Genomic DNA, 72,089 nt, shown 5'->3' on the forward strand with positions numbered 1-72,089 from the left:
TGGCAGCTACCCTAGAAACAATAGTTTAAAGCAATTCAATGATTTTTCGTATGTGTAACAGATAAGAAAAAGATAGTGGAACCGACCTAGAACTTCTGCTTAATCCCTTGCTTGATCTCTCTCTCCTTTGGCAGATCATGCAACTCCTCCCCATACTTAACAAGCTTGGAGAGTACCTGCACAAGGATAGCAACAAAGAACCGTCAAAGCATTATGATCTATTATAACACAAACATTACAAAATCAAAAATATAATGAACAAAATGATAGTATTCACAATTGCACAATCATATGGGAGAAAACTTCAAGAGCTTTATTAGTAGAAAGGAGAATTACAACCCAGTTGTTTGATCCAGTGCCATCCTCCCAGCTTCAATCCTTCTTCACCTCATGAAATAGCAAGGTCACACCAACAAGAATACAATGCTCTCTCCTCAATTACAAACTATTAGCACTTACTTGCAATTCACAACATTCCAGCCTTCTGATCTCTTGGATGGGAGATCCTTTATATATGTTTACAAGGGTGTGAGTCATACATGGGGTTTGATGAGTGTCATTTCACTTGTTACAATTGATTCCATAAGGGAGGGGAATTAGAGATGGTTTCCTAGTTCCCTTGTTCATCCTTGGGCGAATTCAAAGAGGCAAGTGTCACAGGAGAAGTTTCTAGAAGATTCCATGAGCAACCAACTAACAAACTATACCAGAAACTAGTCCATCCTCACCCATTGCACCCTATAGAAGGCCTAAATAGTATGAATCGCACCTTGGTAGTGTACTAGTCAGTATGCATCACCTTTTATCAGTGGAGCAGTCAATATGGTCCAATTTAGGCTCTTTCTGGATGATTTCTAAAGTAGAGCTTTTGGTGAATGATGCACTCAGATGACTAAGTTCCTTTAGGGTATGAAACAACTCTTTTAGGGGTTGATGAGCCCTAGTTCATTGACATATAAGTTTGGGGTTGATGTGCCCAAATATGTCTATAACAGTTGCCCCCTAAAGCATGAGGTCGCAAATATTCATGTCGGGTGAAATGCTTTATCATGAGGATCCGAAGTTTCGAACTAGAAGGTGACCTACATAAGTTACAATAGAATACATCATCATAATACGATTTTCATGATCTAGCTGAGGGAGGCATTCCCATGCTCAGCTTTTATAAATTTCATTTCATGTACATAGATCAGATAGTTGTCTGTAGATACAGACTGGTGATTGTACAGATATAGAGTCCTTATCCATGATTAGGATGACCATCTATGTAGAGCCTTTGTACATTTGATGTTTTTATATCCCTGAATATATTGCAGCCCGGATGGATGAAACTAGATCCGGGGTCTTCAAACTCATTGAATCTTCACTCGATGTACAAGTCAAACCATGTGAAGCGATGTTCTGAAGTCAAACATGGAAAGACATCGCCTGATTACTAGCCAATGATGTGAGCTATTAATAGACATGAGAGGGATCACCGATAATGATAATGATCCTCAAGGTACTATAGTACAATTCACATGGTATGAATACATGATCTGATGTCGAACCACACAAAATTTTTCGGTTGAAGGCCATTGATGTCAACCTGTCACCGGAAGTGAGAAACTTGCCATTGATGTATGCAAGCTTCAAAGCACTAAAAGGGTTGTTTCTAAGTCAACTTATTGGATAACGAGCTAATGTCGACAAGAAGTCACTCGTCATAGGAGGGCCTTGATGTATCCCAAATTTATGACACAAAATGAAGCAAATGATTTGTGGAGGTGAAAATGAACTAATGGCACAAGGTTCAGGAATGGTGGTCATGAAAAAATGAAGGTTGGAGGTATTGCAGTGTATGAGACATTAACTGGATGACTTCTCTTGAACATGTCGGCGACACTGAGATGGATTGGTAGCGTTAGCCCCAAAAGATGGATGGTATGAAAGACCAATGGTATTATGACTGGTGAACGGAATAACCCAACTCAACTCAATCATGTAGATGAAGTGAAAGTGTCTTGTTCAAGAGCGACTTGCTACCATAAATTCTTCAATTTTTTTTCTTTTTCCCTATTCATTGTTGACCAGTACCTCTTTATTTTTGTCAAGCCTGAGGAGGATAACATATGCTTGATCTATAATTCGCCCTTCGGGAAAAACTGTCACTATTTAATGTTTCAACGAGTCTAGCGACAATGAAACTCGGTCTCATCTATATGGAAAAGTTTGTCGCTATTATTTTAATGAGTTTAACGACAAAGATAACTCGGTCGTTTTCATGTTTAGAGAGTCTAAAAAGGGATGAAAAGAAAACTCCATAAGTTCTTTTTCATAAAATAATCCCTCCGGTCCGAAAAAGGATAAAATAATACAGGAGGGATGACATTTCCAATACTTTAACGAGCTAGAAAGGACAAGCACTCGACAATATTTTCATGTTTAATGAGTCTGAAAAGGGTTTAAAGAGGACTCTATAGTTTTCTTTTCATTTTTGAATCAAATCTCGAAAAGAAGACAAAAATTTTGCTTGGTGGTCAAAGATGTTCAATTCACTGTTTAGCACATTAGATTCTTTCATCAGTTGTTCAACCTGCTCAAAACTCCATCAAATTAATTAGAAATACATATATATGGACGCAAAATGAATTAAAACTAACATTTCACTTTGAAGTACATTAAAAGTAAACATAAAAAATAGTTTTAACATTTTATTTTCATCATTTCATTTCAAATTTGGGATTTGGAGCTCTGAAGCAGTTTTCCCCGTCAAATTTCACCAGTCGATTTCGGGAGATACTATGGACCATTCTTTGTGCCGTCAGGACTAGGTAGGAGCTATCCTTAAGCTCTTCATTTTAACTCCATCTTTTCTCAATTCTGGGCAAGTTTTTTCACTTTTGTGGGCCGCCGGGGTTTAAATATTTTGCTCCCCAATCATCGCACCTAGCTTGTATCAAAAGGTGCAATGCATACTAAGCTACCAACAGGATAGTCAATATGCATCTCACCTTCCTCAAAGGAAAAGTGCACTGGGCGCATAAAGGCAATTTCATACAGTGTTTTTCATCAAATCTTGTATCGTTTTTTGCTCAAAAAGGGATCCTAACTCACCTAATGATTGTATTTCAGATATTTTTTGGATCAAGATGGTCATCACATTGCAAGAACAAGAACATGAAGAGGAGGATATGGTTGCTTTACATGACCAGGGCATAGTGGATGCATTAAGAAACTATAGTTTACTGAAGTTTTTCTGCATATCCAGCATGACACAACAAATAAGTTTGTTGTAGTATCTCCTTCATGCTTGGGATCCTATTGACCAGGAATTCTAGATCAAAGGTAAATCTATTCCTTTCTTGATCGAGGATATTTATTTTCTAACGGGTTTGTCAAGGCGTGGTGCCCCTCTTTCACTATCAGGATTTGCTCGTGGGGGCGAATCTATGAAAGATTACATTTGTCAGTTCCACAGGGATGGATCTCAACCCAATAGAGATGGTAAGATTAATATCCAAGATGTTACTGATCAACCTTTGAGGATCATTCTATTTACCTCTTCTAGATTGGCTGGAAGTGTGGCCTTACATTTAGCGAACAGATACTACATGTAGTATTCCTTGGAATTCCTGGAACCGAAGGTGTTCAATTAGTGTGAGGCAATAATTCCTGTCATAAAAGAACAACTGTCCAAAGTAAATAATGGAAGAACCAAGAACTTTGGTTATGGATCCATATTGATTGCTTTTGCTTTGGAAAGAATTCCATTGATGCAACCTCAAAACATTTCACTGGGATTGGCTGCACCGAAGGAACCACGGATGCAGAGGTGGGTGGACCTTATGGCTATACATGCTGGCCAGTCATAGATCCCCTTCTCAAATGCATTTTTTGAGTGGTTCAACCACTAGGAGATGGTGTTTTTGGAGTATCCATATATCAGGATGGATTTCCGAGGCGATCTGGATTTGGCATTACCAACTGGTGAGCAGTGGAGTGTTATAGGTAAAATGATTTGACCACATCTTTGTTTTTTCAGTTTTATATTGTTTTTGTGTTTTTGATGTTACCAAGACTAAACAAACTCATATGTGTGTGTAGATATTGGACCAGTTCGACCAGTGGCACACCCACGAGAGGAGGATGCTCCAGCGGGAGAAGTTGTAGGGAGAGCAGTCCTTAGGGAATTGGACATAGTGGAGAACCTTGCATAGCTATAGGATCAGATAGAGGGATTGACCCTTGGGATTCTAGATGTCTGGATGGATGAATTACCGATGAGGCTACAACGCCATACTACTGGTGTACCGAGTCGTTGGACTAGGCTCCCGTGCATGATAGCATAGGAAGTGACATGTTATTCCTAGCATCACTAGTCTAGGATGTTTTTTTGCATTTACTTTAAGTTTCTGGGTCAGATGACCAATTTTGTCTTTGGACACAATTTTTTTTATGAAAACTTATAGACAACTATCGACTTTGATTTTTGGATTTTTATTTTGGCTAAGTGATGAAATCCTATGAAAATATTGATGTGAAATGCTTTATTTACATATGCTACAAATGTCTATTTAACACATAGTTTGCTAATGAATCAATCAATGTTTTTAAGTTTATGGAAATGTGTTGATATTGAATGAAATCAAAATGTCTTTCCAAAATCCTAACTCTTAGGAACATACGATGAATAGCTATGTTCCGAATGGAATAAACGATAGTAAGCTGTAGAATGATGAGTTGTGAATCTAGCCTAATAGTGAGTCGGCGTATGCCATGTGAAATGGCATCAGAGAGAAGTTCAATAAACGCATTATACTCAGCGATGTTGTTTGTCGATCGACCAATACATACCCCCTAAAACTCACTAACTCGCCGCTTGGAGCGAAGATGGCACAGGCTACAAAAGATAGGTTTTGCATGCTACGACTAGCTCCATCGGCATACCCAACAAATGGTTCCAAAATGTCTGACATCTGCAACAAATGTGAAGTGGATTACCTAACCAAAATGACAAATCTAAAAGAAAACACTCAAAAATGCAATAAAAGCATATGTACAATGAGTTTACTACACTTAATCAAGCATAGTAACATTTAAGATACCACCCATTTCAGCGCTGCAACAGTGGAATCCCGTCATAATCGACTAGATCATAGGCTTGTTTTGTCAATACACGTTTAACAATTGAAGGTCCCATCCATAGTGGTTCAACTTTCCCTGCTCCTAATTTATCAGAATCCTGATCGTAAAGCAAGACTAGGTCACCTTCTGAGAAGACACGAGGCTTAACATTTTTGTCATATTGTGCCTTGATGCATTTATTATGTGCTTTGTTAGCCAATGTGGCATCATGATGGGTTTCATCTAGATGGATTAATTCCAAGAAATGAGCTTCTTCTTCAGAAGTTTCAGGAAGCAGGTTGATTGCAAGCTTGAGGTATGAGATTTCACACTAAATTGGTAAGACTGCTTCTAGACCATACACCAACTGAAAGGGCGTAAATACGATCACATTTCTCACCGATGTCCTATATGCCCATAGAGCTGAGTACAATATTAAATGCCAATTCCATTTATGGACTCCAATCATTCTTTGCAACATGCGCTTAAGGACTTTGTTGATTACCTCAACTTGTCCGTTAGCCTATGGATAATATGGAGTAGAACTATCATGTGATAGTCCTAATTTGGTAGTTAATTCAATCATCATGTGATTGCGAAAATGCGACCCATGATCTATGACTATAGCCTGTGGCACACCGAATCTAGAAACTACATGATTGAAGAAAAAGAGTGCAGCTGTTTTGCCGCTATTGTTCAATGTAGGCATTACCTCGACCCATTTTGTAAAGTAGTCGACACCGACTATAATATACCCATGCCCCCGACTGAGGTGGGCTTACATGTCATGAAATCAATGCCCCATTTAGCGAATGGGCCAACAAAAATGACTAGATGTAGTGGTGCAAGTGGTGATCTGGTTTTGCGATCGAAAACCTGACAGGCGTGGCAACTTCTGACTACAAGTATGCAATCTTTGAATATGGTGGGCCAGAAGTAACCAGATCGTAAGATATTTTGTGTAGTAATGTAACCAAATAGATTCCCCCCACAAGCACCTAAATGACAATCATTCAAAACTTTTTCGGCCTCCTCATGCATGAGGCACCTTCGTAAAACCATATCGACACCATGACGATAAAGTGTATCACCAATGATCAGATAATCTTTGGCTTGGTATCGAATATGTCATTGTTTAGAGTGAGAGGTGTTAGGCCTAGAAGCTTGGGTCTGGAGATAGATCAGTATATCCCCGTACCACAGATCACTTGACAATATCAGAAACAGAGTCTCCTCCACGATTGATGCTTCTGATGTTAAATCGTTGGAGGATGAGGGAAGGTCGCAAAGTAACTTTGCAAAGACAAGAGACTTCTTTGATTTTGATTTGATGAATTCCAGATCAAACTCCTGCAACATGACTATCCATTTGGAATATTTGCCCCACAGCAATTGACGTGACAAAATGTATGTCACAGGGTTGTAATCTGTACTGCTTGAACAGCTACTAAAGCCAACTTTTCAACATAAGAGTACTTGCATTATTTATCATTAAGATTACGACTTAGATAATATATAGGATGTTAAATTTCATCATCTTCTTGCACTAAACCATACCGATGGTTGTATATGCAGTGGCGAGATATAGGTGGAAGTCTTTTTGATAGTCAGGAGCATATATTAATGATTCTTTTATCAATGAATCTTTGAGAGCATCAAAGGAAGCTTGCATGACCTAATCCCAATGGAAGGGTACCCATTTCTTCAAAAGGCATGTATAACCTTTAGCGAGCTCAGCATAATTTGGAATGAACCTCCTCAGAAAGTTAGCTTTCCCTTGGAGTCTCTAAATTTGAAGAAAATTTCAAGGTGGAGGCATGTCAAGAATTGCTTGAACCTTTAATGGATCGAGTCAAATTGTATCCTTAGAAACTACAAAACCAAGCAGTCGACCAGACCCAACAAAAAACACACATTTGTGCGAATTGAGTCGTATCGTGTAGTGTCAGAAACATAAAAATATGGCTCTCAAATGTTGCAGATGATCAGTCCATTTTTGTGAGTGAGCAGGCAGATCGTCAAGATATGGTTGAACTATGTTTTTGATGTCATGGAAGGCGTAATTCATTACCATCTGAAATTTTTCCCCTGTGTTCTTCAAACTGAAAGGTAATTTACAATATGCAAATGTGCCCCACGAACATATAAATGCAGTTTTTGATTGGTCCTATGGGCGGATATTGATTTGAATGTATCCGAAAAGTCCATCAATGAATGAAAAGATTTCACATCCGACACATTCATCAATTCTCTGGTCAATGAAGGGTGTAGGATAGTTGTCCTTCGAACATGCTTGATTTACATCCCTATAATTGACACACACTCTTATCGTTCCTTGTTTCTTTATTACAGGAACAATATTCAATACCCAGTCAGTAAGGGGTACAGGGTAAATGAAGCCAGCACACAAAAGCTTTTCAACCTCTTCTTTAATGGCAGTGACTTTCTTTGGATGAATACGTCGAAGTCGTTGTCGTACTGGTTTGACATTAGGATACATCTTGATCTCATGTTCAACAATTCCCGAGTCAATGCTTGGCATTTATTCATAGGACCATGCAAAGACATCTCTGAATTCACGAAAAAGAGCACATTAGCTATCTAGTTCTGATGGAGAACAAAAATTGCCAATGTGAATATTCTCTACAATATTAGGTTTGGTTGAAATATTAGTGGAGATAGTTTCTTTAACGTTGGACAAATTTCACTTGGAATCTACTATATTTTTAGAATTTAATAAAAAATCAACAACTGAAGGGTGATTGAGGTCGTTTGAATAATCTTCATTGTCATCTCGAAGGTGGGAATGATGATGATAATCTTCCCATGGCATCTCTTCTATCATCATTGATTGGATGATTCCTTCGTTTGCAGAATGTATACGAGACCAAGGATCAGAAGAGGTATCATATTCTAAAGACCTATCTACCCAAACACTTGTTGAGTGCAGATTCAGGTTTGCCGCACAAGCCCAAAATATTGATTGATACAAAGATTCGATGGGGCTTGGCGGCAACGCCTCATGATGATCATCACTTTAAAAATAGTTGGAACTCTTCTTAAACTCAAATGATGTAGAAGAGATCACGTGGCAGGTTTCCACTATGGCCACTTCTGCGAAACCAGATGGAGACGAGAGGGAAAAAGTACCCATCAAGGAAGGATCTTTTATGAGACCTACTCCAACATTTTGAAGCGATTGTGAACTTCCATGGATCAATGGAATGCTTCTAGTAGCTTGTGAACTATTAGCAAAAAAGGCTAGTTGGTCAACAACTATGATTCCACCTTTGAAGGGAAATGCAATCATTTGAAAATATGTAGACACAATCGCAGCCATAGCATAAACCCAGGGTGTTCCCAGTAAAATATTATAATCAAGGAATCCATCAATGACCTTGACTTCAATATCTACTATTTTTCCCCCGAGTTCAACTTGCAAGCTACTTAAAATCTCGTATGGAGTGTATGTTCTTCCATTGAACACTTTTAGTGTTGTTGGTGATCATGACAAGGGTGGTGAACCAAGAGCTTTGTAGCAACTCATTGACATAATATAGGTAGATGCCCCCTCATCAATGATGGTTCGATGAACATTTTTATTGAGGGCTTTTACCTATATAAGGAAATAGACTTGGGCTGGTAATTGTAGTGTATATCTAGTATGATTAATGACCACAAGATTGGAATCCATTGGATCGATCCCACCTATCACTGATAACAAAGCCTGCTTTTAGGAGGGACAATTTTGCAATACCTCAAGTGTTGACATAGCATATGGCCATTGAGCCAGATCCTACACTATATTATAATTCTAAGTAGCTCAAGGACGAGGATTAAATGTCGATTTATGTATGACTCCCTTTGGCGGCTTAATGGTTAATTTAGGAATAATGGGTGGAACAACTTCTGGCGAAGTCATTGTCGAAGCACTAGGTTGATCAGTAGCCTGGTTGTTCGATGACGATGGATTCCCATAATCTTTATTCCTTGTCGATACCAAAACATCATTTTTCTTGTTTGCGATGGATAACATAAGCACTTGGGATGTGGAAGCATTATCGGTAGCAACCATATGAGTTTCTGGGTTCAGAAATAGATCAGTCAACACCGCTGAGGTATTCGAAGCCTTCAAAAGTTTTGAAACCTCAGATCGATGTGGAAAATCTCTTATAAAATGCTCCTCGTTACATATCAAACATGGATAACGAGGAGGTTTCCTTGCCGCAGTATGGTTTTCAGATGATTTTTTAGGAGTGGAATTCTCCTGTTTCTTCTTATTATTTTTCCCCTTCTTCTTGCCCCCTGGTTGCTTTGGATTTTTTCCTTTGTCAGATGATATGACATTAATCTCTGAGGCAAGAGAATTGTCATTTTCATTTTGACTAGAAACATCAAGAGGTTGACCATATGGACCTCTTGTGGTTTGCGTGCTCGAGGAACCGATCACACTGTCACCGGCATGAGAGTCCCTACTCGATTTAGGAGGAGGTGGAATGGAAAAAGCTAGTCTACGAGTGTTAGGAATTTTTCCGTAGAGTGTGCTAGATTGTGTATAGATCAAATCTAAATATTTGGCACGACCAATGACTTGCTCTTTTGTGACAACTCCTCCTTTCGCCACGTCCTCAGTGATAGATGGCAATAAGGAATTAATAAACCACTTAGTTAAATCCTGATCAATAACATATGTCTTTACCATTCGACGATGATGCCGCCACTCATGAATATGATCAGATATGTGACTGGACATGGTCTATTTAAAGTTGGTAAGAAGTTTTGTTCCAGTTTTGTACCTAATGGGTAACTAAAAATGGGTTAGAAAGGTAGTGGCAAGGATGGTGAAGTTATCAAATGAAGCTCTACGCAATTCAATATGCCATTTTTCTACTGGAACAGTACGCGTTCTCTCAAAAAGGCAAAGTCTAATCAAATAATCATTTAGAGTGTTGGAAGAACACCATAAATGAAAAGTCATTACGTGATTCAATGGGTCTTCACCTGGATTTCCATTGAACTTAGGAATATCATAGGGGAGTTTATGAGGAATCTCCAGCCACCAAGGGGTGTATGAAATTGCATCATTCGTGAGTTGGTTCAAAAGGCAACTATTGATTCAGGTTGGGTGGAGCATACCCAGGATAAGATGGAATCACCTAAGCAGTAGGTCTCTGCATACCAGCATAAGGAATCTGTTGCTGGTAACCTTAATAAGGTTTTTGGACATAAACAGTATAGGGTGGTTGTTGATAACTGGTTTAGAAACTCGGCTGTCCATAACCTACAAAGCCTTGTTGCCTAGATCGTCAGTAGGCTTGATATTGACCAAATCTAGTCTAAGCTTGTAAACCAAGTCCAAACTGAGGTTCGGTTTGCTGGAATTACAGTTGTTGATATTGTGCCATCGACAGTTGTTAGACCGTTTGTTGTTGCCCAGTACCAAAAGATTGACCAAGTTGCGGATTGACAATACCTGTTTGTGCCTGAGTCGTTCCAGAAAAAGGAGCACTAACTTGAGGTTACGGTTGAGCCATAGAGACAAGTGGCTATTGTATCACAACCTGAGAGACCTGAGTCTTCTGCCTCAAAACTTGAGGTTACGAGGAAGAAGGAGCAGGTTGAGGTTGAGACACAACCGGTTGTTCTTGTGATTACGCCACGGTCGTAACAGCAAGTGTAGTGGGAATATTCGACACAGGTTGGATTGGTTGCATTGGATATACAACCCTTGGTTGTTCTGACAGTATTGGTATCCAACAACTAGATGTAATTCCAGTTTGACCTGAATATTGTTGAAAACTCTCATATGGTTTTCCCCCAGGAGGAAATGGTGAATAGGCATACTTCTCTCCATATGGTGGAAATCCAGTGTTTAAAGGAAATATCGGTCTTTGAAAACTAGTTTTCCAATTTTGATACTGGTATCCAGGATCAAATTGTTGAGTTTCCACGTAAGAAAAACCAGATGGGATTCTGGATGAATAAATGGAAGCAGACCATGACACCGAAGTAGCCCCTGAGTGGACTACAGCTAGTGATTGATAACTAGTTGGAACAGATGGTGTACCGTATAAATATGACTCAGGTGTACTGGAAAACATTGTATGAATAGCAGCAGGAGATTCCACCGCAGCTACATCAAATGACACATTCCTAGATGTTGATGTTTGCTCAAAAATGGTTATCTTATCCAAATGGTCTCCAAGCAATTCGACGGGAGTAGAAGGATACAAATGAATCCCAATTCCAAAATGGAAGGGGGTACTAGATGGGAGATCCTCTACTATCTCCTCTATAGAAATCAGACCAGGTGGAAGAGGTAGACCGTCAGTTCTATAAAATATTTATGGAGCCGAATAAGGTATAGCTTCCGTAGTGACAGATACTGGAGGCGTGACACCTTATGAATACTGAAACTCAAAGTCCAGATATTCAAGTAAATGACCTTCAGTCTTAAAAGGAGGTTCTTGAACAACTACTGGTTTAAATGTAGCCTCCGTTTGAACTGAGATGGGTTCTAGTTCAACTCTAGATGGAGTTGTTTTAGATACATAAGTGTTTACCGTTACACTAGGATCAATTCTAATGTCCTCCTGTAACTGCGGAACTTCCTCTTTGAAGGTAAATGTACCAGAAATAATCGGAGTAACTGGAGTCTCTAACGATGTTGAAACAAAAGTTTCAAATAAACCAGAAGAACTAGACTGAGTTAAATGAGATTGTTTTGTCCGAATTGCATTTGATTTTGGAGGCAAAGACAGTTGACTCGCTAATCTCCATGAACGATAGGGTTTTGATTGACTTTCTTCCACGATTGCGGATTACTTGATCAACTCAAAATTAAAGGGAAAATGATGTCATTCTGAATTCAATTAATTTTAATGATGCTCGAACACAACTTTTCCTTTTCAGTTTTTAAGAGTCGAGAAAAAGCTAAAGATGACTCTAGTCTCCTTCGGTTTTTAATGAGCCTGAAAGGACAAGTGCTCAAATGGACCTTTTCTTTTAGAGAGTCGAAAAGGAACGAAAGTGACTACTCTAGCAAATCTAGACAAATGGATTACCAAATCAATCACAAAACTACAATATACCTTGGTGATAAATTAAAGATAAATTACCAAGGACTTATGTACGACAGTCAATCTTCCTGAATGCTGTGTTCAGTGCATTGCGATCAATATGGCGGCAGACTCGGTTTCCTATGGATAAAGGATTTAAGCCTATTGTGGTCTTCCAATATATACACAACGGTACGGGAAGCACAAGTCCATGCTAGCACTTGTCATATCAAGGAGGAGGAATCACCCAACCTTCAATGAAAATGATAACCACTAGTTTTAATGATGCTGGAACACGTCACTAGCCTAGACCTCTAGATATGCTGCGTTAAGTTCCAAAGAATTGTTAGGTTCACAGAAATTCATTTTAAAGTTGATCTTGTTTAGAGTTTTTCTTTCAATGGTTCACCACGTAATGATGATCTGAAATTCCTAAGATGCAATCTACAATGATAAACAATCTTTGTTTATTTGAGCAATGAAAATCCTAGCTACTAGGGAAAGAAGATAATGATAATCGGAAATTCCTAAATAGCACACACTAGTACATTTCCCTAAATCATCTTTTCGCACAAAAATCATAAAATGCTAATTGCAAATGCATGTACTTGTTTTTTTCCTTCCTTAATGTGAAAGATGCAAAAAGGAAAGCTAAATGCAGCAAAGATCTGAAATATTTCACTCAAAATGACATTTTCGACAATTTCTTCTTCAAAAAGAGAAAGGAAGACTCAAAACGACACTTTAAATTTTGAATAAAAAAGCTTACGACACTTTGAATGTACAAAAATCAAATAAAATGCATCCAGAAATGTTTAATCGATTATCAAGGGAAGGAATAATTTACGACACTTCTCTTTTCGACAAAAAAAAATGACAATTAGAACACTTTTTGTATCAAAGCGAAAAATCGACTAGAACAACTTTTCGACAAAGGATTGTAAATGAGGAACAAATACACAAAATCATTCACTAATCCTAATGTAATTGAGGCTGATCTAAGTGATGCAATTAAGCTTCAGTGAAGAGGCACTATTCATTTGTAGCAAAACAACCAAACAAAACTGAAAACAGGTCAAAAACCCTCAATTTCTAGATGGAAAAAGAGTTCAGTCAATCATCACACCTAGGCTTCACAGAAATTGAGATGCATCGAAATTTCTGCACTCAGGTGGTGGGATGCATACTGGAAAATAGTGGAAGATAGTGCGATGGTCTAGGGAGCGCAACTGAAAAGGTTTTTAGCTCAAATGTGGAGCAGTTTTCAATGAAATAAAACTTGGTTTTGATGAAAAATAATGAGAAAAGTATGATGGAATTCCTTGAGAGGTTACTAATCTACGAAAATGGCATCTAGATGTTCTTGCAAGTCAAATGTTTAATTCATAAACTAAACCAGCGATTGACTGAAGCAACATTCGTCTATTATGCAATTGCAAAGCAAGCGCAGTTCGAAAGCTACCTTGTTGGCTTCAAAATTTTTCTATAGCTTATCAAATTGAATATAAAATGAACAATAACAACAAACAAACATCTGTTCATTCCCCAGTGGATTCACCAATTTTCTTATGGGAAAATTAGTGTCTTGTCGAACGACTAACCCTCTAGGTTTCGCAAGTACCCTAGAAACAATAGTTTAAAGCAATTCAATGATTTTTCCTATGTGTAATAGATAAGAAAAAGATAGTGGAACCAACCTGGAACTTCTGCTTAATCCCTTGCTTGATCTCTCTCTCCTTTGGCAGATCCTGCAACTCCTCCCCGTACTTAACACGCTTGGAGAGTACCTGCACAAGTACAGCAACAAAGAACCGTCAAAGCATCGTGATCTATTACAACATAAACATTATAGAATTAGATATATAATGAACAAAATGATAGCATTCACAATTTCACAATCATATGGGAGAAAACTTCAAGAGCTTTATTAATAGAAAGGAGAATTACAACCTAGTTGTCTGACCCGATGCCATCCTCCCAGCTTCAGTCCTTCTTCACCTCATGAAATAGCAAGATCACACCAACAAGAATACAATGCTCTCTCCTCCATTACAAACTATCAGCACTTACATGAAATTAACAACATTCCAGCCTTCTGATCTCTTGGATGGGCGATCCTTTTATAGATGTTTGCAAGGATGTGAGTCATCCATTGGGTTTGATGAGTGTCGTTCCACTTGTTACAGTTGGTTCCACAAGGGAGGGGAATTGGAGATGGTTTCCTAGTTCCCTTGTTCATCCTTGGGTGAATTAAAAGAGGCAAGTGTCATAGGAGAAGTTTCTCGAAGATTCCATGAGCAACCAACTAACAAACTGTCTCAGAAATTGGTCCATCCTCACCCATCACACCCTATAGAAGGCCTAAATAGTATGCATTTCACCTTGACAGTGTACTAGTCAGTATGCATCGCAGTTTATCATTGGAGCATTCAGTATGGTCCAATTTAGGCTCTTTCTGGATGATTTCTAAAGTGAAGCTTTTGGGGAATGATGCACTCAAATGAATAAGTTCCTTTAGGGTATGAAACAACTATTTTAGGGGTTGATGAGCCCTATTTCATCGACATATAAGTTTGGGGTTCATATGCCCAAATATGTCTATAACAAGCTTCTATGTCATAGACCAATCTAAAATGTGTCTATCCTGTCAGCATTTTACAAGTAGACCTGTATGCCCATAGCACTACAGGTAAGCACACATCCCTGTCATTCCCATGTGCGTTAAAAATATTCGTCAGTGTGTTCTCCAAAATATTATTAAAGGCCTCTACTGTTCCATTAGATTGAGGATGATACAGGGTGCTCTTTTGATGATAGACCTAGAACTCCTCAGTCAATGTGTTGATTGTCTCATTTAGGAAGTGCGTATTGCGATCAATCATCAACACCATTTGGGATCCAAATTAGGTTAACACATATTCAATCAAAAGCTTTGCTGTGGTAGCCCCTATGAAATCTATAACCAGTTGTGCCTCTGCCCATCTAGTCAGATACTTCGTCGCGATGATGATATAGCACGCACCTATCTTCTTTCATGGGGGCTAAATTGGCCCAACAAAATCAATTGCTCATTTTTCAAATAGTTGCAATGATACTTGAGGACTTAGTGGCATCTCATCCCTTCACGGTGGTCTGCCCATTCGTTGACATGCATCACATGCCTACAATACACTTTAGAATCTTTATGCAGCATAGGCCACCATAAACTTGCACGCGAAATATTTTGTGTTGTCGCCTTTTCCACATAATGTCCTCTCGTAGCCCATCCATGAGCTTCAGTGAGGATGCTATTTCGCTCAAAATCTGGCACATATCATCACAATATCTCATCTACTCCCATTTTATACAAATGTCCTCCAATCACTACGGAATCCGCCACATGTAGTACTAGTTCCTTCTTTTGCTGACTTGTATACCCCTCCAGTGCCATTCATTTAGTCAAAAAGTGAATAATATCTTCAAAGTAGTTATCTGCTATGTGCACATGAAGAGTTTCACATCGGTCAATCCTTCCCCCAAATTATTAGGCTCCTCTCCTATTTCGATCTGTGATAGATGGTCAGGTCCTACATTCAACCTTCATGACTTCACAATTACTTCAAAGTCATACTCCTAGAATAGAAGTAACCATCAGCAGATCTTCCCCCCCAACACAGGCTTATTCAACATGTATTTCAAGGCAGAATGATCTTTGTACATTTTTTAAAGGTCGACACAACAGATAGTGCCTAAACATTTGAAGCACATACACCATAGCCAATCCTTCATGCTCTGTCATTCAGTAATTCTTCTCGACCTTCAATAATTTCCTACTCATGAAGGTTATAGGGTGGTCCATCTCTCCTTCACCAACCTGTGTTAGCAGTGCTCCCAACGCAATGCAAGGGGCATCGACATGTACATGGAATTCCTTTTCCAATCCAAGAAGACCAAAATTGGTGAGGTGACCATCTTCTCCTTTAATATGTCCAAACTTTGTTCACATTCTTCATCCCAACAGAATGTAGCATCCTTCTTCAACAATTTCTCCATGTGCACAGTAATCTAAGCATAAGCCATGATGAGCTTTCTGTAATATCCTTTATGTCCGAGTGTTGCGCGAAACTATTTGATGCTTCATGGGACCTCCAAATTCACTATTACTACGATCTTGGTAGGGTCCACCATCAGCCCTTTCTTTCATACCACATGACCCAACAAGATCCCAAAGGGGACATAGAATAGACACTTCTTCAAATTCAGCACGATCTGGTGTCTGCATCACGTATCCAACATGAGGCATAGACTTGCTACATGGAATTTTACTAAACAAAACATCGTCTAGTAATCAAAATACACCTCCAAGAACTTATCAATAAATGGCTTAAACGCCACAATGACTACGCGAGAAAGTATCATAGGGGCATTGTTGAGCCCAAATGACATCACACTGCCTTGAAAACAACCCCATTCCATTGTGAAGGTTATTTTTCTCCTATCCTCTGGTGCGATCTTAATCTGATGGTACTCGAAAAACCCATCAATGAATGAGTAGGTCTCCTTCCCTCCAACGTTGTCCAATACCTCATAAGTAAACGATGTCAGAAAATGATCATGGACCTAGGCATCATTAAGTTTCCTTAGATCTACGCAAATCCTTATTTCTCCCTTTTGTTTTTTCTCTTGAACCACCATCGGGATCACCCAATCAGATTCTTCCACAGGTTCGATGATGCCCGATTCTAACATCTTATCCAACTCCAAGCAAACATTTTCCTTGTATTTGGGATTAAGGCGATACAGACTCTTCTTAATAGGCTTCACATCTGGTTTCAAAGTGATTTTCATCACACCCAAGTCACCTATGATGCCCTTCGGGTTCGAAAACTTTGTAGGAAAAAGATCTTGGTACTCGCGGAGTAACTCAACAACTCTATCCACTATGGAATCATCCCAGTAATCCCCAATATCTGCAAATTTTGGCTCTGCTTTAGTATCAATGTTCACTAGCTTGGTTTTCAACAGCACGGTGATGTCTAGGTTTTTTATTTGTGGACCTTCAAATTCGCAATGCCCTTCGAGTTCTAGAATATTAATATTTATTGGATCTTCATTCTCCCCTTCAATGGTCACATTATAGCTTTCCATCGCATGGCATAGCCGGGTGCTCCAATCTTGCTGAACCAACTCTAATAGCTCCTGCGGAATTCTAAGGATCACTGCCTTAATCTCCTGCAGAGCTTCATCAATTCGCTCGAATACATCTTCAAAACTAAAGGTCATCAAGAATCCTTCCCTTAATATATCCCATTCTATGGTGCCATTGCATAGTTTTATCTCTAGATACCAATTCGTAGGGATTGTATCCAAAGTATGATAGAATAAGTGCAACTACTTCAGCTTCGGCTCTATTCCAGAAACTTTTGTCCACTTCGCAAAATGATCGCACAGATCATTCATCCCATCGTATTTCTTAGTCAATCAAATTTGAGGATGACCAAATTGCAACTTCTGTTATCGGGAAATCTAGTGTCCACTCGGAGCTGCTAGTCCCACTAAGACTAGTAGCTATCTTAGAAACAAACAAACTAAAACTACTTTAGTTTTCCTTTATGAGAAGTAGATAAGAGGGGAATGAAGGACACTAATCTCAGTCTTGCGCTTGGTTCCGTGCTTGATTCCTCTCCTTTCTGATAGATCTTTGTCGCTTCTCCTCTGTCTACCTAGCTTCAAAGAGCACTTGTGGAATCAAAGAATCATAATACTATTGAAGAACAGAGATCTACAATCATAAACAATATAGGACCATATATATATTGACCACACAAATGCATATATCATCAAACATACAAGAATGTGGAGGAAAACTTGAATAGCTTTATTAATATCAAGAGTAAGAAAAGAGGATTACAACCATTTGTTCTGACCCAACTTCATCCTCCAGCATGAAATCCCTTCTTTCGCCTCATGAAAAGCTTAGATCACCCAACACTATGATGTTCCACCAAGAATCCAACAGCACTTCCTTACAAAATATAAAATTCCAGCCTCTGGATCTCTGGGATGAGGGATCCATATATAAATTATTGCAGGGGGGTGAGTCAGCTTCTGGGATTTTGATTAGTGTCCTCTCTCTGATAGTCCTTGATTCCACTTGGAGATTGATGATCTCTTACTCATCCCTGGGCGAATTCAGAGAAGCAAGTGTCACAGGAGAAGTTTCTGGAAGATTCCATGATCATCCACCTCGCAAACTGTCTCTGCCATTTGTCCACTGTCGTCCATCACACCCTACAGAAGGGCTTTTCAGTATGCATTGCACCCTTTTCACTGGGCAGGTGGGATGCATCGCACCCTTAGCACTGAGCAACCTGTATGGTCTAGTTTTGACCAGTTCTGAGAAGTTTCCTATGAAGAACTTTTGGGAGATGATGTAATCAGCTGACCTTGTTCCTTTAGGGTATGAAACAACACTTTTAGGGACTTAGGAGCCCTTGGTTTATGGAAATGTATGATTTGGGTTGTAGAGCCCAAAAATGTCTATAACAGTTGCCCCCTAAAGCATGAGGTCGTTAATCTTTTGATGTCGGGTGAAATGCTTGATCATGAGGATCCGAAGTTTTTTCGAGCTGGGAGGCGACCTGTAAGAAGATACAATACAATACATTATCTTAATAATATTTTTCATGATCTAGCTGAGGTGGGCATTCCCATGCTCAGATTTATAAATTCATTTTCATGTACATAAGACAGACAACCATTTGTGCAGGAGACTAATGATTCTGATAGAGTCATCATCCTTTGATTCGGATGATCATTTGTGTAGCAACAATGTACATTTGATGTCTTTACTTTCCTGAATATATCACAGCCTGGATGGATGAAACTAGATATGGGGTCTTCAAACTCATTCAATCTTCACTCGGAGTACAAGTCGATCCATGTGAAAGATGTTTTGGAGTCGAACATGGAAAGACATTGCCTGATTACCAGCCAATGATGTAAGCTGTTAACAGGCGCGAGAGGAATCACCGATAATGATGATGACCCTCAAGGTACTACAATACAATTTTTATGGTGTGAATAAGGGACTTGGTGTCAAACACCACACAAAATCTTTCGGTCAAAGGCAATTGATGTAAACCTGTCGCCGGAAGTGAGAAACTTGCCATTGAGGCATGCAAGCTTCAAAGTACTAAAAGGGTTGTTCCTAAGTCGACTACCTGGATAATGAGCTGATGTCGACAAGAAGCGACCCATCGTAGGAGGGCCTTAATGAATCCCACATCTACGACATGGGACGGAGTAAATTATTTTGGAGGTGAAAATGATCTGATGATACAGGGTTCAGGGTGGCGGTCATGAAAGAATGGAGTGTGAATGTATTGCAACGGATGAGACACAGGTGAATTCTCTCAGCAACTTCTCTTGAACATACCGGTGACACTAACATGGATTGGTAGTATTAACCCCAAATATGGATGGTGCAGTGGACCAATGGTGATATGACCAGTGAACAAAACAACCCAACCTGACTCGGATGCGGAGTGAAAGTGTCATGTTCAAGAGTGACTTGCTACCAATAAAGTTTCTTCAAGTTTTCTTCCCAATTTTTCCCCAGTCATTGCTGACCAGTACCTCTTTATTTTTGTCAAGCTTGAGGAGGATAACATATGCTTGTTCTATAATTTTCCCTTCGGGCAAACCCGTCACTATATTTTAACGAGCCTAGCGATAGTGAAACTTGTTCTTGTCTGTATGGACAAGTTTGTCGCTATTTGGATTTAATGAGTTTAACGACAAAGATAACTCGGTCCTTTTGAATTTTAGAGAGTCTGAAAGGGACGTAAAGGAAACTCCAATAATCCTTTTTCGTCATTTAATCCCTTAAGTCTAAGAAAGTATAAAATAATACGAAAGGAATGAATTTTCAGTAATTTTAACGATTTGCTGGAAATAATACTGAGAGGGGGGGTGAATCGGTATTATCACATCAATATAACTTTTTCATTTCCATATTAAGATTCATATACTCTACTTCAGTTAAGGCAACAAGAGTATATCCAGTAAACTTATGATTCAGTTAGTTGATCCTTAATGAGTGCATTAGAACATTATTAACCATAAGAATAGTAAATAGGAGCAGCAAAACAGAACAGATCATCACACATAAGAAACACACACGAACACCATGATGTAAGGTGGAAACCCAATGTGGGTGAAAACCACCTATTTCAAGTCGTTTCAATCTTTCTTTTAATAAGAAACTTCTTTTATAATGATTCTATATTGGTGTAGTCTTATACCAGTATACAGGGTTCTACCTGTAGAAGGCTACAACCTTCTTTCATTCTTCAGCTTCTCTTGAAGGGAGCTACAACCCCCATAGTTCTTGTACTAGCCGATCCATTTACTAGTACGTAAACTACTACATGCTGACATGCTCCAAAGTTTTCCAACTGCTACTGGAAGGGAGCTACCACCCCCTTAGCTTTTTTATTAGCTAAGATACTAGTACGTAGGTGCTAGCCTACAATCTTCTCTCCTCCGGGTACCACGTTTCATACATTTTCAGACTAGATACTCCTGAAGCACAACACATAATATGAAGGCCACGTTTCATCCAATTTTCATACTGGACCGATCAATATCATTGAAGCACAAAATTAATCATCACTGCAATACAAATATCAACTATACTTGCATTATCAATCTCTCGATCACTCAATACTGAAATACTGGAACCCTGTCAACAACACAGTCAACAGAACTCTGCAACAATAACCAGATCCAACTACAACTTCAAATATCCTATCTTATAATGTATAAACTTTCAAACTGGATCCATGAATATCAATCAAACATAAAATAGATATGTAATCCACCAACTTCCTTGTACAAATACTGAATCAATTACTTCTCAGCATACAACAACCAGACATCAATTCAGAACCCTGAATACTACACTAATAGATAAAATAGCTAAAACATGTTTCAAGAAATGTCCGCAACTTCATTAACAGAAACCTGCGAGCATCCTCACCTCTGCCATGTCTAGAATGCGGGCATCCGCACCTGCACCGTGTCTAACATGCGGATCTATGCACCTGCTCTCTGTCTATCCTGTGGACCTACGCACCTGCGCCATGTCTAGTTGGCAGATCTGTGCACCTATGCCTTGTCTAGCCCGTAGATCTGTGCACCCATGCCTTGTCTAGCCTGCAGATCTGCACACCTGTGCTGTGTCTAGCCTGTGGACCTGTGGGTATAGCAATTTATCAGTCTTCAATTATACCCTAGACTATTAGATTTACAGATCTCGTCACGCACCAAAGAGATCTCGACCCCTCAGTTGATTCGCCTTGTAATGCTCAGGTTTCTCCTTGATTCAGATCCAGCTCACGAATCGATCACCAATATTTCAAATCTTACTCCTCTCAAGATACTCAACTCATTAGTTACCCAGCCAAATGATCTCCTTTCCTTTTTATAGTCTAGGCCTTACTCGAACCATGGACCAAAACCATAGAGATCTAATGCTAGGGACCCAATACCAGGGATCAATACTTTAGATGCAAAACCAAGGACCAAAACCATAGGTTCAAAAACTGTCAGACTAAATACCATGGACCAACCATAGGATTTCCCACACATGCGCCTTTCTCTGCATGAAAGTGTGTGCTACTGAACGTCTGCACTTTTTGGTTGGTGTGCCTACAGATATGTACGCACCTTTTGAACGGTGCACCTACATACCTACGCAACTTTATCAAAAGGAAACTACGGTCCTCATTTTCTTCCATTCTAAGAGCCTGAACTATGAGCTGCCATCTTAGTAAGTTGCCATACTATATTAGTGGGTTTCCATACTGTGAATTGTCATCATAATAAGATGTCACTGTACATTACATCTGAACTGAATGCTTTGAGCTGCCCTGCATCCCATTTATTCTGTCACATCTGATCTCTCTTCTGTAGATTCATCTACTTATATATATAAGTGAGATGTTCTGCTGCAAGTGGGTTGCCATCAAGTAAAATTCATGCATCATAATGCCAACAATCTCCCCCTTTGGACTTGATGGAAACAACCATCTCACTCTCCCCCTTTGACATCAAGGGCAAAGGGCAGACCAAGATACTCTCCTCCTTGATATACATTCTGCTATCAAAACTCCCCCTGAGTACCTGCTAAAATCTCTGATTGAGCTCCCCCTTTCTATATACCAAGGTGTACCAATCTGTTCATGTTCCCTCTGAGTACATGCTGAAATATCTGCTCTGTGAAAGTGTGTTGTTCATGCTCCCCCTAACTGTAAGAAAGGTCTGTAAAAAGATATTCTACAAGAAGAACATAACTCTATTCATCATAAATGACCTTCCTATCACCAAAGACTCATACATACATCCATCTCCCACCAAAATAGGGATATACCAAGCTTGACTCATCCACCCAACCAAGTGGGGATACATCAAGGTTTACACATGATAACACAAGAGTATAACATCATCCGTCCGAGGCATAGTGGGGAAACCAACATAGGCCATTACATGACTGAAATATTTCATCATCCTTCCTATGCATGGGGGTACAAATATGACCAGAAGAGATTTCATCAAATGACTACAATAGATAGAGACACACTATTACATCATGAGACTTGATATGACCTTTACATCAAATGATATACATGACATTTATAACAGAGACCAAACATCTAAATAAGACCATGATAGTCCTCAACAACTATAGTGTATGATTTTCTCTATAAGCATCTGTCAACAACATCCAGACCAACAACCTGTATATGTCCATTAGTGTAGATGGTATCAACCTATCATCATATAGGTAAGAACTCATCATCATCATGTCTCCAACAATGCAACTTTGAGTAATCATTCATGTATCCAACACTATGTATCTTGAGCTCAAGATCATTTGTCAAGACTTGTTGATATCATTAATAGCAACAATCCTCATCCACATGAGCGCCAAGAACTATAGGAATCCTGCATCATAACTGTATAATATGATCTGTATGTATATGAAGAAATCAACATATGAGTGACTCATCATCAAGTGTATTCAAGCTTTGTACTTCTCCTTATCCCCATGAAGGTGACCATGTAAGCACCATATATGCATCCATAAATCTGATCAGAACACCAACTATGAAAACCGAAGAATCATAGCAAGATGTATCCTTTAGCCATATAAGCATCATTACTAAAGACTACTAACCATAATTCCAACAATACATTATTAAAAGCATATGCTCCCCCTGAACTTGTGCCATCTTGCTTACTATCATATCTGATCATGCATGTATCAGCAAGAAGTATCATCATCCATAAGATAAGATCAAATCATTCCTAAACATCAACAAATTGTAACCTTTATGAAACAGAGCAAATAATGGACTGAATCATATCAGACCCCTTTTCGTGAGCCAGTCCCACTACTTAACATATACGCGACTGTGCAGTAACCAACTCGCATATATACACGACTTCCTTTTATGAAACTTGTGTATGAGATTCAGGATATTGAAGTTTTGATACTTTCAATTCCCTCTGAGTCTGTTATGTCTGCGCATTGTGCTGTGCCACATTTTTGCGACTGTACTTCCTTCTTCTTCCATATCTTCAAGTGTGATGATGTTTTCTCCTTTTGGTATGGTGCCCATACTTTGTTCCTACATTCCTTTGCTATATTTCCAAGCTTGTCACATGCATAACATCTTACATGTTTCATATTCCTTCTACAACAATCAACAACTTTGTGACCAAACATATTGCAAGAAATGCAATATCCCTTAAAGTAACTGGAACGTGATGATCTTTCTATGTGATGGTCTTGAACCATTCTTCTTTTGCATCTAGCTGCAACATGTCCAAGATTATGACATACATAACATTCAACATTATTCATCGGAGGAGTAAAAGATTTTCTTTGAAGAATTTCTTTCCTTGGCTGTTGATGAGGTTGACCTTTCATCTCCTTGTTGAGCATTTCAGCTTTTACATTAGAGTTCCTTATCTTACTTTGTGCACTAGATTCTCCTTCAACAGATTCATGAAAACCAAGACCCATTTTGATAGCAGGAGACCTTTGACTACTAAGAATATCATCCAAGATCTTAGTACTATCTTGAAATCGTAAGAGCTTATCCTTTTCTTCTAAGTTATCTTTTAGAATATTTACCTCAGTCTGATGTTTCTCTTCCTTTTCACGATAGTGCTTCTTCATGTCTTCTTCAGCTTTCCTTCCTTCTTCCAACTGATGTCTTAGTTCAAGAACTTCGTTGTCTTGTTTTTCAAGAGCTTGGAGTAGTTCTTTATTCTGCTTATTTGATCCTTCAAGATCTTCTTTTAGCGAGAGGATTGTAGCTTCAAGACTTTCATAGTAGCTGGATCTATCTCTGAGTTTCTTGATTGTTGTGCTCCTTTCATTGACTTCATTTCTTAATGATGTCACCTCATCCTGCAGCTTTTGACATTGATCTTCCTTGTCCTTGAATAACTTCCTTACCTTGTTTCCTTCCTCTAGTTTAGGTTTTAGTTTGGTAGCTTCCTCTTTGAAGGCACATTCCCTTTTGTTCAACAGATCTTATTGATATCTAATTTTGTCTGTAAGCCTTTTAAATTCTGCCTCTATTTGATATCCTTATTTCTCACCCATAAGAGCAAATTCAATTGTTTCACTATCACTTTCATCTTCTTCTAATGGATAGATAAGTGTATCACCAGAGGATAACAAATTCATACCTGATAGTTCTTTTTCTTGTTCATCTTCATTCTGAAGTGATTATGAATCTGATGTGCTTCTTCCACATATTCCCCAATTGATTCTCCCACTATCATAGTTGTTCTGAGATGACTTCTTTTTCTTAGGCGCTTTCTTCTTAAGCTTCTTTCCCATTGTTCTATGGATCTCCTTCAAGCGATCAAGCTTCTACCAAAGGACCTACTCTGATACCAATTGTTGGAAATAATACTGAGAGGGGGGGGTGAATCAGTATTATCACATCAATAAAACTTTTTCATTTCCATATTAAGATTCACATACTCTACTTTAGTTAAGGAAACAAGTGTATATCCAGTAAAATTATGATTCAGTTAGCTGATCCTTAATGAGTGCATCAAAACATTATTAACCATAATAACAGTAAACAGGAGCAGTAAAACAGAACAGATCATCACACACAAGAAAAACACATGAACACCATGATGTAGGGTGGAAACCCAATGTGGGTGAAAACCACCTGCTGCAAGTCATCTCAATCTTCCTTTTAATAAGAAACTTCTTTTACAATGATTTTGTACTAGTGCAGTCTTATACTAGTATGCAGATTTCTACCTGCAGAAGGCTACAACCTTCTTTCGTTCTTCAGCTTCTCTTGAAGGGAGCTACAACCCCCATAGTTCTTGTACTAGCCGATCCATTTACTAGTACGCAGGCTGCTACCTGCTGACATGCTCCAAAGTTTTCCAACTGCTACTGGAAGGGAGCTACCACCCCCTTAGCTTTTGTATTAGCTAAGATACTAGTACGTAGGCACCAACCTACAATCTTCTCTCCTTCGGGTACCACGTTTCATACATTTTCAGACTGGATACTCCTGAAGCACAACACATAATCTGAAGGCCACGTTTCATCCAATTTTCATACTGGACCCATCAATATCATTGAAGCACAAAATTAATCATCACTGCAATACACATATCAACTATACTTGCATTATCAATCTCTGAATCACTCAATACTGAAATACTAAAACCCTGTCAACAACACAGTCAACAGAACTCTGCAACAATAACCAGATCCAACTACAACTTCAAATATCATATCTTATAATGTATAAACTTTCAGACTGGATCCATGAATATCAATCAAACATAAAATAGATATGTAATCCACCAACTTCCTTGTACAAATACTGAATCAATTACTTCTCAGCATACAGCAACCAGACATCAATTCAGAACCCTGAATAATGCAGTAATAGATAAAACAATTAAAACATGTTTCAAGAAAATTCTGCAACTTCACCAACAGAAACCTGCGGGCATCCGCACCTTCGTCGTGTTCAGAATGCGGGCATCTGCACCTGCACTGTGTCTAACATGCAAATCTACAGACCTGCTCTATGTCTATCCTAAGGATCTGCGCACCTACGCTGTGTCTAGCCGGCGGATCTGCACACCTGCGCCTTGTCTAGCTGGCGGATCTGCGCACCTGTGCCTTGTCTAGCCTGCAGATCTGTGCACCTGTGCCATGTCTAGCCTATGGACCTGCAGGTATAGCAATTTATCAGTCTTCGATTATACCCTAGACTATCAGATTTACAGATCTGATCATGTGCCAAAGAGATCTTGACACCTCAGTAGATTTTCCTTGTAATGATCAGGTTTCTCCTTGATTCAGATCTAGCTCACCAACCGATCACAAATATTTCAGATCTTACTCCTCTCAAGATATTCAACTCATTAGTTACCCAACCAAATGATCTCCTTTCCTTTTTATAGTCTAGGCCTTACTCAAACCATGGACCAAAACCATAGAGATCCAATACTAGGGACCCAATACTAGGGATCAATACTTTAGATGCAAAACCAAGGACCAAAACCATAGGTTCAAAAACTGTCGGACTAGATACCATGGACCAACCATAATATTTTCCACATGTTCGTTTTTCTCTACATGAAAGTGCGTGCCACTGAATGTCCACACTTTTTGGTCAGTGCTCCTGCGGATATGTACACACCTTTTGAACGATGCACCTGCATATGTACGCAACTTTATCAAAAGGAAACTACGATCCTCATTTTCTTCCATCCTAAGAGCCTGAACTGTGATCTGCCATCTTAGTAAGTTTCCATACTGTTAGTGGGTTTCCATACTGTGAACTGTCATCATAATAAGATGTCACTGTACATTACATCTGAACTAAATGCTTTGAGCTGCCCTACATCCCATTTATTCTATCACATCTGATCTCTCTTCTGTAGATTCATCTAGTTATATATATAAGTGAGATGTTCTACTCCAAGTGGGTTGCCATCAAGTACAATACATGCATCATAATGCCAACAGTTCTATAATTTGTCCTTCGGGCAAACCCGTCCCTATATTTTAATGAGCCTAGCGACAGTGAAACTCGTTCTTGTCCGTATGGACAAGTTTGTGGCTATTCGGTTTTGACAAGTTTAACAACAAAGATAACTCGGTCCTTTGCAATTTTAGAGAGCCTGAAAGGGACATAAAGGAAACTCCAATAATCCTTTTTCATCATATAATCCCTTAAGTCTGAAAAAGTATAAAATAATATGAAAGGGATGAATTTTTGGTAATTTTAATGAGCTGAACAAAACAAGCACTCGATATTTTTGTGTAATAATCCCTCAGGTCCAAAAGGATTAAAACCTAGAGGAGGGATAGCACTTCTGGTCACTTTAACCAGCTGGAGAGGCCAATCGCTCAACAATCTTTTCATATTTTACGAGTTAGGTGAAAAGAGCTTGAAGGGGACTTGTTTTTTAGGAACGAGTGATAATTTCGGGTTGCAGCTGATTCCAAGTAAGGTTTGGAATTTTCCAGTCATGGCAGTGTCACAAGGATGGCTAATAGGATCACTTTTCACAGTTGTTCTTCAAAAGGGGTAAACAATCAAATGGAGGTGAATGATCAGCTAAAACAGAGTGGAGGTGATGGTAAGAACATGACCAGGGCTCAAAAGATGATGATAATGCATTCACAATGGTTATTTACCGGAAATTGGTTCTTTTTTTTTAATGAGCTTAAACTCTGGGGGAACGTTTGATCACTGCTTATGTTTAATTTTTAACGAGCTTGATCTCCACATAAAAACTGCTCATGCTAGTCGTATAATAAGGATGTCTCACCGATAGGTTCAATTTTTAGGGAGCTTGCACCATTCGAGACTTTGCTCTGGATCCTTTCTTTATGAAAGCTAGGAACGACCAATCCTACGAGTTTAAAGGGTTGAGAAACTACAAACTAAGAAAATAAATGGTCACTCTTCGCTTGCATGCAAAAAGGTTTGCATGCCCCCAGGTATAGCGAATTAGTTTCCAGGTTACCATATGAAATCTCTCCATCCGCGTTGCAAACAAAATGCTTCCTTGGCAATGTCTACCGAAATAGACAAAGGTGAGTGGCGCAGTCGCCTCCACTCACATAACTTTGACGAGGGAATCTTATTCCAGTCTAATCTCATTTTCCTAAATGGATGGGTGTGTCAAACTAGTCATATATCCTCTGTGGAAACCTACCCTATACCCAAGGTTTTCCTGCCGAAGCAGGCCAGGGTGCATGCCCCCTGGGTTTCAGTCATGTCCTCCTGAATCACTCGTGCTCTTCAGGTGGATGGACTGGAGATTGATGAGACATTCCTTGCATGAAAAGACCATTTAGGGATGGCATTTGACCATTAGCTATGTGTGAGCTAGGGAATGAAAGATGGTCTACGAGCTTGACCACTTGGCCTTCATGCGGAAAACACATTACTCTAAAGAGTGAGGAGACAATGGCTCCCATGCTATAAATATAGTCGCATCCAAGGAGTAGATTATAATCTAGAGGTCCTCGGACTACCATTACGTTCACGTAAACGGTTTTCCTTCTCAATTTTATGGGCACATTGGGAAGGATCCCTAACGGTCGACTGGTTCCTTTGTCGAAGCCTGTCAGATTTCTCATCTCAGGCAGAAGCGATGGCGAACCAAGCGCTTTCCAAGCAGTTGAGAAAAGGATACTCACAGAAGCCCCTTCATGATCATTTTGTAAGCTTGTATAATGATTCAGAATGGTACATTAGCCGGTACACGGGGTCTGCCTAGTAGATTCCAATCGAATGAAATTACTAGGTTGCTTGGAGGTGGGACCTAATAGACGGTCAGATATGACTCTGACGAACTTCCTTCCTACGGTAAAGGAACGGGTAGACTTCCCCCATGTTCATCAGAGTCTATGTTTACGAAAAGAATCTGAACAGTGTCATTCTCATTCTCTTCGGTGATTGTATCATTTGAAGATGGACCTTCTTAAGACAAGACCAGGTCGACTACCGCCTCAACATTTTGACTTTCGTCTGGTATGGATTCAGTAGGTTTATCTTCAATGATAGATGCTTCAACTGACCATAAGGGCATGTCGGTCAGATTTTCAACTAGTGATGGACTCGGCAAGAGTTTCTTGTATCTAGGAGGGAGTCGTAGCGATGAAGAAATACGGTCATACAAAACTATTTTAGCTTCATCTAGGAAGGGACAATGGTGGATGGTGTGATCACCTTGACACAATTTACAAGGAAATTTACATTTCCTTTTCTATCCAAATGCTTTGCTTTCACTAGTTGATGGTGTACTTTCAACATGGTCTTTAGAGGTTGATGACACCAGATTGTGCAATCGAGGAGACCAGTCCCTTAAGATCCACATGATGCAAGGACAATCTTGATGATAGCGATCTCCTTTGCAAATGACACATGGAGATTTAGGCTTGGACGATGCAGTGTGCAGATTTTCACTAGACGATGCCTGGTTATCTCTTTTTTCCTTTAGCTCCTTCTTCTTCTTCTCTTTCTTCTCCTTCCCCTTCTTCTCCTTCTTAGTTACTTGATTTTGGGCCTTACTAGCTTTATTAATCAAAGAGGAAGGAGGAGAGGGAGAATCGGATGAAGTAGAAGGTTGGGGGGTAACTTTAGTATCATCTAGTTTTTGACTCGATTGTTCAAGAATCACGTTGTTCTGAATGATGGAGGTCGAGAAGAGCCATATTGGCAAGCCAATCGTCAACCCTAGAAGTGACAATGTGGCCATATGAGGTGCACAAACATCTCCCCAAGAGGAGAAAGGACTAGGATTTCCTCCAAGGGGAAATCCTTAGTTGGTGGACTCCATTTTTCTCAACCTAAGACCAACACGGGAATGGTGATATTATTCCGATTAAAATAAATTTTAGACGCTTTGACACAACTTATTTTTTCAATTTTTAAGAGTTGAGAAAAAACAAAATATGACTCTAGTTGCCTTCGATTTTTAATGAGCCTGAAGTGACAAGTGCTCAGATGGACCTTTTCCTTTAAGAAGTCTCAAAAGGAATGAAAGAGACTACTCTGGAAATCTATATAGAGGGATTACCAAACCAATCACAAAACTACAGAATACTTTTTAAGGTACGACAGTCAATCTTCCTGAATGCTGTGTTCAGTGCATTGCGATCGATAGGGCCGCAGACACGGCTTCCTATGGATAAAGGATATAGCTTATTGTGGTCTCCCAATATATACTTGATGGTACGTGGGAGCACAAGTCCATACTGGCACTTGTCGTATCAAAGAGGAGGAATCACCCAACCAACAATGAAAGCGACGGTTACTAGGCTTTACGACGTCGGAATACGTCTCTAGCCTAGACTTCTAGATTTTGTGCGTTAGGTTCGAAAGCATTTTTAGGTTCATTAAATTTATTTTACAGTTGATCTTTCTTAAGAAATTTTCCTTTCAGGTTCACCGTGTGATGTAGATATAATTCCTGAAATGCAATCTAAGATGATAAACAATCGTTTAATCTTCTTTTTGCAATGAAAATCCTAGCTACTAAAGAAATAGAGATGATATTCTTTCAACATAGAGCAGAGAGCACACACTAGATGCACTATCCTAAATCAAACCAACAAGCAGTCGAAATGCAAATGCACATGCATGTATTTGTTTTTAGCTTTCTTAATGTGTGAATGACAAGAAGAATGCTAAGTACAAATCTGAATTATCTTTTCAATGCGACAATACTAACAAATTTCTCTTCAAAAACGAAAGGAAGATAATGATGACACTTTGCTATTTTGAATTGAAAACTGTTTTCGACACTTGAAAAACTACTAATTCAAATCAAATACAAGAGTAACTATATAATCGACCATCAAGAACAATAGAATTCTTTTTTTTGACTGAAAACGACACTTGTGACACTTTCAAATCAAAAGACGACAGTTTGATTATGCTACTCCTTTGTAAAAGAGAACTGAAAATGGCACACAATACATAAAAACATTCACAGTTCTTTTCACAATGGATGCGGAATGATGGAAATGAAGGGAGTTTCCACAGTGGTATACTAATCACCGACAGCAAAACTCCTGAATAAAGCTGAAGAGAGTGAACACAGAAATCAAAATCTAAGGGCAAAAGAGGTCTTGTTTGATCAGCGCACCTGCAACACATGTAAAGTGCGATGCAGTGCACCTATTGCACACGGGAGGTGTGATGCATCTAGATTCCCAAGAGTAGAAGGTGCGATGGTCAGGGACGAGACTTCAACTGGGTTCCGGGTCACAGTTTGCAGCTCAGTTCAGGGATTTAGGCTATGCAAGTGATGTACAATAAATAGAAATCACAGGGGCTGATCTAATGAGGTTACTAGAGCCACCACTAGGGCAATTCGAAAGTTTTCAAATCGATTGTTCAGTTTATAAACAAAACCCGGAGGTAAACGGAAGAAACATTGATCTACTTTGCACTTGCATAGCAAATGCAGCTCGAAGGCTAGCTGGCTTGACTTCAGGCTCCGTCTGTAAGTTTATAAACAAACAAATATAAACAAACAAACAATCTATTCGCTCCCCAGTCGAGTAGCCATTTTGTTATCGGGAAATCTAGTGTCCACTCGGAGGTGCTAGTCCCACTAAGACTGGTAGCTATTTTAGAAACAAACAAACTAAAACTACTTTTGTTTTCCTTTATGAGAAGTAGATAAGAGGGGAATGAAGGACACCAACCTCAGTCTTGCACTTGGTTCCTTGCTCGGTTCCTCTCCTTTCTGATAGATCTTTGCCGCTTCTCCTCTGTCTACCCAGCTTTAAAGAGCACATGTGGAATCAAAGCAGCATAATACTATCGAAGAACAGAGATCTATAATCATAAAGAATATAGGACCAGATATATATTGACCACACAAATGCATATATCATCAAACATACAAGAATGTGGAGGAAAACTTGAATAACTTTATTAATATTACGAATAAGCAAAGAGGATTACAACCATTTGTTCTGACCTAGCGTCATCCTCCAACATGAAAGCCCTTCTTTCACCTCATGAAAGGCTTAGATCACCCAACACTATGATGTTCCACTAAGAAACCAACAACACTTCCTTACAAAATACAAAATTCCAGCCTCTGGATCTCTGGGATGAGGGATCCATATATAGATGATTTCACGGGGGTGAGTTAGCTTTTGGGATTTTGATTAGTGTCCTCTCTCTGATAGTCCTTGATTCCACTTGGAGATTGATGATCTCTTACTCACTGGGCGAATTCAGAGAGGCAAGTGTCACAAGAGAAGTTTCTGGAAGATTCCATGATCATCCACCTCGCAAACTTTCTCTACCATTTGTCCACTCTCGCCCATCGCACCCTACAGAAGGGATTTTCAGTATGCATCGCACCCTTTTCACTGGGAAGGTGGGATTCATTGCACCTTTAGCACTGAGCAACCTGTATGGTCCAGTTTTGAGCAGTTTCCTATGGAGAACTTTTGGGAGATGATGTAATCAGCTGACCTTGTTCCTTTAGGGTATGAAACAACACTTTTAGGGACTTAGGAGCCCTTGGTTTATGGACATGTATGATTGGGGTTGTAGAGCCCAAAAATGTCTATAACAACTTCATCATTCTTCTGTAATATCACCATTCATTGAAGATGTCCTAGTGCGTACCCCACCATCGTGCGGGTGTAGCGCACAGTGCCAAATCCCGTGCTTGGAAGTGATGATCCTCAGGGACTTCTTGTTTAAAGGCATCCCAAAACTTATCTACATTAGTTAAACCATCATAATAGGGTAAATTTTTTACCTCTAATGACACACAGTGCAGTGATTTAGTCATCATGTTGCAGTGCAATGTACATACTTCATGTAGCATATTTTCCAGTGCTCCAACTCTTCATCTGAATCTGAGGTGAAAAAACTTTCCTGGCCCCATGTAATCCATCTATCAGTTGTTGGATTAAACCAATCTTGATCTCACACAATTATTTTTTATATCTGATCCAAGTCATCATAACTTTGTTCGTAGTCGTGGACCGGTTCATTATAACATCGTCCTTATGTAGGGTCCAATGGTACTACCACCCGCAGCGATTTCCTCTCAAACGACATTGTCCTCTTTTTCAAGTTGATGAATCCATTCATATCTATGGCCCAGTAAATTCCAAGGAGCACGGGGGATGGATTTCTATCGTCGATGATCTTTATTACTTTAAAATCAGCCAGTGTGCTCGCACCTTCTATATCCACTGTTACTCCATGTAGTTGTTCCATAGGAATGATCTTCTACAGGTTTTCCATTCTAAGCTGGATCAGAGACCACTGTAGCGCAGGTCTTCCCATTATCTCCCATGTCTGTTTAGGAAAAAGGTTTGCATTGGACCCCAGATCCATAATGACTTGGTCCATCTCATAATCTCCTATTTGCATAGTGAGCCTCATATCACGCCTTGTTCTTTCCTTATGTTTGCGAAGTTTTTTTACTACGCGATGTCCATTAGGAGCATTTTCCTCACCAGCCCACTTATTTATTAACTCTTGTGCATCCTTCACAACTTTGCTATCATGTAGAAGTTTCGTAAAGGTTTCCAAGAACATGGTAAGCATAGAGGGATCAACCTCTGTAGGCACACATGGTTTCAGGTATCTTTCTCTGGCTTCGTGAGGTAGATGGCTCAACGAATCTTTTCTTGGCCTTCATAAAAATTTCCTTTGCATGCTCCAGATTGAACCCAATTTCCTTCTCTGGGACTTTGCGAACCAATTCGTCCTCTTCAAGTTGTTTGCCCTTATCATCCCTAGTTTTAATCCCTCTTCTTAGCATTATATTCACATTTGGATCTTCCTCATAGGGCTCAGCTCTCATAATTTGTAAGTTTTGCGTAGGTTGTTGAGGTTGCATCTTTTTCTCTTGCATCTTAACTATCAACATAGGGTATTCTTCTATCGTGTGGTCAAATTGGCTATAGTATTGATAGGACGAGAATGTTTAGTTCTAACACTCCCATGCGTAGTGCCTTGGTGTGCCACAGTTATAGAAAATAACCTGTCTGTGACCTCTACAAGGTCCTCCTCCTCCTTGCCCTCATTCGCGTCCCTGATATCCTTTGTGCGCTCCTCTGGCACCCTTCTCTAAAGGCCAAGATTATTCTTGCTTTCGATAGGTAATTGTTCTTTCCATTATCAATTCATAGTTGTGAGAGTGGTGCTCATCATGGCCCATTGATTTGCATAAATCGCAGAAAAACTATTGTGGTACATCTGAATGAACTTTTGCAGCAAATGACAATTATCTGTTACATGTTCTCCAGACACCTGCCTAATAGTGCACCATAGCATGGGCCCCACACTTTGTCCTTCTAAAGCTTCTAGCCTCAGGGGAACTAGTCACCCTCTGTAATTTAATTTGTATAGATAGGGGAGTGACCTTTATCATGCCCCTGGTTCTTACAGTTGAGACACTAGACTTCCTTATGCACCTCTGGCCTAGCCACCTTCTCTTTTTTCAAGATCTGCAATTCCAAGTAGAGGTTCTACAACTACGAGTGAATCTGTTGGACCCCCAAAGTTATGTCCTAAATAGGTGTGACATGCAATCTCATCATGATTTCCAAAACTTCGCCTTGAGTTCATATCTTCTACTCTGACAAAGCAGTCCTTAGATGGGGGAGAAATGAGGCTATAAACCATTTGCGGTGCTGACAAACTCTTAGCTGCATATTAGCTTCGTGGATCACACACTTCAACCTTTGATCTAACTCCCAAGGAATTTCATCAACTCTCATCATGATTTCCTTAAGTCCAATCACTAATACGAGTTGCACTTAGGCTTACTAAACTCTTTGTTTAAAGCATGCTTAGTCTCTGCTATCGTTGCTATAGGATGATATGAACAGTACTTAATATACCACATCAGCGCGCGATCCTGTAGAGCTGTAACTAACTATGCCTTATTTATGTTATCAACAATGATCTGTTCTACAGTCCTGTTGTGGTAAAAACAACCCCCCCCCCCATTATTGATGTGTTCACTTCAAATAATGGGGACCCTTTCTATTAAAATTTTGGCTAAACACCTTTTTGGATTTTTATTTAGTTGATTGCCCTACGCTTTTGTTAATTTTTCGTTTTCTTTGGATTCTTGTTTTGATTACTTTGTTAGAATCAATTTTTTATAAGCTTCCCATTGACGCTTGTTTCGCCTCATTTGGTCAACTGGTTTGAAAATGGCACTCCTTTGAAGTCTCATCATTTATCTAGCCTGGGTTAAAAATGCATAAAATGTATAATATTGCATTTTGTAAATAAATTAGTTCAATAACGCATTCATTTTAAATATTAACCCATAGCGAGTTTTTACTAACATTTTTCCATTTTTAGTTATGCGGCCAAATCATTAATTATCGGGATTTAAGAAATTTACTCCAATTTCCAAATTAATTATTAATCTTAAAAACCCATAATATCCAAGTGGCTGTAGTTTATTTTTATTCTTTTTTAGAGTGGCTGTAGTTTAGATAATTTCATAACTAAATTTCATTAAAAGAAAATCAAAACAAAACATTAATTTTATATATTAAATTTCAAATTAATTAAATTAATATAATTATATTAATTAAAATTAAAATTTAATATACAAAATTAATATATATAAAAAAAAAATTTATCGCATCGGGAGTTCATGTCGCATCGGAGAGTTTGCATTGTGACAAGTTTAAACAACCCCGATACCTTCATATCCCCGATGCCGATTGCCGATTAACCAAAGGGCAAAGGCATTAACTAAAAGTTTAAAAATTCAATTGTTTGAGTTTTGATGCGATTACTCCATCGCATCGGGAACCATCAATTCATAATAAGTTTTATGCCCCCGACTAAAAGCTTTTCCCGATCCCAATCATTAAAAAGTGTATATATCGCATCGGAGGTTTTCCACATGACACAAGTATGAAAACCCCGATATTCCTCATTCTCCCGATCCGATATGCCATGGTGATAAGTCAAATGCATGTCATTAAATTATGGTTTGTATTTTTTAATTTCAAGCTTTCACTCATATGAATGAGTGAATGGTAGTGTGAATATCGTAGGAGTAAAATGGTAACATAAATGTAGTAGTAGTTCGTTTAAATATTTTATATATATTAGATTTTAAATTAAATAAATAAATTAATATATAGAATTTAATTAATTTAATTTAATTAAAATTTAATTATTATTTTGATTAATGTTAATTAGTTTATAAATAATTAATTACGTACTAGTTAGTTAGATTAATGTTAATTAATAATTAGTTTAGTTTGCAGTTAATAATTGAATTAGAATTAATTAGAGACTAATTTAAGATTAGTTTTTAATTACAATTTTTTTAGCCTAGCAACAGAATTTCCAGATTCATGCCAGATTTGACCTATCAACTTTGGAGGCCCATAGATTGGGTTATACTTGGCCAAATGAGGCCCATGACGGCTCATTGGAAGGAGAAAATCAAGGAGAACATTTTTGAGGAGATTTCACTAACAGATTTAATCATTTATTGGGTCAAAAATCAGTCAGAAGATAAAGCTCCGAATTTTGAAAACAAAATCAATTTTCTGAGTTATTTTCTTCATTTTCATTTGTCCAAACCTCTTCTAACTGCAGATCCATTGGTTAATAATATCTTTGGCCAATCAAACCATCCCATGCATCAATTGAAAGATTACATTTTATTTTCAAGCATTTATTTAATAGATTTGATTGGATTTAATTTAATTGCTAGAAATGATATTTTGATTGCATCTTAATTTATTTTGATTTCTTTTGCAGGAAAACAGTGGAAGAAATATGGAGAAAAGAATCTCAATCAATGAGAATGCTCCCGCAATTGAAGATCAAGATTTTTGATCAAGTAAAATTGGATTTAGCAGATTTCTCTTCAACAAACTCCTCTCAAGAATTCCTTGACAAATATTATAAATAACAGATTGTAGAATGTAATTAAGGGTTGCTCTCCTCTGCAATTCTAGACTTCTAAAAGCACTATTGTAATTGGAATTTAGAGTTGTAGGAGGGAGGAGAGAAAATCTCAGATCTGGGGATTATTGAGGATTTTCCTTTTGTATCTTGAATTATGCATGAAGGGCAAAGCTTGCACTATTGTGGCGTTAGCTTTGAAAGTAGAAGTTAAAGCAATGTAAAGAGCTATTGGACACCAAGAACAGAGAAATGGATGCAATAAATTGGTATTTCTAATACTACTGTTTCAAATATCAGTTTCATTTTTATGATAACATGAATGTCTCATTTTATTCATGTTTGTGCACTATTGTCAACGTGGGTAATTTGTCTCAATATTGTTATTAGGTATCTTTGTTCTTATGAATTAAAATCTGATTTCTGAGTAACTATTTACTCAGAAATATGTCTTATAAAACTGATTTATTGAATGGTAATGTGTTGTGAACTATTTCCACATGTCATTATTCAATTATTGGATTTACTAATATGATAATCAATATCATTTTTTGTGAACTACTTCCGGAAATGTTGTTGGTTTATTATTTCAGTTGATATGTCTCAATAGGATGTGTTTTGGTAACCATAATATCAGTGAATTGAACTACTTCATTAACTTGATATTCATTAAAAACAAGACATATTTAAATCCCAATACTTTAATTATCTTGCTCTTAGTTGGGTTAGATCTATATCAGCCGAATTAAGATAGGATTTAGATTAGTTTCTTTTGCTTGCATCATAGAATAAGCTTGCATTTAGAGTAATTTCTACGTTCTTTTAAGTCCTCTCCTCAAAGAAGCAAAATTTTAGTTGTGGCTTGGCTGAACCCAAATCAACTTAAGGGTCATTCTCTTACCTGATCAGCAAGAAGAAGTGATCTGATGTCCCTGTCTATTGGTAGTTAAAGATACATTATAAACCAATAGCAATAGGGAGAAGGTAACTGGACCTAGTTAAACCAGTCGGAGCCACCCCACCAAACAGAAAAGGAGCTGCTTTAAGGTCCGAACCGGGTGGCTATCCCCCAATGTTGTTGCAGCGATTTTCGAGGCATCAACATTTTTGGCACTAGAAGGAGGGCCTGAGATTTTTGTCTGTTGGAGTCCTTTCAATTTTAATATTTTATTTATTGTGATGGATCCTCTTAAACTTCCAATTTGGAGTTGCATCCATGGACGTGCATCCTCCAATACTCCACCCGAAGTGGTAAGACTCTTGTCTCAGGTAAAGTTTAATGGTAAGAGAAATTCTTCTGCTTTTAATCATGTCTTTCAATTTATTCAAAATGTTTCAAATTACGATTTTCAAGGAATTGATGAAGGTATTTTATGCAGAATTGTTACTCTTACATTTGCGGAAAAAGCCAGAAGTTGGTGTAGAACTCTTCCAATTGCTTCAATCCACAGCTGGGATCAATTTGTTACAATTTTCATTTGTAAATTTGACGTCTATGATTATGAACAGGTATGTGAAGAAATTGAATATCTACGAAGGTTTGAAAATGAGTCTGTTAATGATTTTAATATTCGATTTCACTTGAATTGTTTAAGATTTAAAGATGAAGATAAACCTACGGAAAAAGAATCACTAGATTGGTTTGAATATATTTGTTCTCTTCCTCCCATTCTCAATCCATATGAAATTAGTTCAAGTTTTGTTCCATCCCCTTCCAATATAAATGAGAATTCCAATATGGATGTCCAAATAAATTGTGATGAAGTGGTTTCACAAAGCTTGGAAAATATTTCCACTCAAATGCAAGAAGACAACAGCAGCAATTTTGGAGAAAAAGCGGCCTTGAAATCTGAAAGCTACTTTGAAGTAAATTCGGAAAATCAAATCGCAAATCAGCAAGTACAAGCAACAATCAAAGTAAATAAAATGCAAATTGTTGTACAAATTTATGAATTTCTCCATGATGAGCAAATGCCGAAATCACATCAGCAAAGCAACCTTCTTCAAGAAAGCATGAGCATACAAAGGAATGATTTGCAATCTGAAATTTACAATGAGCATAATGCACAAGAGTTCTCAAACAGAGACAGTTTTAAATGCATTGTTTCAGGTTCACATTTTTCCCTTTATCCTGATATTTTTAATGATGGTAATTTTTCCCCTCTTGGTATTAATGATATTTCAGAAAATACAGAGGCTGATCTAAATGAATTACCATTAAGTTTTTATCAAGATAGAGAAGCAATTATTGATCATTCTTTTGCCACTAATGAACATGAAATTCTTGTTCTGCCTTGTTTGGATATATTGGATGAGATAGAAGGGAATTGTAGAGAATATTGTGAAGTCATTTATGATAATTACTCTGACATTGAGGATGTTGATTTCTATTCCTCTCAAGAGAATCCTCATGAGAAAATTCAAATAACATCTGAGAATGAGGAACGCTTCAATTTAGGAATTATCCCAACTAATCCTCATTTTAGAGCAGCAAATTATCTTCATGATTTCACCATTCAAGAAAACATTCCAATTTATGATTCATATCAGGATCAAACTCCCATTCCTATTCATAATCATAATTCGTTTTCTATTTCACAAGTTGGAATTGGAAATTACTCAAATTCCATAATTTTGGCCAATCCTTGTGAAAGAGAAATTATTTCAAAACAATCCCAATTGTGCTGTAACATTAGTTGTACAAATAGTGATTTCATTTTAGTTTTTCTTTCACAGTTATTTTGTTTAAACTTAGATTTATTTTCTGATTTTATTTTGCAAAATTTTCACACTTTTCGCTGGCATATTGAACACCTTACTATCAAACACTCAATTAATGCATTGCCCGATTGGGAAGTTGAAGTTTCATATTATAATCATGAGCATCAAAAGATATCAATATTTCAATTTCAATCAATGCTAATGTTTCATCAAAAGCTTCTATTTTTTCAAAGGCAATGTCAACAAGAGAATGTATTTTTGCAATCTGGCCAGCAATTCAATTCAATTAATAATTTTCCATTTCATTTGAAAGATTTCCATCCATTTTTCATTAATTCATTTGAAAAATATTTGGAAATTTTTCTCTCAAAGGAAATTGTTAATAGCTTAACATTTGTACATAACACTAACAATTTTTTCCAGGCCTTTGAATTTGAAAACTCATATCCACAATTCGGCCTGTCATCTCCTCTTTTGAACGTTTCCCAATCATTAATGGAAATCCATCCATATTTTTGTGATCCAATTGGTATTGAATTGGAAAGCAAATTTCAAGAGAAGGAGATTTTAATCAACTTGCTAACACTAACTGTACATTCTGATTTCATATTTAATTTTCTTAGTTTAATTATATTTGTATTTTTATTACTAACATTTGAACTGTACATACATGCAACAATTAAAATGAGAAAATGGCTCCACTGGAAATACGACTATACCTAGTTATTTTCATGTATATGATTAGAATAGGAGTAGAATTAGTTTAGTTAGTTTGTTTTATGTAGATAATTTATTTTCAACAGTTCTGTAGATTAAAAATAAAACAAAGCAATCAGTCATTCTCATACATGTTCAGTGAAAACATTTTTCTCCTTATCAGAAAGTTTTAATTCTTGCTTTCCTTTTTAAATTTCTTGCAGCAATACCTCTACTCTGCTTATTTTGAATAATGTCTTGATTAAATTCAATTGAGGTTGCACTTGGCATCGATCGCCTCAAAGCCACTTTTCTTCATTTCGAGATTTCCTTCTAAGATTTTCTTTTGGAATTTATATGATAAAGGTTGAGGATATAAGAGCTTCATGATCTCATTATCCCATGAAATGTATGACTGTCTATGATAAGCTTAATTCTGACTCAATCATTAGTAGTCAGTCTAATCTTTTGCGGTAATCATATGAAATTCATATTCCTCGAAATTTGTTAAGGATGTCCATTTTGCTGAGTGCACACATTCAAATCTGTTTTGATATTTTTCCACAATTAGTGGCTTTATCCCATTCTGATCTTTAGTTGATTATTTGATGCTGCAATACGCATCATATTTATTTACTAAAGGCATTATTAAATAGTCGCTATAACAATACAGATTCTTCTCAAGTTATTCAGAATAAGCAGAGATAATAAATTGTTGTTTCAATTCAAAAGGGGAGCCTATTTTTATATTTATTTCTGGTAAATTTTATATTTCCTGAACATGAATAAATAGATTTTATTTAGGCTGATTGCACACTTACATTTAGAATAAATGATGAGATGATTTTGAACAAAGTCGAAATTTTGATAAATCAAAGGAAGAATTTGAAGATTCATAAGGTAAAATTTGCAAACAATTTCCTTCCAGGTACGCATTTACAAGCTCATTCTCATCTCTTATTAGTTTCTCTTTTCCTTAGTTTATTTTTTATTTTATTTTTTATGTTCTATTTTATTTACAGGTTTTCATTTTGTTTTCAAAACTTGAAGTAAGCAGAAAACCCATTTCAGATTTGCAATAGGTTCAGGGAAAATTTATTTTGTGATTCATTAGAATTTGAACATTTTTAACTTTGCTTTCAACCATCAGTAAACCCAATTGAAATTTCAAGGAATATCATAAGACTATTCGCATCATAAGATTTCATCGGAAGTAGTTCTTAGCATTTATTTTGATAACAAATCATTCATAAAATACCTCCGATGTATTATCTTACTCATATGCCATATCTCATTTCGCATATCAGAGCTTTGCAGTTGAAGTATACTTCCATTATCATGAATCGCCGATCTCCGATAATCGACTTTACCGATATTGCGATGAACACATAATTCTGGACCCGATATGAAATTCAAATCAAATTCATAAAAATATCGCGTCCGTTCAATCGCAATAAAAGTAAGGGCATAACTTTAAAGGGCCGATGTCTTGGATCCGATATGTTATTAAATTTTCATTATAAAATTATTGGGTCCACTCTTCATCGCATATCGGCATCGCAAGAAACATATTGTATTACATCAGATGCTTAAGATTGCCGATCGCCGATTAGTTATGTCATTCATCGCATAGCCAATATCGCAATCACCTCCTCGCATTTTTATTTATGGCCATACCATTATTCCAAATCTGCAAAGCGCAATGTGCAAAATACAAATCGCGAGATGCGGTGTGCGATCTGAGAATTACAGCATGACTGTCCCCGATTCGCAATATAACAACTCTTCAATAGTGTGATCACTACATCTCATCGCACATATTTTCTTCGCATGTTCTCATATCTGCAATCTGATATTTCAACCACCGATGCGATAGCTTCTAATGCATGCCTTTGAGCCATTAACATTTAATCGATATATGGCATAGCAATAAAGGTGAAGTTTTGCAAATTAAACTTGAAGCATGGTGAAGAAACATGTTATGTGAATCATGCGATACGGCAATGTGTTATTTTAAAAGCGAGCTTGGGTAACCACTATGGGAAAAAAGCAATTGATGACAAATTTGTAGCATACAAAAAATCATTTCAATTTCTCATACATTTTAGTTTCATATATAATTCCATAATTGAAAATGGAATTCAGGACCTCTCATCTTCATATTTAAATTTTATTATCTTCGATTTGGTCTTGATTCTGGACAATTTATAAAATCATGGAGTTTATATGAAACTTATAATATTTTGAGAAACATTCGTTACTGCAAATTCTCATTATCATTTCTGATGCATTTCTTTTAATTTCAATTCCCTTGAGCACTAAGCATTCATTTTTTACATTTTACTGCTTACTCTAGTGTAAATAAAATAAATAATGATTTTGGGTTATAGGATTTTGGTTAGTTTGACTTCTTCATGTTTTTAATGTTAATTAAAATAAGAAGTCAGCTAGTTTGGAGAAACTGATACCTTTCAGGTAAGATCAAAAGAAATTATCCAATGGTAAGATTCATATACCCACTTTCATTAATTCGTTACTTTAGTTTCAATTTTGTTTTTCTAATATAAAAAATATGTTTTGCAGTTCTCCATTTGAAGCTTTCAATCCTCTGCCGAATCAGATTTTCGAAGTCCTATACTCTTCTCCTGGTTTTAATTTCAAGAAGCAGCGATAATCCTCATTGAAACAGCCACACCAGGAAGTTTCTGAACCTTTAGTTTGTTTCTTTAAGCATTCCTTTTTAGAAAATAATTAAGATGATGCTTGGAAACAAGAAGATTCATATCAAACAGAAAGTTTTCATTTCGGCTGAATTTTATAATCACTGTTATCTAAAAGCCTAAAGCATTCACAACCTTGCAAGGTATGTTCTCTAAATCTCGACATAAGAAAGAATGATTACACGATTATTTTCTTTTTCTTCATATTGTTGAGACATTGCTATAAACATTCTTGTTTGAGTTTATCTTTCGAAACTTGGATTTTCTTTTCCACTTTTAAAATTTCTTCATTTTTATTTTTGTTTGCTGATTTCTTTCTCATTTTAGCATAAGAATTCTTTTACTTTGGTTTTCAGTTTTGATTTTGGTGACTTTGCCGTGATTTATATGGAAGGCCTTCTTGTTACCTAACTATGGTCAGCATTCATGGAGAAAAATTGTTAATAGTTACCTATTAGCATTTTCTTAAATCTCTTAGTAAAGTTTGATTTTCTTATTATAAAAGTAGACATATTTAAGGAAGAGATTACCAATCAAGAGAAGTTGGCAAAGTATCATAAAATCTGAAAATTTCTTTTTCATCAAATTGTAATCATTTTGAGATTTCAAAATTTTATTAAGATCTTTCAAAGTTTTATTATCAGTCAAGAAAAGTTATTTATAACCAAGTAAAGACACTTTACAGCAAAGCACCTTTAACTCTGAAATTGTCATTCTTAACTCTTAAGGAGTCAATGATTCTCCATGTCCCAAAGAGTCTTATTTTTCTAAAGTATAATCCAAAAATATATTTAAAACTTAAAAGATAAGAGGTCTCATCATGAGCCTGCTTACCATGATCATAGGGGAAAAATAGGCTGACATTACCAACACTGCTAAACAAACCAGGGTAATGGCTTATGATTGCAAACAATTATAAGACAAGGGGTCTCATCACGAGCCAGCTTGTTCAGTCCGATTATAACCAGTGAATGGCATTGTCAACTATCTGGCCACCAAACCAGGACAATGGCTTTTAAGAAAAAATAAAAAATAAAAAATTCAAAGAAAATAAACATATATAAATGGATTTATCTCTAGATCAATAATTCTTAAACAAATGGGATTCTGAATCATTTATGATTAAAAGGTAACCCTGTCGAAACTATAGATGTTTGTTGGCAGCAGTGGCTCTACCTATGACAAAGGAGTATATTTTAAAAGCTAAGCTGTAAAGTGACCTCTGCTTTATCTCTACAACTAATTAAGGACTGATATAGAGTTTTAAAATATTTTAATTTATGAGAAATTTTAAGAAAAATTACAGTTAGATGATTCTTGTTTTTATTAAGATTAATGAACCTAGTCAAGCATTCCAAAAAATAATTCTCTCTTCTTTAATTATTTTTACTTTAATTTTAGGAAAATCTCATTCATATCAAAGAGAGATAACTGGTTCTTCTCCTGTGTGTCACCATTGTTGTGGTAAAAACACAACCCCCCCATTATTGATGTGTTCACTTCAAATAATGGGGACCCTTTCTATTAAAATTTTGGCTAAACACCTTTTTGGATTTTTATTTAGTTGATTGCCCTACGCTTTTGTTAATTTTTTGTTTTCTTTGGATTCTTGTTTTGATTTCTTTGTTAGAATCGATTTTTTATAAGCTTCCCATTGATGCTTGTTTCGCCTCATTTGGTCAACTGGTTTGAAAATGGCACTCCTTTGAAGTCTCATCATTTATCTAGCCTAGGTTAAAAACACATAAAATGTATAATATTGCATTTTGTAAATAAATTAGTTCAATAACACATTCATTTTAAATATTAACCCATAGCGAGTTTTTACTAACATTTTTCCATTTTTAGTTATGCGGCCAAATCATTAATTATCGGGATTTAAGAAATTTACTCCAATTTCCAAATTAATTATTAATCTTAAAAACCCATAATATCCAAGTGGCTGTAGTTTATTTTTATTCTTTTTTAGAGTGGCTGTAGTTTAGATAATTTCATAACTAAATTTCATTAAAAGAAAATCAAATCAAAACATTAATTTTATATATTAAATTTCAAATCAATTAAATTAATATAATTATTTTAATTAAAATTAAAATTTAATATATAAAATTAATATATATATATAAAAAAATTATCGCATCGCGAGTTCATGTCGCATCGGAGAGTTTGCATTGTGACAAGTTTAAACGACCACGATACCTTCATATCCCCGACGTCGATTGTCGATTAACCAAAGGGCAAGGGCATTAACTAAAAGTTTAAAAATTCAATTGTTTGAGTTTTGATGCGATTACTCCATCGCATCGGGAACCATCAATTCATAATAAGTTCTATGCCTCCGGCTAAAAGCTTTTCCCGATCCCGATCATTAAAAAGTGTATATATTGCATCTGAGGTTTTCCACTTGACACAAGTATGAAAACCCCGATATTCCTCATTCTCCCGATCCGATATGCCATGGTGATAAGTCAATGTTATTAAATTATGGTTTGTATTTTTTAATTTCAAGCTTTCACTCATACGAATGAGTGAATGGTAGTGTGAATATCGTAGGAGTAAAATGGTAACATAGATGTAGTAGTAGCTAGTTTAAATATTTTATATATATTAGATTTTAAATTAAATAAATTAATTAATATATAGAATTTAATTAATTTAATTTAATTAAAATTTAATTATTATTTTGATTAATGTTAATTAGTTTATAAATAATTAATTACATATTAGTTAGTTAGATTAATGTTAATTAATAATTAGTTTAGTTTGCAGTTAATAATTAAATTAGAATTAATTAGAGACTAATTTAAGATTAGTTTTTAATTACAATATTTTTAGCCCAGATTTCCAGATTCATGCTAGATTTGACCCATCAACTTTGGAGGCTCATAGATTGGGTTATACTTGGCCAAATGAGGCCCAGGACGGCTCATTGGAAAGAGAAAATCAAGGAGAACATTTTTGAGGAGGTTTCACTAACAGATTTAATCATTTATTGGGTCAAAAATCAGGCAGAAGATCAAGCTCCGAATTTTGAAAACAAAATCAATTTTCTGAGTTATTTTCTTCATTTTCATTTGTCCAAACCTCTTCTAATTGCAGATCCATTGGTTAATAATATCTTTGGCCAATCAAACCATCCCATGCATCAATTGAAAGCTTACATTTTATTTTCAAGTATTTATTTAAATAGAATTTGATTGGATTTGATTTAATTGCCAGAAATGATATTTTGATTGCATCTTAATTTATTTTGATTTCTTTTGCAGGAAAACAGTGGAAGAAATATGGAGAAAAGAATCTCAATCAATGAGAATGCTCCAGCAATTGAAGATCAGGATTTTTGAGCAAGTAAAATTGGATTTAGCAGATTTCTCTTCAACAAACTCTTCTCTCAAGAATTCCTTGACAAATATTATAAATAACAAATTGCAGAATGTAATTAAGGGTTGCTCTCCTCTGTAATTCTAGACTTCTAAAAGCACTATTGTAATTGGAATTTAGAGTTGTAGGACGGAAGAGAGAAAATCTCAGATCTGGGGATTATTGAGGATTTTCCTTTTGTATCTTGAATTATGCATGAAGGGCAAAGCTTGCACTATTGTGGCTTTAGCTTTGAAAGTAGAAGTTCAAGCAATGTAAAGAGTTGTTCGAGACCAAGGACAGAGAAATGGATGTAATAAATTGGTATTTCTAATACTACTATTTCAAATATCAGTTTCATTTTTATGGTAACATGAATGTCTCATTTTATTCATGTTTGTGCACTATTGTCAACGTGGGTAATTTGTCTCAATATTGTTATTAGGTATATTTGTTCTTATGAATTAAAATCTGATTTCTGAGTAACTATTTACTCAGAAATCTGTCTTATAAAACTGATTTATTGAATGGTAATGTGTTGTGAACTATTTCTACATGTCATTATTCAATTATTGGATTTACTGATATGATAATCAATATCATTTTTTGTGAACTACTTCCGGAAATGTTGTTGGTTTATTATTTCAGTTGATAGGTCTCAATAGGATGTGTTTTGGTAACCATAATATCAATTAATTGAACTACTTCATTAACTTGATATTCATTAAAAACAAGACATATTTAAATCCTAATACTTTAATTATCTTGCTCTTAGTTGGGTTAGATCTATATCAGCCTAATTAATATAGGATTTAGATTAGTTTCTTTTGCTTGCATCATAGAATAAGCTTGCATTTAGAGTAATTTCTACATTCTTTTAAGTCCTCTCCTCAAAGAGGCAAAATTTTAGTTGTGGCTTGGCTGAACCCAAATCAGCTTAAGGGTCATTCTCTTGCCTGATCAGCAAGAAGAATTGATCTGATGTCCCTGCCTATTGGTAGTTAAAGATACATTATAAACCAATAGCAATAGGGAGAAGGTAACTGGACCTAGTTAAACTAGTCAGAGCCACCACACCAAACGAAAAAGGAGTTGCTTTAAGGTCCGGACCGGGTGGTTATCCCCCAATGTTGTTGCAGCGATTTTCAAGGCATCAACGGTCCACACAACATTTACAACAAACCATAACTGATATATATCTTTGCTCCCTATACCCTTGAAAATTGGCAGCTTTATTGAGTTGACATGTTGGACAACAGTGGTGGTGGCAGAGGTGTGGGCAAAGGTGTATGATGTGGACGTGAAGGTGGAGGTGGAGTAGATGGATGGTGTATCCATGGAAAACCTTGGCTTATCAGTTGGACAACACTATGCTATGAGGCCCGTACCATTCCCTCGTCATCGCTTGAAAGATGTCCAATCAATAGGATATATTTAGGACCTCCTTTCTCTCGATTTCTAAAGAGTTTTCTACTTCATGTAACTCCAAACATCAAGGCAATGGAATAACCTGTTTTTCACACAACAACATATTAATTTAGATATTGAGAGATTTTAGATACTTACCTCATGGTCCCTTGAAGAAGCACCACTCTTCTTTCTCTGTAGCTGACTAAGGTATCAACCGCGAACTCTGTAACAAATCCTCCTATAATTCGATCAAGCGAGTGCTCAAGAACGCGTGCAATCTTGTCTTCAAAGGCTTCCAACATTTGCACTAGCTCAAGAGTCCACACTATTGGACCATCAAGCCTCCACCTTCGATGGTTGTTTTCTAACTTAGCTATCCACTCATATAGTTCGATTGGGAATGTGCAGAAGAAAATTTGGTGTATTTCTATGTACAAAAATCTGTCCAACCACTTCTCCTTTGACAAGAGTGGATTCCTATTTTCTTGTGCTACGAATTCTTGAATTTCTCAATCCAACCACTTCTCAATTTCTTTCTTGGTTGGATTCCAGTGATGCAGCATCACACATCTCCTTAAGCAGATCTTGGTCCCAGCAACAAAATCATTTTTTGTCTTAGTGGGCCCTGACCCTGGTTCAGAGTTAATTGTGCCAAACAAAACCCTACACTACTGGCCCTTTTGGCATCTACCCATGTAGTGTAGGCTGAAGTCTCACCTGAAACACTATGGGCGGATGTTTTAACCAAGTTTCCACATCCAGAGATAAGTGTTATGTATTTTATTTCCTTAGATCTTCCTTCACGCAGATCTATAAGACCCTATGGCCCACCACTATAACTCACTTTAAATGGACTTTAGACCTTCACAAAGTCTATGATAGGTCTTTGTGGACACCTAACAAATGAATTATCCACTTACGTGCATCAGAAAATGCCCCTAGATCTGAGCTCGTGCAGATCTACTTAAGTATTCAATAAACATAACATAATGTATTATAATCTTTGTGATAGTACTTAACATGCATTTCGTACAGTTAATAAGAATTATCACATAGATTCATGCATTAATAGATCAATATTTCACAAAGATAGTATTCCATTACATCATATATCACAAACATAGATAACAGAAGTAAATAGATAAACACAGATATTCTTCAACAATCTTCTTTACTGATCTTCAATATGTTATTATAGACTCAGAACTTCCTTACGCACTTAGCTCCAGGGGTCTACACACTCTTCTGTAGACACTACTCTAGGCCCTCCACACACTTAGTTGCAGAGCCTTTTTCCTTTTATCTACCCGCTACTTACCTTCCCTTTTTTCCTCTCTCAGACATAGACATGCCTTAGACTCTCTAAGAAACACCTATTTATAGCTTTGTACATACAATACCATGGTATGCGGACCATGGGTGGATCTCAAAACCAACTCAAATTTACATAGACAAGGTGCTAAAACCCCTTTTGACTTCTAACTTTCTATGTGCTCCACCTCCACAAATTGTTGATACTTTACACATTTTACCAAAATTTGCATCAATACTTGGGATTTTAACTCTAGAACTGAACGAGAGGACCCCATCCCAACAAGAAACTATGGTCTTATCAAGTTATTTTGGCTCCCTAGGATGACATAACAAATGCAACTATTATAGTATCTTGTTAGTGCATGGGATGTGTAGGCATAGTCCTTCATGATTTGAGCACATATGCTAAACATATAGGTGGAAGACATTTATTTCTTGAAAGGTTTATTAAGGATAGGTACTCCTATCTCACTATCTGGTTCGAGAAGGGGTGGAGAGACTATCAAGCACTACATTGATTCACATTGTACACCTCAATCCTCATCAACAAAATATGGGAAAATCGAGATAAAGGATGTGGTTTGTTTGCCTCTCTGGACAATCCTTTTCATCATTTCTAGATTAGCTGGCAGCATTACGTTACATTTTGCTAACACATCCCAAATGCAATACGCATTAGAGTTCATAGAGAAGATAGTGTTCAATTGGAGTGAGGGGGTATTAGCAAACATGAAGGAACAACTCACCAAGGAAAAACATGGACGATTGAAAAACTTCGGGTATGGTTACATTTTGATCTCATTCACTTTGGTAAGGATTTCATTACTCCATCCACAACATAGCTCACTCAAGATTCCGGATCCTAGAGATCCATGGATGAGGTGATGGCGATACCTCATGTCTAGACATATTGGTCCATTTTCCATGAGTTTCACACCTGTCTTCTCTCGATGGTTGTGTATGCAGCTCATTATGGTTGAAGACTATAAATATGTTGGGATGGACTATTGTGGAGATCTAGAGCTCATTCTACCTAAAGGTGAGAAATGGAGTGGCATAGGTAAAACAAGATCATTTTGATTATTTATTTATTTTTGAGTTTATAATATTTTTGGTATTTTTCATGTATCCAATATTAACTATTAATTTTTACATGTAGGCATTATACTTGTTCGACCAGTGATCTTATCCTATATTTGTCATGTTGGGGACCTGCAATAGGCAAAGGTTCAAGTACAGGTTGTTTCCGGGCTACGAGAGGTATTACAAGATCTCAATGTGATTGAGACTCTTGCAAAGTTCAAATGACATTTCAAGTGATTGAACCATGTAATACTAGAGACTAGCGTCAATTATATCACTATGAGACTGCAACACCATACTATTGGGGTTCCTGAGAGGATTACTCAGCTATTGTGCAAAGTAGCTTGTGAGATTGTTTATTACCATGAGTACCATCATCATTTCCCTACTAGGAGGCTATAGATCCATATTTTGACTACATGTATTTTTGATATGAAAGGTCGTGTGGCCATATGTATCTTGGGAACATATTTTGTAAAAGCAAACTTCTATATATATACATCTATCTACCTATCGATGTTTCTCATATTTTATATTATATTGTTCAATATATATGATGTGAATTTAATTTAATCTACATACGTCACAAATGTCTATCTAAAACATTATTTTAAAATGCATCTTTCAATGTGTTTAGACTTCTACGAATGTGTTAATATTGGATATAATCAAAATGTCTTTCCAGAAGGAGTATCCTTAAAAACATGCTAAGAATATTTGGACTTATAACTAAATAGACATTATTCAAGTGTAGTACTACAAGTTGTGCATCAAGTATGACAACTATACGATACCTACAATGAGAAATAGCATTAGACAACAACTCAACCAATGTGCTATACTTAATGATGTTATTGGGAGAGAAACCTATACAAATCCCTTGTAAACTCACTAACTCGCCATTTGGAGCATATATATCCCATGCTACAGAGGAAAGGTTCTAAGTACTATGACTAGTTCCATAAGCATAACAAACATATGGTTGAAGGGGTGATGGCATCTGCAAACCAAATGTAAAGCAATATTAATTGAGATGGTAGGAAAATTTGAAGGGAACACACTAAAAACACACTCAACACACCTATAAACATTATGTACACAATGAACTACACAAAAATGACTAGAAAAATATTTTTTGAGGTACAACCCATTTATAAATTGCACCAACAGAACTCCATCAAAATAAATAGGCTTGTAAGCCCCTTTAACAAGAACATGTTTAACAATGTATGGGCCTAGCTACATTGGATCTAACTTCCTAGACCCTAACTTATCAGAATATTGATCATACAAAAGGACAAGATCACCTTCTGACAGGGCACGAGGATTAAAATTCTTATCATATTGTGCCTTAATGAATTTCTTGTGGGCCTCATTTGCCATCCCAACATCATGTCAGTTTTCATATAAGCATGTCAAATCTAAGAGACAATCTTCTTCTGCAGAAGTGGCTGGGAAAATTTTGATAACAAGTTTGAGAAATGGAATTCACACTCAGTAGGAATGATTTCTTCTAAATTGTATACCACTTGAAATGACGTGAATCTGGTAGTAATCCAAACAATGGTTTGACATGCCCACAAGGCTGCATAAACGATAAGATTCCAATCCGATATGTGGATCCCTATCATGCACTGAAGCATCGTTTTCAAGATTTTTTTGAGTTCTTCAACTTACCCATTTTCCAGGTGGTAGTAAGGAGTTGAACTCTTATGGTGAAGGCCCAACTTTTCAGTTAGCTTAGACGTCATGTGATTATGGAAATGCTTCCCATGGTCTATAACCATAGCTTATGGTACACCAAACCTTGCAATGTTGTGATTGAAAAGAAAGAGAGTGCTTGTTTCGTTGTTGTTATTATATGTAGGCATAGTTGATGAGTCCCATAAAGAGTTATATCTTGAAGATCATTATGCCATCCTCTAACCTTAAAGTTATCCTTTTCTCACATTAATTCACATTTTTTTTTATAATATGCTTAGTAAGAAGAGGAAAAGGTGTTTGTCATAGTATGTGTCATAATGTGGTTTAATTGCAAGTGAAAGGAGAATTTTTGAGGCATTTACTATGCAAGGGATTAATGGACACAAATAGGAGAGAGTCCAAGGGATTTTTCCATCTTCATAACTCCATAACTTGGCTTGGGATCACAACATCCTCTCTCACCAAATAGAATTCATTGACAGTCGAGTAACTCCTAGTGCAAGTGAAGCTCAAGAGGGACCAGATCCACCATTTCTGAGATCAAGGAGGGAATCACTCCTATTTTCAAGAAAACGGCTATCAACTACCCCTTTTTATAAATAAACAATATGAAAATCTCATTAGGGTTCAAATTTTTAATTTAGCTAGGTGTATCTATTGAGCTTAGAGATTGACATTGTTATTTTTACTTTCATGTGATGTATGATACTTTTACTTTATGATAATGAGAAGTTGGTTATTCAATTACATCTGAGGTACTTATTGAGGGCGGAGACCCTTGGGTTCGGGCCCAACCCAGAGGCTTTGGTCCCTCTTTTGTACTTTTATTTTTTTCTCAATTCCAAGCATTTCATAGATTTATTTCATTACAGTAGAGGTTAATCTATAAAAACATGTGATTGCAAGCTTCTACATCAACTCTTTTGTGGGAGAATGGTTAGAAGGATACACAATCTCAGCGCAAAAACATTTTGTTTATGCTTTCTTAGAAATATATAGATGTCAGTTGTACTTCTTCATATTTACTTTATGTAACTTAGGAGTCAATAAAGTGATCGTAGTAGTGTTATTGCATGAAATAGATGTTATTCAAATTCAACTCATATTTTCCATCATAGTTTATATCACTTTCTTAATGATCAATGGATGTATATATGTGGCTAGTTGCAGGGTTATTCTCATATATAGGGGAGGGAACCTATTTCACCTCCATTTTGGACATCTCCATCTTCTCTTTCCATCCCTCAATTCAGCCCCCAAAATTTTCCTTCCACGGTCACTTTGCCTAGGAAATTTAGGACATCGTGGGCATTCATACTAGTTCAAGATAGATCTTTAAGAGATCATTGACTTGGCTAGGAGGCTTCCCCAACCTTCCTTCGCTCTCTCCAACTTGCATCTACCTCTTCACTCCCTCATGAAATCATCTCCACCCTAAAAATGAGCTCGGAATCCCTCCTATAACATTACAAGTTGTAGAAAATCGTGTAGTTCACAAGCTCATGCAATGTAGTAACGCACATGAGAAGAATCTACTTCTACTTTCAACCAATAGAAGGTAATAGATCGATGAAAATAATATGAACAAGAAGAAGATAAATCAATGGCCCATAACACAATATATATCTGGGTAAAGCCACTGCTCAAACCTCACTATTTGTATTGCATATATCAGAAATATGAGTGAAGATACAAAGCTTGTTCTCACTAGAAATTGTTTGCACTAGTATGCTCAACTCTCTTAGCTCACAAACTAGCTCTTGGGCAACAGTTAGCCAATTTTGTAGTTCTCCAAGCCCTTAATCTCTTTCGCCCTTCCTAGGCTGAATAACCTATATATAAAGAGAATTCATGCTTCCAAAACAACGTAATCCAAACATAAGATCAATCTTTGATGCATGCATGATATTTACACTCCATTAAATAATAAAATGTATAGTACACTATCCCTACACTCTAGTCTCAATTGGGTCTTTCTCATAATCGACATGTAAGAGTTTCTGATGAGGAAATATTTAGTAAACTAGAGTAACACTTGTGGATGCACCAGTGCACCAACTGATTATTAACTCCCTATTCATTCCTCAAATAGTTTGGAACTAATTTAACTAAACTTAACTCAGTAAACTTGTGATCTAATTTCCAACTGAATTTAAACTCATAGTAGACCCCTAAAACTTAGGGAGAACATATACATGACTACAGAAAGACATCGAAATCGAAATTCCTAAGTTAACTAAGTTATTAAACTTAGTTACCTATTTAGAGGTTGCTATGAGAATAGAATTCGGTTTTAATTCTCAGTTTAATTCAAGGAAAAATTAAACCGGAATTTCTTGTTTCCATTTCTCAACACTCCCTCTCAACAAGAAAGGGATTATCAGTAACCCCAATCTTATCTATGTGAAACTCGAATTTACATCTTGACAATGCCTCTGGAAAAATGTCAACATCTTTCTCATCCATGGTAATGTACTCTAACAACATAATCCACCTCAATACACAATCTATGAGTTGATGATATATGATATCAATATGCTTGGAGTGATCATGAAAAACTTGATTTTTAGAGAGTTTGATACAACATTGATTATCATAGTAAATCATAGTTGAATCCATCCTCTAACCAAAAAAACCAACTAGGATCTTCCTCATCCAAATGTCCTCACATACAACTTGATTCATGGCCTTGTACTCTGCATGTGCAGAACTGAGTGCAACCGGTCTTTGTTTCCTACTGTACCAAGAAACTGTCGTTGACCCAATACTAAATATCCCTCCTGATGTGCTCTTCCTATCGGATGGACTACCTCCCCAATCTGCATCAGTCAAGCCTTGAACATTCACTCCCTCTATCCATATGTACCATAGTCCATACTGATAAGTTCCCTCGAGGTACCTCAACATATGCTTTTCCACCTTCTAATACAACTTAGTAGGCCTAACCATCACCTAGCTAAGCTAGTTAATTTCATAGCACATATCTAGTCATGTGTTCACCAATTTCATGAGTGAACCCATAAGCTTCCTGTAAATAGTAGCTTCCACTACTTCCCTTGAAGTAGAATCCAGCTTCCACCAGTTACCTTCTAGAGGAGTCTCCATGGCTGTGCTGCTCCCCACGTAAAATCTCCTGAGTATCTCATTGGCATACTTTCCCTGAGACAGAAACAACTCCCCATCACCTTTCCATACCTACATGCCAATAATATAATGCATGAGCCCCATGTCCATCATCTCAAACTCTCTTGAAAGGTCCTCCTTGCAACACTTGATCAACGGATCATCACTTTTTAGTATGATATCATCAACATATATTACAATGATAAAAAATTTACCTTCCATCACTATGTGGTATAGGTTCACATCCACTTCACTCTTTGTGAATTTGAACCCAGTGAAGTAGCTATCTATCTTGGTGTACAAATCAAGAGGTGCTTGCTTAAGCCCATACAACTCTCTCTTGAGCCTACACACATGTGGCTCACAATAAAATCACTCAAAACCTTTAGGCTGCTCTATGTACACCTCTTCCTCAATCATGCCATTAAGGAAGGCTCCATTTGGTGTATCTTCCGACCCATATGTGTTGATAGTTCCAATATAGATCAAATCAATGAATACCTTGTAACAGGAGAAAAGGTCTCATCAGAGTCAATCCCCTCTATCTGTAAAATTCCACGGGCCAAAAGTATAGCCTTATGCATCTCCACACTACCATATGCATCTTTCTTTAGAATCTAAAGTGAACAAGAACTCACAACTGACTTGTCCTCTGATCTATGGACCAAACCCTAAACTCTATTACAAACTATGGAGTCATATTTCTCCACCATGGCATCAACCCAAACAAGTTGTTGCACTACTTCCTTAAAGGAAGATGTCTCTGTCACAACACATTTTCCCATAAGATCCATGTATCCAGTGTACCTCTTAGGTGGCCTCCTCTACATGTGGTGAGAAGTCGGTGCTGCCACATTCTCCTGTTCATCATCTAACAATCTGTTAGCCTATCTGGTATGCTTTATTCCCTCTCTAAAAGAATCTGGCTCAATGGATGTATCCAATCCTGGATGTTATATACCTAGGGGGGATAATATGGGGTACCAACGGAGGTACCCAAGGTAATATTGCAATAATGGGATGGGACATAGTAATAAATAAGGTGGTTAACCCATATCATGTAAGGGACCACAAGTAGTTAATAATAATGTAATGGGCCCATGGTATTAGTTGATGGTATGAGGGAACCATGGTAATGACCCATGGTATTGTATGTATGAGGCCTATATAAAGGTTAGAGACTCCATGTCAAGGAAGAAAGTCAAGGATTATTGTATGAACAAGCATATGGCTTGTGGAGTGTTCTCCTTCCTTAAGGAGTGAATGTATGGTGTTGCCCCACCTTAAGGGTTTGATATCAATAAAGTGAATCATTCTATCTATTTCTATCTTGTTATTTCTTGGGTTTATTTTCATTGTCTTATATTTTCATATCAGATCTATAACAAGTGGTATCAGAGCTATAACAAGTGGTATAAGAGCTACAACAAGTGGTATCAGAGCACTTTCTTGGGCAAAAAAGTGGAGAATTTTTTTTTTATTTTTTGTAGGATTTCGGGGGCGGCGAGTTTGCAGATCAGATCTGTATGTTTTGGTGCAAGATCTGCAAAATTTAATTGCAGATCTATATTCTTTGTGAAAAAATAGCCGATTTCAAAAAAAAATTGATTGAATCGGAGTCCGGATGAAAGAGATATCGTTGATCTAAAAATCAGTGGTGTTGTAGACAATTTTTCGGGGCAGCGAGTTTGCAGCGCAGATCTAGACATCATGGTGTAGGATATACAAAATCTAATTGTATATCTAAATTTTTTGAGAAAAATCACCCAATTTCAAAAAAAGAATCAGTTGAATCGGAGTCCGGATGAAGGAGATATCGCTGATCTAAAAATCAGTGGGGTTGCAGAAAATTTTTCAGGGCAACGAGTTTGCGGCCCAGATCTGGACGTCTTGGTGCAAGATCTGCAAAATCTAATTGTATATCTGGATTGTTTGAGAAAAATTACCCAATTTCAAAAAACAATCAATCGAATCGGAGTCCGGATGAGGGAGATATCGTTGATTTAAAATCAGCTCTTTTTGCAGAAATTTTGGTGACGGCGAGAGAGTTGCAGCGCAGATCTGAAATTTTATTGCCTGGATCAAAATTTTTAACACATGGGCAGATGCAGAATGGTTGTTCCATTTCCAAAAACAGGTCATAATAGGGATTCTGAGTAATATTGACTAAACTGTGACAATTTCAAATTTTCGCCAAGTAAGTGAATTTTTTTTTAAACTCTCTTCGTGGCTTCTAGCACGGTTCTATATTTTACAGGAAAAGATGATGGTCCTACTATTGAAGAATTATACAAAGATACAAGTCCACACATGGGACATATTGGAAGATTCCAATGATGCTTAATATGAGAGATGAGGCTCGAAAGTGGAATTTATCACTTGACTTAAAGTAGTTGCTCAAACTTTCAGATGCAGAATTTGAAAAAGTCTTTATGGACAAATGGTCTCGGGCTCAAAAAAAAGGAGAATGAGACACATAAGGGGTTAATTGCTATGGGTGTCTCCTTATTGCAGGTTCATGGATTGATTCAGAAGGAGAAAATCATTGTTTCTATAAATCCTAGTTGCAAGCATAATTTCATCAATGTTAATTTCGCAAACAAATTGCAAGTTCCAGCAAAACAAATTGAAAATACACAAGTTGATGGCGAGGATGTTCAAATTTATAAGGATTTGAAGCATTCTATGGATAAATATGTGTTGCATGGTGATTTTTATACTTCACAGGTGGATAATATGGATGTTGTTTTGGGATATCCTTGGATGAAATCTGTGGGTACTATCAATATTAATGTGCAGAAGAAATTCCTGAAGCTCTGGTATAAAAAGAAGAAAATTACATTACAGAATATTTCCATTAATAAACAGGTAGAGTCCAAGGACGCTGAAGGAGAAGATGTTCCAGGGTCTGACATATTAGATGATGAGCCAATGATGATAGACAATCAAACACAAACAGAGGTTGAAGCAGGAAAGGTTACAGGTGCTGATACATCAGAGGAGGGCTCAATGGTTGAAGTCATATTGGAAAAGAAGACACCACAACAGGCACCATAGCAAGGTGAATTAAAGAAAAAGACACTGTGGGTTAAAACTTCAACATATCATCACCCACATCGCCCCGCAAGAAAACAACCAACAAGATGGCAACCAATTAGCCACAGGGACAACAACCCCCATATGAAGGATAGCGAGGAGCGAAGATCCACCTAGTACACATCAACACAGAAGAGCTGCCATGGTCAACTTCCATCTCAAGCGAGCGAGGCACCAGTGAGATCGAGGGTTCACCTTTCCCTTGGATGGCTAAATGCACGTGCATGGTACCAGTGGACTACTCTTTTAAGTAGATCTTATTATTTGTGTTCTTCCCATGTTTCGGGGATGAAACATGCTAAGGGGGTGGAGTGTTATATACCTAGGGGGGATAATATGGGGTACCAAGGGAGGTACCTAAGGTAATAATGTAATAATGGGATGGGCCATAGTAATAAATAAGGTGGTTAACCCATATCATGTAAGGGACCACAAGTAGTTAATAATAATGTAATGGGCCCATGGTATTAGTTGATGGTATGAGGGAACCATGGTAATGACCAATGGTATTGTATGTATGAGGCCTATATAGAGGCTAGAGACTCCATGTCAAGGAAGAAAGTCAATGATTATTGTATGAACAAGCATATGGCTTGTGGAGTGTTCTCCTTCCTTAAGGAGTGAATGTATGGTGTTGCCCTACCTTAAGGGTTTGATCTATAAAGAATCATTTCATATTATTTCTAGGTTTATTTGCATTATCTTACATTTTCATATCAGATCTATAGTATTTCTGGGTTAGATCTACAACAAGTGGTATCAGAGCTATTTCATATCAGATCTACAACAAGTGGATCAGATCTGATATTTTTGGATCAGATCTATCACATTGGATCCTCTACATGTGGTTGTTCCACATCAATCTAAGGATCCTCCACTTTAGAAGCTAAAATATCCTCATCTGCATGTAGCTCAAGATCCCTATGAAGGGAAACTCACATGGCCTTCTCCTGATCGAATCTAACATCCCTACAAACCACTATCATCCTACTGTTCTCCAAGTACACCTGATAATTGTGAGGTGTATAAGTGAACCCCACAAATATCCCCAACTTTGAAGTTGGGTCAACCTTCTTCTATGCATCTTTGGTCACATGGAAATAGACTGATGACCCAAAAATCCTGAAGTGACCAACATCTAGCCTCTTATCAGAATATCCATCCTCTAGTGTCTTCATCTCATGTATCTAATGTCGGATGCAGTTCTAAACATAAACTATTGTGTTACATGCCTCATCTCACAAGTGTAGTGGTAGGCCATGGTCATGAAACATCACCCTTGCTGCCCCTACTATGCTTTTTTTCTCCCTCTCTAGGACCCCATTTTAGTAAGGGTTATGGAGTGTCATCAACTCTCATTTAATCGCTTCCACAACATCTTCCAAGCCAAGAAAACATAGTTGTTTCGATTGGGGTTGAGTGGTATATTGGTGCACAAGCAGTATAGTCATTAGTGTTTTATTTTCATCTCTAGTTTTCTCCGCTGCCAGTGAGCTTGGTCAGTACCCTGACGAAGTTACTTGCATCACCTCTCTACGTAAGAATCCTTTCTCTTATTTCGTCTTTTTCAATTTTCATTGTGAAATTTTTACTTTTCATTTTTTCATTTTCATAACATGTGCATAGCACTTATTCATTTCAAAGTTGGTAGAGGTATCTTGACTTATTGAGAGCGAAAGAGGTTGTTCCTTCAGTGAAGTAGTTCTATATATACCTTTGATGTGCTTTTTAAGGTTTTCCCCCTCACCTTAATCTACTTGATTGAGTCGCCAAGGGTTAACCCAAAAACAACTACTAGAGTAGGTGATACTAGTTAACATGCAAGTGTTATGTTTTCACCAAGGTTCACTTCGAACAATATGTATTTTCCTTTGGCATATCATGGACTAAAGATAACAAGTTCTTCATACAGAGGTAGGATGAAAGATAACTAAGTAGAGATAGTTGCACTAGGCCTCTTGTACTTTACCCATCTTGTTTCAAGAGTCACACATAGTTTCATGCAAAACTACCCTACGAGCACAAAACAAGAAAGAAAAGCAGAAGAAGAAGTAAATGCGAAATCAAAGCAACTAAGTAAATAAGAAAGCATATAAAGAAACATGCAAGGTAAGTAAGCAAACAAGAATTCAAGAAAGCAACGAAAAGAAAAGACTACTCCTACTCCTAAGCTAATGGTGCATGGGTCTGATCATGTGAAGTGATACTTCCAATCCACCCATCGTCGCATTGGTTGACCCATGCTAGTGAAGGCATGGTCCACGAGCAACCCGGTTTTGTGAACCAACAAACAAGAAAGATATAAAAATGAAGTCAAACACACTCCATGTTGTAATGTGTCCATAGAACATAAGTGAGTGCAAGTGCATGACATGCAGTTCATGTACTTGTCATGGTGCTATGCAACACTATGTGCAACTCTGAAGCATTTGCATACTCTTGACTATTTCATGCAAGAAAATGAAAGAAACAAAGGCAACTTGAGGCGTGCATGTGTGCTTGCAATGTAATATTCCTCCAATGCATAAGAAATGGGATTGTGCAGTTCGAGTGGAGGAAGTATGATCTGTGCGTGGGATTGAAATTCAATGCATACAAATGAGTGATGAGGAGCCTTATGTGTTTCAAAAATTTCCTAATCGGAAGTGAAACCAAGCTCAAGACAGCGAGGGCTTGACATAACCATCAGCTCGGGCTGAAATGCATCGACTATCTGGGGTGTTTCAACTTTGTTAACAGATGGATCATCATAAATAAGTGGCTTCAAAAAATCAACTGCAATAGAATCATCATTGTGATCGGATATGAGATTAAATAGATCACAACAGCTATGATCTATAAAATCAATGATTTCATATACATCCTCATGATTTGATGGATCAAACATAGGGGAAGATGAGAAGTGAACAAATTCACCCTCTATGTTTCCGAAAAAGGAAAATGAAAAGTCAAGTGGATTTTCAATGAATAGTTTATCCTATCCGTTCTCAGATGATGGACTGACATCCGGTGTTTCTTGTGAATGATTAACAATGGGTGCACTGGTAGATGGAGATAAACATATGAAATCATGGATGGCCGAGTCACCGAAGATGTTAGGAAAGAATGGAGGAGGCTCAAACAGAAGGGAGTCATTCCTCATCGAGTGTTGATGCTCAAGCTCCCAGTCATACTCTTCATTAATGACAACACATGTTTGTTGTGCAACATAAACTCCGTCGATGGCTTGATCGTCATTCATAACAAGTGTAGAGTCTGGAATGGAAGAACACAAGACAACATCATCCAGAGGATCATCCAAGTATGAAGACGGAGGTTGTGGTACAAAATTCATGTGACAACTCTAAGGACTCACAACCCAATCTACACAAAAATTAAGTGAGGTGATGTTGGTAGGATGTGACAACTGGACAGATGCATGTCCCTATTCTCACGCATCACTCTGCAATGGTGGACCTATTTGATGACGAGACATTGGGTGATCACTTGTGATAGTGACCATACCTTTCTGTGATAGTGTAGCTCCATCACTAAAGTATGTTGAGCAAGGCTTGGGATCAAACTTCTTCTTGGGATGGATTTATTTTTTAAGACAATACTCAAATCTATCCCAAATATAATGAAATTTCATCTTGCTATTCAGAGCTTCAAACTGCAAGACAAGGAAGAGATATGAGAAATCCATAGGTTATTCGTGCGGGGCCTTCCATTGTTGTAAAAATTTTCAGTCAAGATGTTTTGGATCAAAATGATGGAAAATATCTTCAATGGGATCACAGAAATGGTTGAGTGGGTGCACGTTGTTAGCCAATAGGCTGCAGTACCATTGTCATGGGGATTCACGAAGTGCGTGTGCAAGCAGTAGACTAGCCTGTTCGTCAGAACATCGATATTCCTCATCAAGCATGGAAATGAAGTCATGTAGGAATATATGCTAGGCCACTTCACCTTCACCATCACACATGAATTTAGACAACATATAAAAAAACTCCATCATTATGTTGGGTTGTTTGACATGTAAAAGACATCGTGGAGGGATGAGAGTAACATAATCCATAATAGATGTGGAAATGTTCAAAATAGGATGAGAGGACACAACTTTTCATTTGGCCCTCCTTCTAGCACCATAAAGGTTGACGGTGCTGGACACGCCAACATGTCACGGGATCTCCCTAGTAAGAAGTCCCAATTCAACCTCAGATTGTTTGGTGTAGGAGTCCCAACAGTGGTTCATACGGTATCGCCTTGACCGTGGTTTTACAAAGAGGCAAGTAAGATGTCCCTGTTGGTAGCAAGGGTGTGACAGTTGGGGCAAGTCAAGGAAGGTGCATGAGCGGCTCTAACACATGGAGGGTGAGTTGAGTGTGCCCCTTGGAAACCTGTGATAGCATGGAGTTAAGAAGGGAACACACGAGCAAATATGGATCACAACATGGAAGGAAAGTTAGCTAGCAATCCAAAGTGATGGTTAAACCAACAACACATTTCCGTAAGATTCATACATACATATATAGAAAATAGCTTCACATGCATGCGTAAGAAAACATATACATATATCATTTAGAGTAAACAAGATAGCTGGAATACAATACTACATATTCATGAAATGTGTTGGCTCTATTATCTTACGAAGTGTAAGTTCCAGTCCTACACTACAGCAATGACCAACCACTAGTTTTGACAGTGGAATGTGACAATGACTGTCACGTGGTCCTCCAAAGAGATATACTAGTTCTGCGCAGTGGAGAAGCCAAGGCTCATTACAATATTTTCCAGGATTTCTCCAATAAACTCCTATTGGAAGCTTGGCTAACAAAAATCCTCTACAATGAGTTATGAGGGACTATATATAGAAAAGGGTGGGGTGACCCTTGACATTCCCCTATGTGATAGTTCACATACCATCATGACTCTTCATCTACTCAATGACAGTTACATCCATCTATTGACACTTGAAATTACACTTAACAATACATTACATACAATATGCACATGTACCCATGTGAGACAAAATAGGCTTGATCAATCCATGAAAGACATCACTATGACTTGAATAGTTGTGGGAAGACTAGCTCTTCGACATCCTCATGGTGGTTGACAGTAGCGAACTGATGCCAAGCTTGGTAGTACATGATGGTGTCCATGTACTCTAAGGTGACATCTTTCTAGAAATGAACTCTTGTCTCCATAGCATCTAGGTACACTGCTTGGGCTCCTTTGTCCAACTCGTCTGATAACATGTGCATCATTGCCATGAGTGTGGCCAGACTAGCAACATACTTGTGCATGGTGTCTACATTGATCACCATGTATGGGTTGCTGGCTATGCACATCAACTTGTCAAAGTAAGAGTCAAGATCTAGTCGGACATGTGCCTTTGTCTTGGCCTAGGTGAGTGTCCCAATAGATGGGATCGCATGCGTGTGCACAACAAAATCCATACCCTTGAATACCCATCCATGAGAAACTTGTAGACTAGTGAGGAGTTGTAGGAGATCTTCATAGTTCTAGATTTGACTCCGAATGCATGCCTTTAGCTCGGTCACTTTGGGCTTCATCATCTTAGGCAAGTATAAAGGGGCTCCCTTATATCTCATTTTCCATGTTTTCATGTAATCAACAGCAACATGCATGTTCGATAAGATATGTGCTCTCCATTCACATCGATGCTTCCAACCGTTGAGATGGACAACTACCTTATGCATGGTACCAAACTTGGAATACAATTCCTGCCTGACTCTGTCAAGGGATAGTACTTCATCCAGTATTTACTTCTTCAATTTTGCTCAGGTAGTTGATTTGACTAGTTCTCCTCCCTTCTTGGTCGTCTTTAACTCCTTAGCCATTCACTCATTCTCATCTATCAAGAAGTGAACACTCGAGACAGTGGCTTCAGCATATGATCCGGTAGCATCAGCCAATGCTACTGGATGCTTGCTCATGTCATACGTGATCACTCATTCCTCAAATTGAGCAGGACATGTGTGATCATCCAGAGTCAACACTATGTGAGATCGCATAACTCTATGTTGGGACTCATCAAATTATATTTTGTGCATCTCCTCCTTTGGATTGTCTCCAAGGATCTCAGTATCTCCTTGGTCGCTTGCGAATTTCTCTTCTTCTGGATCCAATGAAGCTAGTGGCTTGACCTCTTGGTGGTGGCATAAGGGTGATGTCCTGCTCTAACTCATGTTTCTCCATGTCTGTATCCATCTGCTTAAGCGCTTGTTCAATCTCTTGAGCAAAGTCCTGCTCCTGCGATGGCTCACCCTGTCCGCTTGGTGCCAGCTGTTTGGATGAGTCAACTACCTATACGGGCATAGTTTCATCTATCTGTACATGTCATGGCCCCTACTATACCTATTGTTGTTGTGATTCCTTCTTCTGTCTGCACAGCTTATGTTCCATCTAAAGTTTCTCCTTCAACTCATGCAACACCTTCTCTGTTTTTCCCTCTTCCTTTGCACGTTCCTCTTGTCACGTTGTTGCCTCTTCACCTCTATTTCAAAAGCTTCTTTCTACACAAGTGGGTCTACTTGTAACTTGCAACTTTGTTACGCCTCCATGCTATCGAAAATATTTCTCTTTCCTTTGTTGGGCACTAGTATGTTCACTTATATTGTTGTTGCTGGTGGTGCTCTCCGAGATGCTACTTCACATTACTTAACTAACCATTCCATAGAAATGCTACCCAGTTCATTGGGCCTGGAGAAGCTATAACAATATCTCCATGGGTCCTCCTCCACCCACTGAAATGCATCGTGGATCCACTAAAACTATACTCTCGTGCAGTGATCTTTTACAAGAAAATGCAGGTCATATGGATTGTAGCTTCGGGCATCGAATGGATATTTCCTGATCTCCTCTCCTTTGACATCCGTAAGCTTGAAATTCCTTATCTTGTATAACCTAATCTGCAACGGAAGAGCTGGCCATGGTCCTTCTTCTAACGCGGCCTAGATGACCATCCTACCGAGATGTGGTATGATACTTCATGCATGACGAGCTTGTCCATGGAAAACTTCGGTAGAAAATGTGGAGGCTTCTCCATGCTATACATCCATATGAAGGTGCTGGATGTTGAGGCATAACAATATGCTATATGAATTAGTGTCTTCACTACTGCCTTCGACATGAAGGGTGGATATTTTTGTGTGATAATTCCTATGAAGCCGCATTTGAACAAAATTTACAATAAGTGTTCCCAGAGGTCTCCACTGATATCCATGCCCACTTCAAGCCCGAGAACTCCTGACAGGCACATATTGCATCCATGTTTTAAGTGGACATGTAGATTTTTTCTTTTTGGCCTTTGGCCAGTTTTCAAGGTCTTGTTACCTATTCCTTCAGCTGGTGAGCCAACATGTCAGACCAGTTGCATGCCTTGCCTTCACTGACCAGTTGGTCCAACAATATCACCCAACTCTGCAGGAAGGTGTCCATGCTCTCTTCGCCATACAAGTGACATGAAAAAATGACCAAGTATTGATACACCTTCCACAATATCTTTGTCTTATAGATATGGTTGGTTGTCATCCTAAATTTGTCCGATTCCTTAACCTAGTTCTTCAAGATACCCCTGGAGTTGGCATTGCTACTGGGTATGCTGAAGGGTGTCTCCATGGTGACCACGTGCCTTGACATATGGTACATATATTCATAACCTTGTGCCGTGAAGGATGAAATATTTGTCCCACTGACACTACTCAATGTCATCGTCTTAGGATTGGTGTGCGAGATGATCCAATGTATCAAGTCCGTGCATGGGAACACGAGATAACTGCATGCAAGATGGTACATGCCAAACTTGTGAATATTCACATAGACTTGTCGGTCTCTGAGGTCTTCCCCAAATGTTCTTGCAAATGCATCATTTACCTCTTGCCATTTCATCTTGATGTCCTTGCCTACAGTCAACTTACTGTCCTCATAGATTGGGAAACTTGTAGACACTCACTCAACTGTTGCTCTGGTTGAACTTCCATTAGTGTCCTTTGATATTTCTTTCTTAGAGGCCATTGATCCTGAACTACTGAGAGACAGACTAACACCTACTATATCTGGAGACATGGTGACATGCATGGCAATAAATATGTCAGCGAAAACCAAAGAAAACTTGAGGAACAACATGCAACATACCTAGGGATTGACTCGCAAGGATTGCGCAATTTTTCCTAGGAGGCTGTGAGACTGGTTGCAAAAACTATGAAAAAGGTAGTCCAAGTTGCTGGGAGGTTGGATGGAATTGCACAATGCGGAATCTAGACTGAGTTTCTAGCTACTGGGATTGGGCAATATGCAATTCGAGCTGTCAAGGGTTGTAGGCCCAGTGACTGCATAGTGAAATTTTCTAGGCCAGCAGTCACTGGCTCTCAGAATTTCACAATGTAATACTGGAGGACAGTCACTGGGCTGAAATGCGCATTTTCTAAGAGGAAGGTAGGGCCTTCCCTCTCAGGATTGTGCAATGTTGTTTGGGTGAGTCAGAGATCGGGCCAAGACTGCCTAGACCCACTGATGGACAAACGAAAGTAGCTGTGAATGTGAATACATGGTGATAATGAGTGTAAATAGAAGTGAATGATCATTCATGAAAAGAGTAAATGAAGGATTCAAAAAACGAAACAACATGCATGTAGGTGAAGCGAGTTGCTGAATCGGTGACCATTCATGCAAAACAGTGTCATGCATGCGGTAGCAGTGAGATGCTAACGAAAACTGAAATGGTGCTAGTACAAGCTAGTATGCCTGCAAATGACAACAAGCGTTCACAGAAATGAAGAAGACAACACTCACATAAGCCAAAACACAAAAAGCTAAAGAAATGTTGCAAAAGATAAATTGAGAGGACTTACCCAGAAATAGTTGAGATGGATGTGTCGAAGACTCCTGGATGTGTGGGATGTCAGAGCTCCAAGATTGATGTGAATAAGTGAGATCTGAAGCTGTTACAAACATTTTTTCACTGTCCCTGTACTCCCTGTTCCTTGATCCTGGAGGACCTCTACAGTGAACTCTACATTCTTTCCCTTCATGAAGAAACTCCCATTGTGTCCCTCTTCATGAGCAGAACAGTTCCCTCTTGCACCATTTCCCCAAAATCTTATGTTTTTCCCAATTTACAAGATTGACACTAATGTCCCTTGTCCTCCTCGCGTTGATATGCATGGACTAACATTATCCCTAGCACTGACCGGAGCAACTGAGCTTTGTTCTAGTCATTCCGGTCCTCTTATGGAATTTTTTTTAGATAAAGAGCCGAAGCCTGCAGCTCTACAAGCTTTATAACAGAATTCTAGTAAATGGTTTGGTCGGATGGAGTCGAGGATGTCAATTTTGGCTCCTTTCCCCTATAATGATGGAAATACCTCAAGAGATAAGACCTTCTCCCATGAGAAGAGGATCCAACTCCCATCCATTCATGCTATATAAACCTCCCTTTTCCCAAGCACAAGCTAGTGTTAGTGTTTTAGTGTTAATGTGGGTGTGCTAGTGCTAATTAAGTTTGGAGTAAAAAACAAGCTATTCATAGTTGTAGCTCTCTAGTTGTGTGAGGGAGAGGTGTGAATTTGGACTAGTTTGAACCCTAAAGGGAAGAGCCTTCAAACTATTGTTGTTGAGGCCATCATCGAATGCTAGCAGAAGAGTGTGGGAACCTGGTTTTGTTGGAGGAGAACGGCAACGTCAAGACAATGGTTGTAATGGTCTGCGAAACCAGAGATTCTGGGTTCGATCCCCAGTGGAGTCGCCAATTCTGGTAGAGGGAAAAACTCCCCTAGGGCTTTTTGGGTGAAACCCTAGCAGACTGAAAGTTGTCTATTCAAAGAAACATACATTCATACAGCCATTATGCTATTATAAGCAAATTCTATGATAAGGGTACGTACCTTTAGTCCTACGTTTGAGAAGGCCTTTAGGGTCCAAACCCTTCTTGGAGTTCCCTTCTTCTCTTTTGTCCTGCAAAACAAACAATTCAAAGAACACAGCAGTACATGGACAAAAACTTATAAAGAAAACATCTTCATGTTACAAAGAAAGGTAGTTAGTTATGAAATCCAAACAACCATTTACACATGAATTCAAAACATGAATATCATTAACATAAAGAGGATTCAATTCGGGAACCAAGACATGTGTTTCTTTTATTATAGACAAATAAAGTACATAAAAAGGAATATGTTCACCTGAGTCACCTTCAGCAGGCTCCAAGCAAAGCTTCCTTCCTGATCCGTTCCAGCCTCAAGCCTCTAGCAAAACTCCTTGCATGACTCTCTCCATGATGTCATAAATAGTGGATGAACATCAACACACAAGGAAACAAAGGTTTCCTGTACAAAATGGGGGAAGTGCAGAAGGCACAAGGGACTTCAAACCTGGTCAAAGGGAAAATCTCAGCATAATAACCTTTCTCTCTATTCTCTCCTCCTTAGGCCTTCCCTTTGAGGTCTTTTTATACCATCTCCAAAGTAGTTTTTTTTAGTTAGGAGTTGGTTGGGAACAGTTGGGCCATGGGCACTAACAGGTGATCAGCAGGTAAAACCCGCGATCTCTGCCCGGAAAGAAGGAATTTTATATTTTTTTAAGTGTTTTAATACATACACGCGGGTTGGATATACACAGACCTGCGTATACACGCGTTTAACTCAGGGCAATGTCACGTACAAGGAATAAAACACTGTTTTTTAAATTTTAGGACCAGGTCTGGAAGGAGGGGTTGCCCTAGGCCATGAGTACAACATCACAAACCATAAGAGTGATATTTGGAGCTATAACAACTACTGATTGATTTCCTACATGAAGTGTCATATTACATGTTCATGGATTAATGTTTTTTGACTTGTTAAGTACGTTGAATTACAATTTGTCTATTATCATGGTTCTTGTTTGTTGTTGTTTAGTTGTTTCAGGTGTTTGAAGAAGGAAACGAGAGATAGTTGGAGTGAGCAAGCAAGGAGATCATCAAATGGGATAAGAATACTAAGGGGTAGGCCCTCTAAATTGGTTCTAAGATAAGGAAATCTTCCATAGAATTTATTAGTTGTCGCTAGACCCATTATCGGGCTAGAGGAATTATTTATGTCCGCACCCATAATTTTACTTCACCACAAATTAGTGACCATACTGCAGAGCCAATCGTTCTGTTTGTCTTGTTTGAGATTTCATGATTTTATGTGAACTCTTCTAGCTCCACTTTTTCCCTTTGGTTCTGTTTCTTTTACTTTACTTACTGGTATGAGTTTGAAATTCATAGCAAAAAATCAGGTCCTAGCTTTAAAACTTTTTATTTTTTCTCTTGGCTCCCTCGCTCAACCCGCTTAATTCACTGACAGTCACACCGATCAGCGCGATATGTTGAGAAACAATCACGTCAACCTCCCTCTAGAGCTTGTTTTCAGTTAGGCAGTTGCAATGACGCTTGTAAGTGAAGATTAGGGTTTGTCCCAAATCTTGGCCAGTGTTTTTTGCTCTAATGATTTCGACCCCGTAAGCCTTTTAGGCTGTGTTCTCCTTGACTAGAGAGCTAAGTCTGGCCCTGCAGTGTGATGTTATTATTTTTTTTCTTTGAATCCCTCGATCAGCTCTATTTTTGGCCAAGCAATCAAGCTGATCAAGCCTATCAGCGCTAGTTTTAGCCAGAAAGTCGTGCTAATTGTGTCGATCAACGCTAGTTTTGGCCCAAAAGTTGCTCTGGTCTCTGAGTTAAGAAAATCAAAATTTATCCCATTCCAATGCTAGTGTGTCTTAACCGTCAGACTCTCTTCCTCTGCCGAGAAGTGACTAAGGTTATTTGTTTTCAATTGAATCAGTGAAAGAGTCTCATTTGTTCTCTTATTTCGACTATCTCTTTTCTCTTCCAATCATAGATTACATTGCTTGGTTTGTCGGTTGAAGAATTTATGTGATTGGTTTGTTCGATTCAAGGAAGAAGTTGCTTTTAGTTTCATTTATAATTCTTTGGATTTAATTGATGCTTTTTACTTCAAATTGTGAAAAATTTCATTTAAAGTGCTTTATGTGAAAGCTTCATTTTTCAATTTATGAAAAGGAGAACATCATTCTAGTTTACATAAGTGAAGATATTGCATTAGTAGCATTATTGAGAAGCTAGAATTGCATCATCATAAGCATTGGAAATGAAATGAAACTTCTTATGTTGTTATAGGAAGATTAAGTGCATTTATGAGATTTATTAGTGAAAGATTTCATTCTTCGATTGTTGCATTAATTTTGTGTTCTCTATCTCTCAATCAATGATAACTTTCATTGAAGACAAAGATATATTTTCTCAAATAGTTGCATATAGGAGTTTTTAGATGACAGTAGTAGGGCCTTGTCATTGAAACCTAATTCAAGATCAACCATTAAAATTTATTTAATTAACCTAAGGAAGCATTGAAACTTAACGCTCACATTTAGTGGTCTAGGCTGGATACATGTTTCGGCGTCTTTAAACCTAGAAGTTGTCATTCGCTTTGGCACTAGACAACACTAGTATGGATTTGTGCTCCCCGTACCATCGAGTATATAACGGGAGACCCCTCTAGGCTTCAATCCTTTATCCATAGGAGGCCAAGTCAGCCGCCTTGCGAACATGATACTCCGAACACAGCATTTAGGTAGGTTGCCTGCCCGTACTTCTCGGTTCATTGGGAGGAATTCTGCAGTTCATGTTTGACTGGTAATCCTTTTTATCTAGATCATCCAGAGTAGCCATTTGATATTTTTGACTCATTAAATTTAAAATATCATTCAACCACTTGTACTTTTGAGCTCGTTAATTCTAAAGGTTACTAGAGTAACCTTTCATCCTTTTCTCAACTCTTAAAATATGAAAAGGAAAATTTTTGTTTCAGTGTCTTAAAAGTAACTGCCCACAAGATATTCTTGGTTAAATTTATCTTCCTTAGTGTTTCTTTAAGAAATTTGATTCTAATGGCAACATTCCTAGAGTCTAGCAGTCAAGCATTCCCCTCGTATGGGAATCCTGGTCTTTTTCCTTCTTTTAGAAACATAGGTGCTCCTTATATAGCGACGTTGTCCCTTCCTAGGTTAACCATTGGTTTACCTATCTGGTTGTTTTCGACCTCGGTGGTCCCGAGTGTCCCAGCTCCTGTCCAAATGTCTCCTTCATTTGAATCACGTCACGATGATGCTAAGTTTGACCTCTCACCTTCTTCCCCTGTTTCTTCATCTTCCCCTTCTACTTCGCTTGGTGAAAGTTTGAAATCCAGTAACCAGGAGGCTAGGAAGAGGAAGAAGAAGATGAAGAAGAAGAAGTCAGGTAAGTGAGAGGCGAACGATGTAGCTATTACTCTAAATGCACTTCCTCTAGACAAACCTTTTGATCCTCCACAAAAGGTTAGATTCCCTTGCAAGCTATGTAAGGGTGTCCATCTCCTTCGAGACAGTCCTGGCATTTCCAGAGTCTTAGTTTTATGGTGTCAAGACCTGAATTGACCATCCCTATCGACCTCTAGATATCATGTTGATGCTACACCTTCAACTAGCGATGGTAAGAAGAAAGGGAATATTATATTCCCCAGTAAGTTATGTGAAGGAGAGCATATTCTTCACCTTTGTCCTCTTATGGATAAATCTTTCAAAGTTTTGGAAAACCTTGCAGATCCTCAACCCCAAATTCATGTTGGTTATTAGAAGCTTTCTTCTGACCCTCTCCCAATTGGTAAAGT

This window comes from Pinus tabuliformis, chromosome 7 (assembly GCF_031772625.1).
Source record: "Pinus tabuliformis cultivar Carrire ecotype Pingquan chromosome 7, CPIR1, whole genome shotgun sequence".
Taxonomy (NCBI): domain Eukaryota; kingdom Viridiplantae; phylum Streptophyta; class Pinopsida; order Pinales; family Pinaceae; genus Pinus; species Pinus tabuliformis.